The sequence below is a fragment of the Taudactylus pleione genome, unplaced genomic scaffold, assembly GCF_031769625.1.
Source record: "Taudactylus pleione unplaced genomic scaffold, aTauple2 ptg000685l, whole genome shotgun sequence".
NCBI lineage: Eukaryota > Metazoa > Chordata > Amphibia > Anura > Myobatrachidae > Taudactylus > Taudactylus pleione.
In genome coordinates this window covers 4,581,987-4,651,950 of record NW_028285087.1, presented here as the reverse complement: position 1 = coordinate 4,651,950, position 69,964 = coordinate 4,581,987, and the positions used below count along the sequence as shown (strand labels likewise).

General features: G+C 51.9%; 3 protein-coding genes across 5 annotated transcripts in view; 2 read left to right on the top strand and 1 right to left on the bottom strand.

The window, feature by feature from the left end:
* The window catches only part of PTPN6 (protein tyrosine phosphatase non-receptor type 6), a 93,087-nt gene extending 85,960 nt beyond the window's left edge, over nt 1–7,127 (top strand). For all 3 annotated transcript variants that reach the window (XM_088456033.1, XM_088456032.1, XM_088456034.1), the window contains 6 exons: nt 1,982–2,136; nt 2,269–2,336; nt 5,228–5,379; nt 5,868–5,947; nt 6,038–6,153; nt 6,939–7,127. In XM_088456033.1, coding sequence (XP_088312159.1) covers nt 1,982–2,136; nt 2,269–2,336; nt 5,228–5,379; nt 5,868–5,947; nt 6,038–6,146 — 564 coding nt within the window. In that variant the 3' untranslated portion in view covers nt 6,147–6,153; nt 6,939–7,127. The remainder of the gene's footprint in view (nt 1–1,981; nt 2,137–2,268; nt 2,337–5,227; nt 5,380–5,867; nt 5,948–6,037; nt 6,154–6,938) is intronic.
* Nucleotides 7,128–22,910: 15,783 nt separating this feature from the next.
* PHB2 (prohibitin 2) lies at nt 22,911–39,698 on the bottom strand. Its single transcript, XM_088456028.1, is given in 11 exon segments — nt 22,911–23,004; nt 23,006–23,094; nt 23,096–23,179; nt 26,034–26,111; nt 26,981–27,084; nt 28,219–28,348; nt 29,259–29,443; nt 29,984–30,063; nt 30,462–30,546; nt 30,626–30,755; nt 39,591–39,698. Coding segments are annotated over 10 exon segments (1,041 nt in total). The 5' UTR covers nt 30,753–30,755; nt 39,591–39,698; the 3' UTR covers nt 22,911–22,925.
* A 14-nt stretch (nt 39,699–39,712) lies between these two features.
* On the top strand, nt 39,713–66,183 carry EMG1 (EMG1 N1-specific pseudouridine methyltransferase). Its single transcript, XM_088456029.1, has 6 exons — nt 39,713–39,898; nt 61,299–61,400; nt 63,631–63,772; nt 64,443–64,501; nt 65,677–65,826; nt 65,936–66,183. Exons 1-6 carry the CDS (start codon nt 39,779–39,781, stop codon nt 66,047–66,049), a joined length of 687 nt encoding a protein of 228 aa, XP_088312155.1. The 5' UTR covers nt 39,713–39,778; the 3' UTR covers nt 66,050–66,183.
* Nucleotides 66,184–69,964: the final 3,781 nt, after the last annotated feature.

Here is a 69,964-nt window from a genome sequence, read left to right as displayed (position 1 = left end):
CGGAAATTCAAACAGGAAGGAGGGACGCTCCTGTTGATAGCTCCCGCGTGGCCCAGACGGCACTGGTTCTCAGACCTTCAGGGTCTGTCCGTGGACAGTCCTCTGCGGTTGCCGCTACGGCCGGACCTTCTGTCTCAGGGTCCTTGTCTTCACCCGGACCTGACTCGGCTGTCTTTGACGGCGTGGCTGTTGAGACGGCCATGCTGAGGTCCCGGGGATTTTCCAGCTCTGTGGTGCGTACCATGTTGCGAGCTTGGAAACCGTCTTCCGCGAGGATATACCATCGCGTGTGGCATACGTTCTTCCAGTGGTGTCGACCGAGAGGTTATGCACCGCGGGAGTTTCGTCTGTCTCGGATTCTCGCCTTCCTGCAAGTGGGACTAGATCATGGGCTTCGCCTTGCTTCTTTGAAGGTACAGGTATCGGCCCTATCTGTCTGGTTTCATCGTAGCATTGCTACAATCCCGGATGTGCGCACCTTTATGCAAGGTGTTCTCCGCATTCAGCCGCCCTTTGTTCCACCTGTGGCGCCTTGGGATTTGGCTGTGGTCCTGAGGGCTCTCCAAGGACCGCCGTTTGAACCACTGGGCTCAGTGGATCTTAAATGGCTAACAGCTAAGACTGTTTTCCTTCTAGCTATTGCTTCGGCCAGACGTGTTTCTGATTTAGAGGCTCTTTCTTGTAAACCCCCCTTTCTTGGTTTTTCATGGGAACAGGGCAGTGCTCCGCACTCGGCCCGAGTTTCTTCCCAAAGTTGTTTCCCAGTTTCATGTTAATGAGGAAATCGTTGTTCCGGCCTTTAACTCACCGGGTCTTTCTGTGGGTGAAGCCTCTTTGGATGTTGTGCGGGCCTTAAGGACTTATGTTGACCGCACTTCTTCGTTTAGGAAGTCGGACGCTTTGTTTGTCCTCTATGGCTTCCGTAAAAAGGGTTGGCCTGCTTCAAAGCAAACTTTGGCAGCCTGGATCCGTATGGCTATTTCTGAAGCTTATCTTCATGAAGGCCTACCGGTCCCACCTTCTCTGAAGGCTCATTCCACTAGGTCTGTGGGTCCTTCGTGGGCAGCTCGACGTGGTGTCTCTGCAGTCCAGATCTGCAAGGCTGCTACGTGGTCTTCTGTCCATACCTTCGTGAGGTATTACAGGTTTGACACCCTCGCCTCTCAGAATGCTTCCTTCGGGCGGCGGATTCTCCTTTCTGCACAGGAGTGTCCCCACCCTTAAAGGATACTGCTTTGGGACATCCCCAAGGTATCCTGTGGATACCCTATGGACCCTGAAGTAGAAAATATGAGATATGATAAGAACTTACCCTTGTTATCTCTATTTCTACGAAGTCCATAGGGTTCCACAGGACTCCCGCCCTGTCGCACCTGTGCTGCAGATGGGCTTTGCTCTGGTCACCGGTTTTCCGTCTCCCTCTGGTGAGAATGTGATTCTTGTATGTGTCCAGATCTTTTTTCTCTCTCTTCCTTCTCCTCCTCCGGCCTATTGCTTGATAACTAACTGAGGTGCCTTGGCTCGGGGGCGGGGTATAGGAGGGGGACCCTAGTGCATCCTGGGAGGCTGAAAAGCTTAACTCTATGGTGCCCGGCGACTGACGTCACACCTATACCCCAAGGTATCCTGTGGAACCCTATGGACTTCGTAGAAATAGAGATAACAAGGGTAAGTTCTTACCATATCTCATATTATTTCCTAAGTGACAGTGGCTGGTCAGTCTCACAGGGAAAGCCCTGGAAAGATTGGTGGATTCACACACAGGAGCCTCATGGGCATGCTCCGCTTTGCTTTTATTTAGCTTTTTGGTCCATCTGAAATATGTTTCCAACATGAAATTCCATTTCCAAATTATTAAACACTAGAAGGTGACAGTCCTCCTATACGGTCTCAGTTTGGTGCTCCTCAGTAGCTATACATTTATATTAATGGCAGTCAGAATGTCCTGTACAGTTCTTCACAATGACATGTATGTTTTCAGCGTAGCGCTGCTCGGAAAATCATTCACTACCAGTACCTGAGCTGGCCGGATCATGGGGTGCCCTCTGACCCTGGAGGTGTCCTGAGCTTCCTGGGAGAGGTTAATGGCATGCAGGAGAGTTTGCCGGGGGCTGGACCCATCATTGTCCATTGCAGGTAAACTTGTGGCCTTCAACTATTTTCAACATCTGCATATCCTGAACTGATCCTGCTTATAAAACATTGCTCAATTGTTTTGCTTCATCTTCCCTGAGCTAACTTCTCCCATGTCATCTTATCCATTCACAGTGCTGGAATTGGCCGGACCGGAACCATCATCATCATAGACATGCTGTTGGACACAATTCAGATAAAAGGTGAGAAAGCCTACAGAAATATGACAAGTGTGCTGGTAATAATACTGCTATGGTCAACTCACTTCTCCTGACACACTCACACTAGCACTTCATCTCACTGTCATATCTCCACCTCAATCCATACTACCTCATCTCATGATCTTCTCTATGCTCACTTCTCCTGACACACTCACCCAAGCACTTCATGTCACTGTCATATCTCCACCTCAATCTATGCTACCTCATCTCAGGGTCTCTCTATACTCAATTCTCCTGACACACTCACACTAGCACTTCATATCACTGTCATATCTCCACCTCAATCCATATTACCTTTTCTCATGATCCTCTCTATACTCAATTCTCCTGACACACGCACACTAGCACTTCATGTCACTGTCATATCTCCACCTCAATCCATACTACCTCAACTCATGATCTTCTCTATACTCAATTCTTCTGACACACTCACACTAGTACTTCATCTCACTGTCATATATTCACCTCAATCCATACTACCTCATCTCACAATGTTTTCTATTCTCACTTCTCCTGTCACACTTGCACTAGCACTTCATGTCACTGTCATATCTCCACCTCAATCCATACTACCTCATCTCATGATCCCCTGTATACTCACTTCTCCTGACACACTCACACTAGCACTTCATGTCACTGTCATATCTCCACCTCAATCCATACTACCTCATCTCACAATGTTGTCCATACTCTCTTCTCCTGACAAACTAACACTAGCACTTCATATCACTGTCATATCTTTACCTCAATCCATACTACCTCATCTCATGATCCTCTCTATACTCAATTCTCCTGACACACTCACACTAGCACTTCATATCACTGTCATATCTCCACCTCAATCTATCCTACCTCATCTCATGATCTTCTCTATACTCACGTTTCCTGACACACTCACAGTAGCACTTCATGTCACTGTCATATCTCCACCTCAATCCATACTACCTCATCTCATTATCCTCTCTATGCTCACTTCTCCTGACACACTCACACTAGTACTTCATGTCACTGTCATATATCCACCTCAATCCATACTACCTCATCTCATGATCCTCTCTATACTCACTTCTCCTGACACACTCACACTAGCACTTCATGTCACTGTCATATCTCCACCTCAATCCATACTACCTCATCTCATGATCCTCTCTATACTCACTTCTCCTGGCACACTCACACTAGTACTTCTTGTCACTGTCATATATCCACCCCAATCCATACTACCTCATCTCATGATCTTCTCTATACTCAATTCTCCTGACACACGCACACTAGCACTTCATGTCACTGTCATATCTCCACCTCAATCCATACTACCTCAACTCATGAACCTCTCTATACTCACTTCTTCTGACACACTCACACTAGTACTTCATCTCACTGTCATATATTCACCTCAATCCATACTACCTCATCTCACAATGTTCTCTATTCTCACTTCTCCTGTCACACTTGCACTAGCACTTCATGTCACTGTCATATCTCCACCTCAATCCATACTACCTCATCTCATGATCTTCTCTATACTCAATTATCCTGACACACTCACACTAACACTTCATGTCACTGTCATATCCCCACCTCAATCCATACTACCTCATCTCATGATCCTCTCTATACTCACTTCTGCTGACACACTCACACTAGTACTTCATGTCACTGTCATATCTCCACCTCAATCCATACTACCTCATCTCACAATGTTCTCTATTCTCACTTCTCCTGTCACACTTGCACTAGCACTTCATGTCACTGTCATATATCCACCCCAATCCATACTACCTCATCTCACAATGTTCTCTATTCTCACTTCTCCTGTCACACGCACACTAGCACTTCATGTCACTGTCATATCTCCACCTCAATCCATACTACCTCAACTCATGAACCTCTCTATACTCACTTCTTCTGACACACTCACACTAGTACTTCATCTCACTGTCATATCTCCACCTCAATCCATACTACTTCATCTCATGATCCTCTCTATACTCGCTTCTCCTGACACACTCACACTAACACTTCATATCACTGTCATATCTCCACCTCAATCCATACTACCTCCTCAATTTACTATTGTATCAAAGCTCACTTCTCCACACTGTCACACTACTATTTCATCTCATTGTCCTATCTTTGCCTCAATCCTGACTGCCTCCTGAACTCACTGTTACTTCCAGACTCACTGCTCCTCCCACTTTCACCCTACCACTTCATGTCACTTTCATGCGAGTATATCCACCTCAGTCCATACTACCCTCTCAACTCAGGTTCTTCTCTACACTCACTTTTTCTCATGCTCTCGATCTATGTCACAGTCGTTTTTCCACCACAATCGTTTGTTTACTCCATAGAAAGTTTCACTGGCTTCCAGAAAAATAGAATCTTAGTAGTCTATTTTTTCTCCCCACTTCCACGGCTTGTCTCTTCCTCTGGCTTGTCTCTCCTTGGTGGCTTTAACCCACCCCCACACACTTCCTCAGCTGTCGGTAAGCACAGCAACACACACTCTCGGGTCACTGAGTGGGGGCCTCCCAGTTCTAATCTACTGGTCACTGCCCTGCAATTACCAGATTGGGCATGGCTCTAACCTATGGCCTTTTAAAGCTGGCTACACACTAACTGACCTAGCAGAACAATCTGATTATTAGTCACCAAAGTTCCAACCAGTGTATTGGTATGAACCCCATCCTAACCAAAATGAAAGGATGGAAATTCGGTCCAACTATGAACTCTTTTGGGTCACGTGGAAGTGGAGAGTGACCAGGTACTCCATGTGGTCCAGTCAGTCAGACCAGAATTTGAGAAACCAGCTTCCACCGTCAAATTAACCATCACCGCCCTCTCATCTTTCCTCTGACTGTCTTCTACAGGCCTGGACAGTGACATCGATGTGCATAAAACCATCCAGATGGTGCGGTCTCAGCGCTCAGGAATGGTGCAGACGGAGGCTCAGTACAGGTTCATCTATGCAGCCGTTGCACAGTACATTGATTCCGCCAAACACAAGCTGCAGGCAATAGAGGTACAGGAGAGCGGGGAAATCTAACATGCGACTTGTCAGGGTTGGATGGGTGTTAGAGAGTCTACAAAGACAACACTGTCCATTTGCTACCAGTCCCTTCATCCCCTGATTCGTACAAGACTAGAGTCATTCCCTGCTAAAGGTACAATATAGCCATCCCCCTCATACCTTTCTCTCCAGGTACCTCCTCCTGGTCATCAGACCACCTGAAGGTCTGAGCCACTTTACTAAATGAAATACAGCTCCTGATTCGATGGTCGTGGCACCTGTCCAACGAGGTTCTTCTTTTCATTTAGTACATTGTGGCATCCTCCAACCTGTCTACAGGAAGTGACACGTGGCCTGTAATGTACAGAGTATTTAGATTTATAGCAAAATCAGCAGCGGCACCAGGGGAGGCTGCCTCAGATTGGACATCTCATTTACCCTGCTTAGAAGAGTTGCATCTGCAGGTAATCTAATTGTTATCTCCTCTCTGTGTCCTACAGAAAACACAGGGAGTAGAATCGGAGTACGGGAACCTGGCCCCCTCCCTATCCAAGATGAAAGTGACAAGGAGTTCCTCAAAGTAAGACACCCGCGGCTTCCAGTCCGATGCTCAGGACACAGCGTGCCCCTGGCATGTGTGCCCTCACGTCTGTCCGTTCTTATGTTTCAGGCCTAAAGAAGAGGGGAAGCTCTATGAAAATCTGAACACAAAAAAGGAGAAGGTGAACAAGAAGACATCGGGGGAGCAGAAATCAAGGTCCTCTGTGAAGAAAAAGTGACACAGAGGTGAGAGGAGAGATGCCGCCTCGCACATCCCATTGCGTCTCCTCTGTGCCTGCCATTTACACACAGTGGCGGCAGCCATTTTGTGGGCTTGATCAGTGTCCATGATAATTTAGCCTGTGGTAATCAATAGGTACTTATTGGTCTGCAAGGTCACTCCGCCATGGGGTTGGGGGTGCAAGGTCCCTCTCGGCAGCCCTGGCTGAGACGCTTTGCAAATAGGTCTTCATTACAGTTTGTTTTCTAAGTAGTTATACAGTGAAAATAAAAATAAAAAATCTCTGTACAAATAAACATTGGTCTCTTCATATTTGAATGTCCTAACGTGAACTTGTGGTCTACATGTAGTGGACACAGCTGATCACTCCTTTATGAGCCAGAGATGCCACTGAGATGCCTCATCCTTGTGCATTGATAGTCTGATTTCTTGTGAATATTTTTTTTTACCACAAAATGGCGGCCACTATTGCATGTGGGTGGCGGACTTATTTCAACAGGAGTGAGAGTTGCCATGAAAATAGTCACCGTAGTTTCTGACTCAACAGCGCCCCTAGTGGTCAAAGCATCATAAAATGTGTTCAATACCTGTCACGCTTTACTGACCAGTAACGTGAAAATAACATCGCTCAGGGATGGTTGTAAGAATAGATCTACAAACTATAACTACGTGTAAAATAAGAAATGTTTCAGCATAATGAGGCCCTGTAAGAGTGAAAATGTTTATGTGAAGTGATTTGTATGAACGTGTCCAAGGTTTCTCACGCTCTCCATGTTTTCTCACCTTGCAGGTGTCCGCTGGGCTGGGAGGTCGTGGGTGAACCAGTGCAGTATTCAGCCAGCTTGTCATACTCTCTCCCTGCTCCCCACCCTTCTTACCCGATACCAGTCTCCTCTTCCGGTGACACCAAAGGAAATGCCCTGTACAATGTTTTCTAGGAAATCATGTAAAATGTCTGATAATTTAATAAAGTGTTATTAGCTGCAACGAATGCTGGTTGTTACTCTTACCTACTGAGTCGACGTGACCTGTATGGAATATGGTGCGCGTTAGTGGTTCTCAAACCCGGTCCACAAACATCACAGTTCACATTTTCCAGGTCACCCAGCAGGAGCACAGGTGTAGTCATTACTCACTGACACATTTTAAACAAATCCACAGGTGGTGTTAATTACACACTTGCGATTCTGTGAGGAAACCTGGAAAACATGCACTGTTTGGGGTCCTGAGGAATGACTTTGAGAACCTGTGGTGTACAGGTTTAGCACTGGGCCACAAAACGTTAGATTTGGAACATAGAGGCGTTCTATTGGTTCTTTATGAAGATATGACAGAAAGGCTCTTTGTCTTTACATTGGAAATAAGAAAACTGCATGACGATATACCACCAAATACTGTAATGGGCCTTATAAAGGGAAAGCAGTCGGGAAGCCGATGGAGGGAATCCCGACCGCCGGCTTCCCGACTGTCTAATCCCGGCAAGGGTTAAATGACATCTCGAAATCTCGACGCCTGTCATTTTACCTACGCTGGAAGACTGGCGCCCGGCATCCCGATAGAAGGGATGCCGGGCGCGGACAGCGCCTGGGGGGGGGAGGGTTAGGTTTAGGGCTCTCGGGGGGGGACTTAGGGTTAGGCACCCCTACGGGAGGATTAGGGGGTAGAATAGGTTAGTTTATACTTGCCTTCCGACGTTCGGGATTTCCACCTGTATCGGGCTGCCGCTGCCGGGATTTCATACTGAATCCCTAAAGTAGTAATATTTTACGTAGCCTTAATAAACAGCAATGTTACTTTTTTTTGTTTTCATAAAACACTCGTCGGAGCCTCATTTATGTCTAATTAGGTCATGAGAATCATCGGACATAGAGGCCGTCACAAAAGTACTTTTTATAAATTCATTATGTAAAGATACTAGAAAACAATACAAGAACCATATAAAGCATAACTTCATCCAGTACTCAATGTGTTAGACCAGGGGTCTTCAAACTTGGCCCTCCAGCTGCTGTGGAACTACACATCCCAGCATGCACTGCCACCTTTTTGATATAACAGCATGCTAAAAGTATGGGGGTCATTTAGACCCACTCGCGAGCAGCAGTACGCTCGCAAGTGGGTCGATGTTCCCCACTGCGCATGCGCACAACGGAGGGAGCTCCGTCGTGCGCATGTGCGAGACCCGACGAGCGAAGGACTTTCCTTCGCTCGGAGTGTCTCATCAAAGGGGGCGTGCTGTCGATGGTGACTGATAGCACGCCCCCTTTGGTGGGCGTGCCTGCCAGACAGAGGCGTTCCTAAGGGAACGCCTACCGTCTGAAGCCGGCCCCACTGACATCACTAGTGATGTCAGTGGGAGTGATTTTGGCTCTGATAGAGCCAAAATCACTCCTGGCCTTGCGGTTGAGAAACCCAACCGCAGGCTTTCACTCGCAGTTTCGATGGTCGCGATGGTCAAGACCATCGCGACCATCATTTTGCACGCTCGTATATGTTGTGGGTGGTGACCCACAGCTATACGAGCGTCCAGGAGGACGCTCCATATTAATGGAGGTGGGCCCTGATTCAGAGCGAGCGCTCTGGTCAGAGCTTCCGGCTCTGAATCAGGGCCTATGTGCAGTGCATGCTGGGATGTGTAGTTCCACAGCATCTGGAGGGCCAAGTTTGAAGACCCCTGTGTTAAACAGTCACATACACAGGGGCCCCAATGGAAGAAAGGGTGGTAGGGATGACACACGGGGGAAGGTTAAAAAAAAAAAAAAGTCACTTGTGCATTCACCCATTGAGAGCATGAATTCACTCCCTAAAGGACAGCCCGATGGAAAGATAGGGGAGAGGAGAATTGTAACCCATCACTAGTATTATGGAGAGAGAGATCCTGAATAGGAGCGAAAAATGCCTAACAACCTATACCATGATCAGGTGACTGTAATATCTATCCAATCCCTCCATCATGATGGCAGCCATTAACATGTCGAAGTCGATTCATCTCAAACATTCACTAACAGAGTGAGGAGAAGAGGACACCCAGTGACAGATGTACATTTTAATGCTATAATTGCAATTTATGTTCATAATAATTTGCTTTCCATGTAAGTTATGCGTTTCCCGTGTAAAATGGATTCTACTGAAAGCAGTGGCCGGTGACTGCTACCTCAGAGGGCGTGAAGCACCTGTGCATGCCAGCATCACCGGGAATGCCTCCATAATACATAGCCTCTACCCCTCAGAGTTCATTGGAACATTGGCATTACAGAGGCCTGTCCACCTTCACCATGGCGTGACCTGAACCGCTCCTATCCGGCCACGTCCTTCCATCAGGTGCTAAATGTGGTTCCCTCACAATAAGCTGCTTCTTGATGCAGTGATGAAGATAGACGTTATCTCTGCGCTTATCCGGATAATATTGTGAGATGGCAGAAACTATCAGTCAGGGCTCCAATACTTATGTCAAATACACATTTAATATAAATTCCACATAGAAAAATATTTCAGAACATTTGTTACATATAATTGACTTTAACTTTTTTTTATATAAAGTCAGTTATATGTAACAGATGTTCTAAAATATTTTTATATGTGGAATTTATATTAAATGTGTATTTGACATAAGTATTGGAGCACTGACTGATAGTTTCTGCCATCTCACACGCAGGCAGCTTTGCAATAGCGATCCATGCAGATATGGTAATGCAGCCGGAGGCATCATGCCTCCTGTGCATTACTTATCCGAGCTGCCATGTCCAACGCAGCATCGGTTAATCTGCGTACCATCGGCCGCCTGTGGTGACCCATGGGGTCCTGCAGCCGGCCGCTGCAGTTTAGGGGAAGAGGCCAGGAAATCTCCGTCACCCGACGGAGATCCTGGCTTCTTCCCTCCCCCGCAACGGCGGCGACGGGCCTACGTTTCGGGAAACGGAGGGCATCGCCGCCCCCAAACGGCAGCAGACTGTCAATGACTGCCAGTTTGCGTGCGGCCTCGCAGACCCGTCCATCGGGAATCTGCGTTCAGCAGTGCACTACTGAATCAGGCCTTGAAGCCGCACATCCACTAGGCGACTGTGAAACGAGAGCACGATCGCGACATTGTAATCGTGCAGCCGTTTCACAGTCTGTGATGTGCCTACACTGAGCAATCAGTCATTCAGTGTAGGCACATCAATCATCCCCCAACATGGTCAACCTGACGACGTCATCAGGTTGACCAGCATGTTCGGGTGATGATAGATGTCAAAAATGACCACCTGGCGCGCGCATCGCTGGTTGTTTTTGACATTAAACTGCCCGATTTGTGGCCGGTTAACAAGCGATTGAATGATAACGATGTCGTTATCGTTAAATCGCTCTGTTTAATCGCGTAGTGTATACGCGGCATTAGTCTGGGGGAACCAGACTGTCCCTGCTCCGTGTGCTTAATGTCATTATCCCCTCCCATATTTGCCAATGATCAAAAGTAGTGTATACTGTAAGGATACAGTAATTATGGCCAGACGTATACTTGGGGGGGGGGGTTTATCGTTCAGTCGTCCACTTTAATCGCCCAGTGTGTACCCACCTTTAGTCCAGGCTGTATGGGTGCCGCCTCCTGAATGCTGGCTCATCGTACAAGAGAATGAATTGTTAAATGCTTTCTAGAAGCTTTGTCTATGGCCGTCAGCTCTGTTCTACCACCTGTGCACTCGGCCACCATTTGCAGGAAGTTCTCTTAGTGCATCACACAAATCTCTCCGCAGCTATAATCATTTTGGACAGAGAAATGTTTGTGAATAAAAGATGATGACAGGTTAAAAACTGGATGGTAAACACTCCAGTAACAAAGGACAAGAATGGGATGGAGGTGGGATTACAGCCGCACTGGCACATTAATTATGGGTGATGGGTTCATCTTAAAAGTTAGAAATGAGAAGATCTGTTCATACACGGTGATAATAAACAGGGGGGAACTTGTGGCCAGGAGAATAGGGAGTCATCAATGTAATTAGCAGCATTCAGATAAAGGGGCAGGGATTATAGCCACCGGTAATGTTAATGTTGATTACTCAGATGTCCCTTTGCCATTCCTGCCGATGACAAGAAATGTGAATTTGTTTTACCTTCAGTAGTGGATACAGGTTTTGTTGGGATTGATAAGGCAGAACTAAAAGGGTAAGTTGTATGCTGGCGTCCAGGACATTTGTCATGAATGCCTCTATTGTGGTAGAAGAACAGTCCTTTTTGTGAATCACTCTATTGAAGCATACTGACATAAGCCTAGAAGACTACCAGAACACTGACCGGTCCAGTTATGAGCACACAGTCCGTCAGATGCCGGCAGGTCACACTAACATGCTGGCGCAAGAGATGTTGCCTTCAGGAATGGGACACTGGCTCCAAAGATGCAACGAGTCCTACTGAAAATTGTAATATACTCTCAAATTCAAATAGGGCTGAGCAATGTGCTAGAGAGCTACCCAGCTTTTCCTGGGCCATAAGAGAACCGTTGCTAGAACACCTACAACATGCCTGACTAAAGGTGAGGTCAGCAGTACAACCTTTAGCAGTCAGGGGGCTGATTAGACAGGTGCTGGAACCCGGGAGTTATTTTTCAGTTTGAAATCAGTATTATTACATCCTGCAGTTGTAAAAGGAGAAAATTGCAAATATAAGGGATGGAAGACACGTTTCAATGCTCCCAAGTTAGGAGAATGTAGATGTTCCCCCATTAGGATTCTTGAAAATGTATCCACCACTTTTCTATCCGGCTTGTATATTAATGACTGAGGGTTTCAAAGGATATGTAATAAGCGGAAAGGGGGCCCTAGACTGCACACCCTGAGAATATATATGGGAGGTGCTACCAGTGGAGATTATTGTTGCAAACATGCAAAAAATAATTATAGATACACAACACCAACATTACTCATTATATATAATACATTGTCCAGAGCATCCTCAGGGGAGCTGTTAGGGCAGCGCTGTGACCATCTGAAGGGTCCTAAGGATGCCCCAGGCGGCACTGCTGCAGAGATTCTGGCTGTAGTGTGCCATTCTAGGACCCTGAAGAAGAAAGTCTAATTCTAAAATATGAATTAGGTGGCATAGAAGCCCATATGCGCTGCCTCTTATGTGTTTTGGGTGAGTGAGAAATCTCTGCTAAGTCCTATTAGTTTTTGTAAACAATAAAAATGACGATGGATAGCTGCACACAAGGGGCTGCAAAGGAGGGAAATATCAATAGGGGGATCACCAACCCCCAAATAAAGTACACTGAACAAAAAACAAAGACAGACCCAACCTCTGCCCACACCAACAGATGCTGTAATGATACCAAATGACGGAAGTCCTTAATGAGAATGGATGGTATTCAATATGATGATCGATATAAGCATTCTTCTTATATGGATTCTCGTCGGCAATATGAAGACAAAAGGAAACCACAATGGTGTAGTATGTCAAGGTGAATCCCACATGTATATCAATGCAGCTTGACCTATCCCTAGAAGTCCAAAGATAACAAGAGATATGGTAAGAACTTACCTTTGTTATCTCTGTTTCTACGAAGTCCATAGGGTCCACAGGGTTGACCTTGGGGTATAGCTGGATCTGGATCCACGGGCACCACGCAGTTAAAGCTTTAGCTGCTCCCAGGATGCACTTGGGTTCATCCTCCTCTATACCCCGCCCCCGAGCCACAGGCACCTCAGTTGGTAAGCAGCCCAGGGCGGAGGAGGAGACTAAACAGAGAGAAGGAAGACTGGAACACACAAGAAACCATACTCACAGAAATGGGAGACGGAAAACCGGTGACCAGCAACACAGCCCATTTGAAGCCAGGTGCGTCAGGGCAGGCACCCTGTAGACCCTATGGACTTCGTAGAAACAGAGATAACAAAGGTAAGTTCTTACCATATCTCTTGTTTTCTACTTCAGGGTCCATAGGGGGCCACAGGGTTGACCTTGGGGATGTCCCAAAGCAGTTCTACTAAGGGCGGGGACGCTCCTGTGCAGAAAGGAGAATCCTGCGCCCAAAAGATGCATCCTGAGAGGCAAAGGTGTCAAACGCATAAAACCTCAAAAACGTCTGAACGGAAGACCAAGTGGCTGCCTTGCACAGCTGAACAGGGGAGGCGCCATGTCTAGCAGCCCAAGAAGGACCCACAGACCGAGTGGAATGAGCCTTAACAGGCTGGAACAGGTAAACGTTCCTGTATATAAGCCTCCCTAATAACAGAAAAAGCCAATGGGCTAACGTCTGTTTGTTGGCAGGCCAACCCCTCTTATGAAAACCAAAGAGGACAAACAAAGAATCGGACCTTCTTACAGAAGCAGTCCGATCAACATAAACTCTGAGAGCACGGACAATGTCCAACGAAGCCTCACCAGCTGTAAGATCAGGGGACTGAAAAGCTGGGACCACATTTTCCTGATTGACGTGGAACTTAGAGACTACTTTAGGCAAAAACTCAGGACGAGTACGAAGAACCGCTCTGTCCTGGTGAAAATTTAAGAAGGGGGGACTACAGAAAAGTGCCCCCTACTCGGATACCCTCCTGGCCAAAGCAATTACCAGGAGAAACACGGCCTGATTCAGACCCGCCCGCGAGCGCTGAGCGTCCGCAAGCGGGTCGATGTTGGGCAAGTGTGCATGCGCATGACGGAGGCTGCTCCGTCGTGCGCATGCGCGAGACCCGGATAGCGACGGCCAAGCCGTCGCTCTGGGTCTCGCACCAAAGGGGGCGTGCTGTCGATGGTGAGTGACAGCACGCCCCCTTTGGTGGGCGTGCTGGGGGCGTGGCTGCCCAGACGGAGGCGTTCCCATGGGAATGCCTACCATCTGGGGCCAGCCCCACTGACATCACTAGTGATGTCAGTGGGAGTGCTTTTGGCTCTGATAGAGCCAAAAGCACTCCAGGGCTTGCGGCAGACGAGACCCTACCACAAGGGTCTCATCGCAAGCCCGATGGTCGCGATGGTCTTGACCATCGCGACCATCATCATGGACGCTCGCATAAGCTGTGGGTGGTAACCCACAGCTTTGCGAGCGTCCAAGAGGCCACACTAATAAAAAAAAAAACGCCCTGATTCAGAGCGGGTGCTCCTTCTGAATCAGGCCCACAGTCTTAAGTGTTAATCACTTAAGGTCAACTGACTCAAGAGGCTCAAAAGGAGGACCCTGCAGGACCCTAAGAACCACCGCCAAATCCCAAGGTGCCACAGGAGGCACAAAGGGTGGCTGAATCCTCAGAACACCCTGGAAAAAGGTGTGTACGTCTGGTAAAGAAGCAATCCTGCGTTGAAACCATACCGACAAAGCAGACACGTGTACCTTCAGAGAGGAAAGACGTAATCCTAAGTCCATACCCGACTGAAGAAAAGCCAGACTCTTCGAAATCCTGAACACCTGGGGATCATAGTTTCTGGACTCGCACCACTGAAAATACGTGTGCCACACTTTCTGGTAAATCCGTGCGGAAGCAGGCTTGCATGCCCTCAGCATGGTAGTAATAACGGAACTAGAAAAGCCCCGGGACCTTAGGACGGCTGTCTCAAGAGCCACGCCGTCAAAGACAGTTGACCCAGATCCGGGTGAAGGCAGGGCCCCTGAGACAACAAGTCCCGCTGCTGAGGAAGAAGGTACGGAGCGTCGATGGACAAACTCCGCAGATCGGAGTACCACGGACGTCTTGGCCACGCTGGGGCCACCAGTACCAGAGCGCCTCCGTCCTGCTTGAACTTGCGCAGGACCTGAGGTAGCAGGGATATTGGAGGGAACAGATATGCCAGCTGAAACCCCCATCTCACCGCCAGAGCGTCCACCAGGCTGGCGCCGGCGTCCCTTGTCCTTGACCCGTACACGGGCAACTTGTAATTGTGGCGAGAGGCCATCAAGTCCATCTCTGGCAGCCCCCATTTGTCCATGAGTAGTTGGAATACCTCTGGATGAAGTGACCATTCCCCGGGATGCACGTCGTAACGGCTGAGGAAGTCCGCTTCCCAATTGAGGACTCCGGGGATGAAGACTGCCGAGATCACTGGAAGGTAGCACTCTGCCCAAGCTAGGATGCGAGACACCTCCGCCATCGCAGCCCGGCTGCGAGTTCCTCCCTGATGACTGATGTACGCCACCGTGGTGGCGTTGTCGGATTGCACCTGTACTGCCCTTCCTTGAAGAGCGGTGCCGGACGACTGTAGAACCTTGTACACGGCTCTTAGTTCCAGAGCAGCTGAAGGGTGGAAAGCTGACTTGGATTTAGCCAGTGTATCCACTATTTTGTTCAAGTCCGGACCAAATAGCAATTCTCCATTAAAAGGTAAGGCCTCCAGGCCTTTCTTTGAATCAGCGTCTGCTCTCCAGGACCTCAGCCATAAGGATCGGCGGGCAGACACTGCTGCAGCCGACACTCAAGAGGTTAGCAGACTAGCATCCAAAGAGGCTTCACCAATATAGGAAGCCGCGTCTCTCATCTGTCCTAACAACACCCTCTGGACATCCGGAGCATCATCCGTAAAGGTGTCCTCTAATGCGTTGGCCCAACCCTCAATGGCCTTAGCCACCCAGGAGATGGCCATGGACGGTCGAGCCACTGCTCCTGAGAGAGAGTAAATAGACTTTAAGCAAGTCTCAACCTTTCTGTCCGTGGGGTCCTTCAACGAGGATATAGCCGGTAATGGCAGAGTAGCGCTCCTTATAAGATGGGTGACATGGGAATCCACTGCCGGTGGAGTTTCCCATTTTTTACAATGTGCCTCAGGAAAAGGATAATTGGAAGCCAACCTCTTCTGTGGCAGAAATCTCTTACTGGGCGCCTGCCAAGCCACTGCCATATGATCCGTCAATTGATCAGACAGGGGAAACACCGCTGAAGCCACCTTAGTCTTTTTGAAAGTAGGGTATTTCGACTTAGGAGCTGGTGCCTCATCCTCTATTAGGAGAATGGCTCGCACCGCCCTAACCAGTGCTCGTACATTAATGGACGACTTGGTCTCTACCTCCTGAGCCGAGGTGTCCGAGTCAAGTGTCGTCATGAACCTCCCCATCATCTGAGGACCCATCGGAGTCCAATAAATTTGCCGCCTGCGCCATTAGTGTGCGTCTTCTTGACGCCCTTGAAGGCATGTCACTCCGCAGCATCGACTGAAAAGCCGAAGACGCGGCTGCCAAATTTTGGACTGATTTGGAGAGCACATCCACCCAAGGTGGAGGAGCCGCCACAGTGGCCTGAAAAGGCACCACAGGCTGCTGCGTCACAGGGCAGACTGTATATACATAGGTAACCCCGTGTAAGGGCCAGCAGACTGAGACCCGGGGGGACTCTGCAATAATTGCGGGATACCCATGGAATAGGGGATGGTAGGCTGGGGCAACGCCCTAATAGGGCCAGCAGTCGGGACCGACAGACGGTCCGCAAGAGACACCAGCACTTGAGAAAACATCGCCCATGGTGGTTCCTGCGTCACAGGGGGCTTTGATGGACCAGGAACCAGCTGGCACCGTCCACACAGGCCATCCTGTGATAAATCCTCCCTATCCACTCCTGCAGGAGAGCAACACCAGAGCCATGGAGTGCTCAATGTCCTCCTCAGACATGACCAAATATATTATGTAAATAAATATATAAATGGTAACCGAGCAGAATCAAGTGCACTCCCCAGTGTGCTGAACAACAGCCCACAATATGGCACTGTGTAGCACACAACTGTATGTGACGGACCTCACAAATACGTGATTTATATAGGTGAGGTCTGTAGAAAAGCCCCTCTCCCACACTCCTGCAGGGCTTGGGAGAAGGAAAGGGATAGGTATAAGCTGACAGTAAGTAGAAATAAGCACAGACAGGCAGCACTAGCAAAAGTCACATACCATGCAGAAAGATATACTCACTGCACCTTTCCACTACAATCAACCACCCAGATTCAGTGTCTGGGAGGGCTATAGTATTGTGTACGCTGTCCTGAACAGGGGAGAGGTACACAGGTGGACCGGTCCGCGTGCTCCCTGAGAGATCTGCGCTGCCACCTAGAGAAAATGGCCGTCAAGAGACCTCAGAGGAGGAGTGGCGGAGTAATCTGCAGCTCAGCGACGCCAGACTACGAGCTGACAGGCGCGCTGAGCTGAGGAGCCGCTATACAGGGAAGGCTTCCTCCCCTGGCTAGCTATTAACCCCATGGCTGCCGGCTTCCCGCTTGCCATGTGAAATCCCTGGTGGTCTAGTGGTCTCACGGGGTATACCTCTGCAGAGGGGAAGCCCGCCGCCACTGCTAGCAGCCCCCGATCTGTCCCCTAGAACCGGGGGCAAAGGACTGCATTACTAGGAAGACCCGCAGCTAATCGGCGAATCGCGGTTTACCTTCTCCCTGGTGACTCCGGCAGCAGTCCAGGGAGGTCCCCAGAGTCCGGCTAGTACGGACTCTGGCCTGCCGCCGCGATCCCCAGTGCGATACTGGCGTTGCGGCGCCAGCGGGGAGTAAGAGCGGCAGCATTGGCGTCTGTACAGACAACCCTTCGCTGCCACTCTGAAGAGCCCCTGTTAAAAATAAAAACAGGCTTTTTTTTAAATTAAAAAGCTTTGGGGGCTGCTCCTGCAGCCCCCCTGCGCAGGGTGACCCGACTCCGGCCGGCACCAACTCAAACTGAGGTGCCTGTGGCTTGGGGGTGGGGTATAGAGGAGGATGGACCCAAGTGCATCCTGGGAGCAGCTAAAGCTTTAACTGCGTGGTGCCCGTGGATACAGATCCAGCTATACCCCAAGGTCAACTCTGTAGACCCCCTATGGACCCTGAAGTAGAAATATGTGATATCCGTACCGTACTCACGTGATCGTGTTACGGTGACCTCTTATCAAGGTATCTTTATCAACGGAGTCACGTCACCAGTGTGTACTTTATCTTATGGACCATCATGCAGTGTAAATAGACAGGGCGAGGATCAAGTGGGCATACCCTAACTCACGTTTCAGAACAGGTGCATATAAAGGTTTCTTTTACAATCTGACAGTCACATTCCTCAATGTTTCCTTCCTGCACAAACTCTTTCACTATGTTCTTGAAATCAATCTGCAGAATGTTTCCTAGGACATGGACCAGGAGGGGTCCCAGATTTTCGTCTCTTTCTCACCCAGAGAGTAAACAAGAATGTTATGCTGAAACGTGAGTTAGGGTGCGCCCATTTGATCCTCCACGCGAGTACGGTACGGATATCACATATATCTTTGGACTTCTAGGGAGAGGTCAAGCTGCATTGATATACATGTGGGATTCACCTTGACATACTACACCATTGTGTTTTCCTTTTGTCTTTATATTGCTGACGAGAATCCATATAAGGATGCTTATATCGATCATCATATTGAATACCATCCACTCTCATTAAGGACTTCCCTCATTTGGTCCTATTAGTTTTGTCCTTCTAGTGTTAGGCCAGCGCATTTACGGTCACCGGCTGGAGAAGATGGACTGGCCTTTGTCTAAATCAATATGACACCTGTCAGCTAAGCTGCACAGAGGGGTGGGTGTCCCTCTTCCTTTCCTTATTGTGTAAGCAAGTTTGGGATTGCCTAAAACGGAGACCATTGCTGCCGCCCAAATCTTCACAAACTTAGAGCTTATTCTGTTCATGGTCCATACAAACGGGGGATTTCCCGGTGGCACATCAGTCATAACCTTCATTCCCATCATCACGCGGGATGCATCAGGTTATCTTTTCTGGGCAAATCCCACTAAGGAGGGTCTTTGTATTATTATCATGATTTCGGTCACTCAACACGTAGCTTCCTATAGTAAAATAAAAAAAAAAACTCTTGTCCATTTCGATCGCTCTCCTATTCGGCCTGTGAGACAGAAGTCCCAGTTTGCTCAAATTAGAATTTTTATTTTTCAAAACCAACAGAACGGGAGCCAGCTGTGTAAGTATGATCGCCCGCGCAGAATTATGTCTGCAAATAGATGGACTCTTTGCATTACGACCTAAGTGACTGAGGTGGGCGCAGTGGCGATGTAGGACGGAAGCGACCTATGTTTGCAGTCCGTGCTTGTGACCCGATGGTTACTGCAAAGCTGCACATCAAAACTGCACGAAGATAGATGCAATTTCGGTGCGCTCTCTCTGGTAGGTAACGGGGTACACCAGCTCCCTCCCTAAATTTGCGTCTCTGTGACTTTCCTTACAAACTCTCCTAAATAAAGAATGTGGTTGTGGAGACATATATAGGGAGCAGAGAAATGATAATGGGGAATTAGCCGTTATATAAAGCCAGCACACAACATACACACAGGTGACACCATCCTCAGCTCAGTACATAAGTCACACACTAAGACCATCCTCATCTCAGTACATACGTCACACACTAAGACACCATCCTCATCTCAGTACATAAAAGTCACACACTAAGACCATCCTCATCTCAGTACATAAAAGTCACACACTAAGACCATCCTCATCTCAGTACATAAGTCACACACTAAGACCATCCTCATCTCAGTACATAAATCACACACTAAGACCATCCTCATCTCAGTACATACGTCACACACTAAGACCATCCTCATCTCAGTACATACGTCACACACTAAGACCATCCTCATCTCAGTACATAAGTCACACACTAAGACCATCCTCATCTCAGTACATACGTCACACACTAAGACCATCCTCATCTCAGTACATAAAAGTCACACACTAAGACCATCCTCATCTCAGTACATACGTCACACACTAAGACCATCCTCATCTCAGTACATACGTCACACACTAAGACCATCCTCATCTCAGTACATAAAAGTCACACACTAAGACCATCCTCATCTCAGTACATACGTCACACACTAAGACCATCCTCATCTCAGTACATAAAAGTCACACACTAAGACCATCCTCATCTCAGTACATAAGTCACACACTAAGACCATCCTCATCTCAGTACATACGTCACACACTAAGACCATCCTCATCTCAGTACATAAAAGTCACACACTAAGACCATCCTCATCTCAGTACATAAAAGTCACACACTAAGACCATCCTCATCTCAGTACATAAAAGTCACACACTAAGACCATCCTCATCTCAGTACATAAAAGTCACACACTAAGACCATCCTCATCTCAGTACATAAAAGTCACACACTAAGACCATCCTCATCTCAGTACATAAGTCACACACTAAGACCATCCTCATCTCAGTACATACGTCACACACTAAGACCATCCTCATCTCAGTACATAAAAGTCACACACTAAGACCATCCTCATCTCAGTACATACGTCACACACTAAGACCATCCTCATCTCAGTACATACGTCACACACTAAGACCATCCTCATCTCAGTACATAAAAGTCACACACTAAGACCATCCTCATCTCAGTACATAAGTCACACACTAAGACCATCCTCATCTCAGTACATACGTCACACACTAAGACCATCCTCATCTCAGTACATAAAAGTCACACACTAAGACCATCCTCATCTCAGTACATAAAAGTCACACACTAAGACCATCCTCATCTCAGTACATAAAAGTCACACACTAAGACCATCCTCATCTCAGTACATAAAAGTCACACATCAAGTATCTGATATTTTAATTTTTTTAATAAAGTTCACACAGTAGCGGTGACCCCTCTCTGCTGGGGACACACAGTCCGTTTAAAGTTATTCAACTCCAGTAATCTCATCACGGGTTGTGTCCATCTCACAGGGAGGCGGCCAGGCCAGTTGCAGGTTTGATTTGAAGGACACAGGAATTACAGGCGTTTTCGGGGGAGTTTGGTCATCGGTCATCATTTCTTTCCTGGTTTGACCAGTAGGCTGTCACTGCAGGGAGAGGAAGAGTGTGAGACACAGGGGGTGGAAGAGTGTGAGACACAGGGGGAGGAAGAGTGTGAGAGACAGGGAGAGGAAGAGTGTGAGAGACAGGGAGAGGAAGAGTGTGAGAGACAGGAGAAGGAAGCAGCGATCTGCAGGCAGACACAGGGGCCAAGTGGAGAACACAAACATTGGTTGACAAACTGAATAATATATATTATATATAATCTTTTAAGATGTATTACAGAACTACTGTGTCGATAAAAGGACAAGCGGATACGGCCTTTAAACCCATTGCAGTTTTAAAAATGCAGGAAGACTCGCTGGAGTTCCCACAGCGGCTGGAAGTGGCAAGCTATAACATAAGCCCCCTGGTGTAAAAGGATATAAGGAAGGACATGTAGATAAAGGACGCCAATGGTTATAACAGGTAGACAGAGAAAGGCCAGAGATTCTGATCATACAAACAAGCTTACCTTCCTCTGCAGCGTTCACAATGTCCCAGGTGATATAGAGAGAGAGGGGGAGAGAGAGAGAGACATTAATAATGCTGTATGTTAGTCTCAACATTGCAGTACAAGCCCTTTTATATAGAACGGATAGCGTGGAGGAGTGGCCCTATGGCGAGGAACATGTGAAAATATGACAGCACAGGTACTGAGATGGCAGATTGATAAATCTGGGCTATGATGTCCTTTGTGCGATACTCATCACTTGTTACTAATCTTACATGGTGCTCCAAGCAATCAGCTCCTAACTGTCATGTGTTTGAAAAATGACAGGTAGGAGCTGATTGGCTGGAGAACCGTGTAAGATTAGTATCAAGTGATAACAAGAGTATCACACAATGATAAATCTGGGCCCCTGTGTTTTCCTATAGACTGCGCTAAGGGACAACCCACCACTATGGGGTCTATTTACTAAGCCTTGGTTGGAGATAAAGTGAACGGAGATAACTCCCAACCAATCAGCTCCTAACTGTCATTTTTCAAACACAGCCTGTAACATGGCAGTTAGGAGCTGTTTGGTTTGGACTTTATCTCTGTTCATTTGATCTCCATCCAAGGCTTAGTAAATAGACCCCTATATCCAGCATACACACTGTATAAAGCACAGACCATCTGTGAGATTAGTGTAAGTTTCATTGCACTTGATCCTATAACACCACAGATAAATGTATACTCCTGAAAAGGTGCGGGCTCCCAATGCTTAGGATAATGATATCAGATAAGTTGCCAGCTGCACTTTTTCATACAATTATTATCTTTTATTTATATGGCGCCACAAGTGTCCCGCAACGCCTTACACAGTACATAAACAAATAGGTTGATTTACAGTGACTTACAGTACAATACAATACAGGACATGGATAATATACATTGCTACATTCGCGACCATAACACCCAGATAAGCAACAATGCAAAGCAACCAAGTGTTAGGTGCCCTGGTAGAGAGTAAGAAGTGGATGAAAGTAGAGAAGGAGAAGCACAAGAGGGAAGAGGGCCCTGCTCATAGGAGCTTACATTCTAAGGGGGAGGGACAGACAAACAAGGGTGACACAGATGGGGCAGACGGGTAGGAAGGAGCATGGAGTAGTGGATTAGGATGAGAGCTGGAAGGCTTTGAGGAAGTAGCGGGTCTTGAGAGTCCGTTTGAAAGATTGTAGAGAGGTGGAGATTCTGATGGGGAGAGGGAGAGAGTTCCAGAGGTAGGGAGCAGCACGGGAAAAGTCTTGGAGGCGGGAGTGGGAGGAAGTAATCAATAGGCATGAGAGGCGAGCGAAGAGGGCGGACAGGAGAGTGATGGGAGATGAGATCAGAGATGTAAATGGGAGAGGAATGGCTGAGGGCTTTGTAAGTGAGTGTGAGAACCTTAAATTACAATGAAGAGAAAATGCAGGATGAGGAGTAATAATCTGCAGTCGTGTGACAGGATATATAGAAGACGCTGCAGTCTCCACACCGAGGACCCCCGCCGTCTTATAAGGCGATGCGGTTTAATCAGATTTACGTCTTGCAGAGGATATAGAGGAGCCCTATAAGCACATACTAAGGTGTGCAGCGTTGTATATGATAAAGGGTGATTCAGCAACCACTAAGGTAAAACATTCCGCAGTGACATAACCTGATCCTACACAGAACAGAGACAATACAGACGGGAAGACGGAATATACCTGGTGAATGTGTCTTCCTGGAGGTTGAGGATTAGACTGTCTGCGTTCAGATATACCCGATTCTGGGATGTAGCAATCTGGAAGACAGGAAATGAGAACGTCAGAGCAGACACGGGTAGGGTGGTGGGATGAGAACAGGCCAATCACAGTGCGGGTAAAGGTGCGTGGGGTTAATGAAGGCTCCGGACACTGCGTATGGAGGGGTGTAGGTGGAGTAATAAGGCAGAGATAACAGCAGTGTGTAGGTGGAGTAATAAGGCAGAGATAACAGCAGTGTGTAGGTGGAGTAATAAGGCAGAGATAACAGCAGTGTGTAGGTGGAGTAATAAGGCAGAGATAACAGCAGTGTGTAGGTGGAGTAATAAGGCAGAGATAACAGCAGTGTGTAGGTGGAGTAATAAGGCAGAGATAACAGCAGTGTGTAGGTGGAGTAATAAGGCAGAGATAACAGCAGTGTGTAGGTGGAGTAATAAGGCAGAGATAACAGCAGTGTGTAGGTGGAGTAATAAGGCAGAGATAACAGCAGTGTGTAGGTGGAGTAATAAGGCAGAGATAACAGCAGTGTGTAGGTGGAGTAATAAGGCAGAGATAACAGCAGTGTGTAGGTGGAGTAATAAGGCAGAGATAACAGCAGTGTGTAGGTGGAGTAATAAGGCAGAGATAACAGCAGTGTGTAGGTGGAGTAATAAGGCAGAGATAACAGCAGTGTGTAGGTGGAGTAATAAGGCAGAGATAACAGCAGTGTTTAGGTGGAGTAATAAGGCAGAGATAACAGCAGTGTTTAGGTGGAGTAATAAGGCAGAGATAACAGCAGTGTGTAGGTGGAGTAATAAGGCAGAGATAACAGCAGTGTGTAGGTGGAGTAATAAGGCAGAGATAACAGCAGTGTGTAGGTGGAGTAATAAGGCAGAGATAACAGCAGTGTGTAGGTGGAGTAATAAGGCAGAGATAACAGCAGTGTGTAGGTGGAGTAATAAGGCAGAGATAACAGCAGTGTGTAGGTGGAGTAATAAGGCAGAGATAACAGCAGTGTGTAGGTGGAGTAATAAGGCAGAGATAACAGCAGTGTGTAGGTGGAGTAATAAGGCAGAGATAACAGCAGTGTGTAGGTGGAGTAATAAGGCAGAGATAACAGCAGTGTGTAGGTGGAGTAATAAGGCAGAGATAACAGCAGTGTGTAGGTGGAGTAATAAGGCAGAGATAACAGCAGTGTGTAGGTGGAGTAATAAGGCAGAGATAACAGCAGTGTGTAGGTGGAGTAATAAGGCAGAGATAACAGCAGTGTGTAGGTGGAGTAATAAGGCAGAGATAACAGCAGTGTGTAGGTGGAGTAATAAGGCAGAGATAACAGCAGTGTGTAGGTGGAGTAATAAGGCAGAGATAACAGCAGTGTGTAGGTGGAGTAATAAGGCAGAGATAACAGCAGTGTGTAGGTGGAGTAATAAGGCAGAGATAACAGCAGTGTGTAGGTGGAGTAATAAGGCAGAGATAACAGCAGTGTGTAGGTGGAGTAATAAGGCAGAGATAACAGCAGTGTGTAGGTGGAGTAATAAGGCAGAGATAACAGCAGTGTTTAGGTGGAGTAATAAGGCAGAGATAACAGCAGTGTTTAGGTGGAGTAATAAGGCAGAGATAACAGCAGTGTTTAGGTGGAGTAATAAGGCAGAGATAACAGCAGTGTGTAGGTGGAGTAATAAGGCAGAGATAACAGCAGTGTGTAGGTGGAGTAATAAGGCAGAGATAACAGCAGTGTGTAGGTGGAGTAATAAGGCAGAGATAACAGCAGTGTGTAGGTGGAGTAATAAGGCAGAGATAACAGCAGTGTGTAGGTGGAGTAATAAGGCAGAGATAACAGCAGTGTGTAGGTGGAGTAATAAGGCAGAGATAACAGCAGTGTGTAGGTGGAGTAATAAGGCAGAGATAACAGCAGTGTGTAGGTGGAGTAATAAGGCAGAGATAACAGCAGTGTGTAGGTGGAGTAATAAGGCAGAGATAACAGCAGTGTGTAGGTGGAGTAATAAGGCAGAGATAACAGCAGTGTGTAGGTGGAGTAATAAGGCAGAGATAACAGCAGTGTGTAGGTGGAGTAATAAGGCAGAGATAACAGCAGTGTGTAGGTGGAGTAATAAGGCAGAGATAACAGCAGTGTGTAGGTGGAGTAATAAGGCAGAGATAACAGCAGTGTTTAGGTGGAGTAATAAGGCAGAGATAACAGCAGTGTTTAGGTGGAGTAATAAGGCAGAGATAACAGCAGTGTTTAGGTGGAGTAATAAGGCAGAGATAACAGCAGTGTGTAGGTGGAGTAATAAGGCAGAGATAACAGCAGTGTTTAGGTGGAGTAATAAGGCAGAGATAACAGCAGTGTTTAGGTGGAGTAATAAGGCAGAGATAACAGCAGTGTTTAGGTGGAGTAATAAGGCAGAGATAACAGCAGTGTTTAGGTGGAGTAATAAGGCAGAGATAACAGCAGTGTTTAGGTGGAGTAATAAGGCAGAGATAACAGCAGTGTTTAGGTGGAGTAATAAGGCAGAGATAACAGCAGTGTTTAGGTGGAGTAATAAGGCAGAGATAACAGCGGTGTTTAGGTGGAGTAATAAGGCAGAGATAACAGCAGTGTTTAGGTGGAGTAATAAGGCAGAGATAACAGCGGTGTTTAGGTGGAGTAATAAGGCAGAAATAACAGCGGTGTTTAGGTGGAGTAATAAGGCAGAGATAATAGCAGTGTTTAGGTGGAGTAATAAGGCAGAGATAACAGCAGTGTTTAGGTGGAGTAATAAGGCAGAGATAACAGCGGTGTTTAGGTGGAGTAATAAGGCAGAGATAACAGCGGTGTTTAGGTGGAGTAATAAGGCAGAGATAACAGCAGTGTAGGTGGATGGATAAATAAGGCAGAAGTGTTAATAAGCTGCACCCAGAGCATATTACACTCACCGTCTTTGCGATGCCCTGGGCGGCCCTAATCCGTCGCAGTTTTAAGTATCCTGGGTTTTTACTGAGAGCATCGCCAATGTAAGAGGCTGTCAAGGAAAAGAGCAGTGACCACATGGATAACAAATGATGGGAGAGATGGTACAGGCCGATTATCGATATTCCTATGGCTTGGGAGCTCGTGGGCAGCGCCCTTATACTGTTTTGTCTGTCTGCAAATACCCAAACTTGTGTTATTACCTCGATAGTCCTCAGTTATAAAGCGCTGTGGACGGTATGCAATCGGGAAGCCGACTGCCTAAATGTTGGCAGTCGGCTTCCCGACTGTCATATCCCGGCAAGGGTGAAATGCCGGGCGTCTAGATGTAGACGCCCGGCATTTCCCCGACGCCGGGAGACCGGCGCCCGGCATCCCGATCGTAGTGGTGCCAGGCGCCGCGAGCGGACAGCCGTGGGGGGAGGAGGGTTAGGTTTAGGGCTCCCGGGGGGGACTTAGGGTTAGGCACCCCCCCGGGAGGGTTACGGTTAGGCTAGGGGGAGGGAGGGTTAGGGTTAGGCACCCCAGGGGGGGACTTAGGGTTAGGCACCCCCCCAGGAGGGTTAGGGTTAGGCGAGGGGAAGGGAGGGTTAGGCACCCCGGGGGGGGGGGGGGGGGACTTAGGGTTAGGCACCCCCCCAGGGGACTTAGGTTTAGGCAGCGGGGAACGGGGTGGTTAGGGTTAGGCACTTAGAGAGGGGATTAGGGTTAGGTACTTGGGGGGGAGGTTAGGGTTAGGCACCCCTAAGGAGGGTTAGGTTAGACAATACTTACCTATCCACGATCGGGATTTCCAGCGCTGTCGGGCTTCCGCTGCCGGGAGTCGAACTGCCAGCCGTGCGGCCGGCGGTATTTCATACCAATTCCCTGTGGACTATCCTGTCGCAATACAAATAAAGATCGGAAAGGATATCATCTTTGCCGCGGCGGCTTCTCCCTCCGCCTGCACGATCTTCTGTTTTTGATCCTGCTTGGCTTTCTCCACCAAAAACTGAGCTCTCTGCGCCTCTTGCTGGGCTGTGGGGGGAGCAGAGAGTGGGGTCAGTACCAGAGAGAACAACGAACATGTACACGTGTCTGATAAAACTATAATCCTGGCTAGAAACACGCTGGGGAGACTCAATTCTCCGAGATGGCTGGAAAGTGACTCCCAGAACGATCAGGTGAAGTCGCCAATATTCTATTGTACTCCATAGTGGTGCAAAGGAATCTTAGTGATGTCCGAGTATGAGAAATTAATCCCCACCTTTGGTACTCCTTAGTGGACACTGAAGGAGAAGCACATCATTTAGCCGTATTCATTTTGAGCCGAGCCGCGATGCTTTTTCGCGGCCCGGACTTTTCCCCTACTTTGCCTGTTTTGGAAAAGTATCGAGCGTGTGCCCGCATTACCCCGTATTCAATTTGAAAGCACGCGATAACGGGACCCGGCGAAACTTGAACAGGCGGAAAGTACTGTCAGATTTGGGGAAACTAGCCTGACACCCCCCAAAAGATGCTCTGACATGGGGGTTCCCTATGGTACCCCCCGATTTGGCTTGCTGAAGGTATTTGGTGTTTTTAAACGGGCTCAATAGCTGCTAAATAGCGTTTTTGTATACGTGATACAGAATAGTATCCAGGAGGATTTTTTGCAGAAAATAAGTTATCCCAGTGAAGTGAAGTTGAAAAAATCGTGAAAAATTCATCTGCCACAAGCGGCTGCAATCGAAAAAACATTCGGGGCATACTTGGGGACAAGTCAACTTCGCTAGTTTTTAACTTTGCACCCCAACTTTTTTTTTTTGCCCCCTTTTTCAAAGTAATTTTTTGAGGTATCCTTAAGTGTTTTTTTTTTTTTTAACACAGTTTACCATTGGGGAACTGTCTGAAGGCTGTACGGGGGTTCCCGCAACGTTGCTCCCCAAAACCCCAATTATGCACTTTTTTCCATCTGCTATTCATAGGCTAAACTTTTTCGCCTAGTACATTGCATTGACTTTCCTCCTAGGCACAAAGTCTTTCAAATTGAATATGGGGTAAAACCAAAACAAGCGAAAATGACGTCATCGGCGAAAAAGTATCGCGGATTCGGACTTTTCGCCTCAAATTGAATACGGGCCTAAGTCTTAGCGGTAGAATAGAAGTTGTGCAGAGGCGGAAGGTCCTTACCCACTTGCTTAGACTCGACAGCTGCCGTGTACTGCGCGCTGAAGCTCAGCTCGGTGATCGCCACATCATCCATGATCAGATTGAAATCCTTGGCGCGTTCCGTCAGCTCACGACGGATCAGGAGAGAGACCTGAGATTACAGGTGACAGAACCAATGTGACCATACGAAAGACACACAACGAGAGTCCATGTATACCAGGCCTGCCCAACAGGTGGCTCTCCAGCCGCTGTGAAACTATAAGTCCCAGCATGCCCAAACTGTGGCAGGGCATTCTGGGCCTTGTAGTTTCACAACCGCTGGAGAGCCACACGTTGGCCAAGCCTGATTGAGTTATATCTAGAGAAGCATTAAATAATGTCTGCACCCCACCCCCAAAACTCTCTCCTGTAGCAAATCTTGAGGCCTCAGGCTACACAGCATGCACGTCTAATATCCTGTATTTATGTAGGACACAGATCTGTCTTTATGGAGTAAGATTTCATGAAAACGTAATTATATCTGGGAAGGGCAGGGTCGCCTTTATACACATCATTGCTCACTAACAAACGCAGACAATACTGGACTATTCAGCCTAATAAGAATAAAAGAAAAATGTTGTTATATAACATATTTGTCAGTAAAAAGAACATTGAATGCTAATACTACATAGTAAAGAGTAGCTTTTGTACATATTTCTCCGTCGGGAGAATGACAGCCACGTTCACCTTCTTTAAACTTCATGAGTGACAATTCACATAAGAAGTGACGAACTCCGGCAAGCGAAGTAACGTAGAACCACCTGATGGACAATTTGGTACTTTATTAAAGCCGGTTGTTCTATAATAGGCCTTTTGTAAATGTTTCAGCTCTGTAGCCACAAATTTCATCCCCTTTCCCCGATCATTACTTGCAGCCTTCCCCTAAAAAGTCCCTAGCTGAGCTCTCTGTATCCAGAACGTGTTCCCTGTCTATTGCCGTCTCACCTACGTATTGGAACATTCCATCTCCTCCTCCATAGCCCTATGTCCCCACAATTACCTCTCCCTGCCAGCTGCATTACCTGAGCTCTCTGTGTAATGAGCTGGGAAGCGTTGAATTTGGCCACCACGCTCTTCAGGACTTCATTCACGATGGAGGGCAGAACTCTCTCATCGTAATCCAGGCCGAGCCGCTGGTACGTCTGGGGGAGCGCCGAGGCCAGCGGGCGAGAGAGAACTCGCAGGGTGATGTTCACCATCTGCAAATCTGGCAGAGAAGATTCATAAAAATGAGACGAGCATCACGACAGCTATATAACGGCTACATACAACGCTCGCGTGCGCACACTTCCTGACGCTACGGGGCCGATGCAGACTTCAAAGCAAGTTGGCTGCAATAGCTCCCACATCTAATAGAAATCAGGAGCCTGCTGGATGGATCTAGAAGCTATCAGGGCCCTCTATGGAATCAGGGAAAGAACACATCAGCAAAGAAGGTTCCCAAAAGTCGGATGTTACCAGTAAATTCTGTAGAGTGTAAGCTTGCGAGCAGGGCCCTTTTCCTGGTCTGTAATTTTATGCAGGCTTTTATTATTACTGCTCTAATACTCTTTTGTTCCCAACCTGTCTCCTGAGCTCCATCCAGCCCTGCACTATGTATAATCTACGTAACAAAGCTTTAAACACACAGTTGTCCTAAACTGCATGTACAGCGCGCGCGCGCACACACACACACACACACACACACACACACACACACAACTAGAAGGCTAATGTCATTTAACAACACACCGTGCAGGTTATATACCTTTGGACCCAGTTGGGGAGGATATTTTTCGGGGTTTTGCTCGGATGTCATAGATAATTGGATACTGGAACCAGGGGATCCTAATTAAACATAAAAGACACAAGGTACAAGACACTGCTGTACTGAATAACAAAGGACTACACACTGTCTCATAGAGGTGATCTCACAGCCCATCTCGTACACAGGACAAAGCGTAGTTTTTATGTAAAACACAAGGCTATGGACCAAGGTCTGATAACTGTACAAAGGGATTATGGGAAAGGAGAGACCTTGCTGTGGGTCTGACGGGCGGCCTGGCCGAGTTCCACGTGGAAAGCAGCCAGATTGCTCACTAAGCAAATGACATGTTATATATTATCTATGCGACGGCAGCTTCTCATCCTACGGATAGAACTTCCCATGCGCAGTTTATTTTGCAATCCAGTTTAGTTAAGAGAAACATTTGTGCATGCTCAATGAGTGATGACATCATTAGTACCTGAAATGAAGGCCTTCGGAGAGGATGGTGTCCTGCTGAACACCCCCGATGCGATTGAAGAAGATGGCTCTCTGCCCTCCCTCCACTAAGAGAGAAGAGATGGGAGATCAATACAATGGTCAGGGTTTATCAGCAGTATTCCAGGGAGAGGTGGCCCATCTAACCTGTGAATAAGGACTCCTTTACGGTGTAAGCCACAGCGCCGGCTCCCAGTAGCAGCTTCACACCGGTCCCCAGACCCCGGGGCCCAGCAGGAAGACGCCCAGCAAAGTCCTTCAAATTTTGAGCCATGATCTGAGAAGGGGCAACACAGACGTAAATGAGATATCTTAATGAAGCATGTGCCCGCTGCCATCGCTTGGCATGTATACAAGTATCCTGCACAGCACTGTTTTACCGATGCAATAGGACAGTATAAAGATGCTGAATAATGAGATTTTCTACTTCAGGGTCCATAGGGGGTCCACAGGGTTGACCTTGGGGTATAGGTTGGGAACCAAATCCGGGCACCACGCAGTTAAAGCTTTTAGCTCCCAGGATGCACTGGGTCCACTCTCCCTATAACCCCACCCCCAAGCCAGAGGCACCTCAGTTTCAGTTGGTGCCCGGCCGGAGTCGGGTCACCGTTAGCGCAGGGGGAGCTGATTAGCAGCCCCTAAGCTTATTTTATTTTTTTAGGGACAAAGTTTTTTCCATGGACTTTGGACTCTTCAGAGCGGCAGCGTCGGACTGTCCATAGGACGTCTGAGACGCCAGTACAGATCTGGGGATCTCAGCGGGACCCCAGAGTCTGTACTAGCCGGACTCTGTGGGCGCCCAGGACTGCTGCCGGATCCACGGGGAGCAGGTAAGGTCGCGGATCACCGCTTGCGGTGATCCGCGCATTTCAAATGCAGTCCTGTGCCTCCGGTCTCAGGGGACAGACCGGAGGCGCCGGCAGTGGCGGCGGGCCCCCCATACCCCGTGTGTCCACTAGACCACCAGGGACTTAACGATCGGTGCAGGGAGCCGGCGTCCCGGGGGTTAATAGCCGGCCAGGGGAGGCAGCCTTCCCTGTTACAGCGGCTCCTCCCCTCAGCTCAGCGCGCCTTTCAGTATCCATAGTCTGGCGTCGCTGAGCTGCTTCCTCCGTGAGCCACGCTTCTTCTGAGGTCTCCAGCGGCCATTTCTCTGTGGTGCAGCAGAAATCTCCGGAGATGGCAGTTGGCCCAGTCCCCCTGCGTACCTCACCATCAGGTCAGTGTACACAGCGCTGTAGCCTTCCCAGACACTGAATCTGGGCAGTTGAATGCAGTGTAATAGTGCAGTATATTATATGACATGTTTATGTATATATGTATATATCTGCATTGTATGTGACTTATGCTAGTGCTGACTGTCTGTACTTTATTCTCTCACCTGTCAGTGTATATCTATCCCTTTTCTTTATCTGCCCTAATACAGCTGTACTTAGGGTGGTTCTGAGACCTCACATTTATATACTGGTTAATATTTGTGTGGTTTGTCACATACTGTTGCGTGCTGCACGTTGCCATATTTTAGATGGAACTGTGTGTTGCATACGTAGAAAATGGGTCCCTGCAGCTAATTTTTGGCATCAGTCAGGACCAGTATAGTGCTGCTTAATATTTCCGCCAAGAGGGTTGGTCAGATATGTCTGACCAGGAGATAGAGCGTTATACTGCACCCATTTTTACTATCCTGCAAGTCATGTGCTGCAGGTGTTAGTGCGGAGGTTTTGACTCATAAAGGGTTCTGTATGTGGCGTCATCTGGTGCCGGGCCCCTTACACGACCCCCTTGGGCGGTTTGTTTTCTCGGGATCCTCTCAATTGCGGATCGCCGGGCGGGCCCCATTGTTGTACCTCACTTGGGGTTACTTCACCATACTGCCCTTTTCATCTCAGGGTATCTCGCAGCTTCTTGCACTCTTCCCCTGTGACACAGACTACCGCTCCCTGCAGGGGTTTTTCGCAGTATATGAATTCCCCCTGGTGCCACAACAGTCTGTCATTCCCCTTGCAGGGATTACCACAACAGCCACCCTGGGTGGATGTCGTTTTCTACGAAACGCTAATTGGCGTGGTTGACGCCCTGTGGTTACTTCCCAGTTGGCTCTGCCGTGAACTGGATACTGTTTGGGGCTCTTTCCCTCTTACACGGGGGGAAGCCTATTTCAGGTATTATTATCCCTGCTTTAGGGCTGGTAGCAGGTCCATTCTGGTTAGAGTGAATGTTGACCTGCACCTGTATCATACACCCTCAGTATTGCGTGCCTTCGGGTTCCCTGTTGCTGACTAGCGGGTGGATCGCATAGCGGGACTCTGGCTGTTGCCAGATAGGAGGTGTTACAACAGTGTTTGGCCTCCTGTCCCAAATTCCCTGAGGGTCATCACGAGCCCCTCCTGGGGTGGATGGGCGTGTTACTCGTCTGATTACAGACGTTACTACGCCTCCCATTCCTGCGTGGTCGGATTCTTCGGATCCGTAGGTGGTAACTCTGCCTGAAATCAGTATACTTGCTTTCAGGAGTTGTTACCCATCCTACCATGGCTATAGCATGGTTGGTTAATACTATTGCATATTGGGTTGATGCATTTGTAATGTTTTTTCCTCTCCAACACGTCGGGGGTTCAAATGTATTTGGTCGCTCACGTAATATATGCAGTTGTCATAGGTGGAAATGCCTATATTGGATACCAGTCTCCTAACTTTCAGAGTTCCGGCTGCGACTGCATCCTCCGTAATACCCTATGGCTGCGCTCTGGGAATGCAGAGGTGCAGATACCATCTTTAGGGTTGATATTGTTTGGTCCTGACCTTGACAAGATTGTAGTAACATTGGCAGTATTACTAACGACAAGTTTACCGCTTTCAGCTATGCCCACTACAAGGCCTCAGACTAAGTCTGTTAAGTCTTTTTGTCCTCTGGGTCAGCCTAAAGGTCTGTTTCTTCGTAGACTGTCGGCATCTACAAGGGCCGACATATCCAGTACCGAGCAGGCCTGGACTGCCAGCCGATCCTGCTTCTGAACCTACGGATATCTCTTCAGCCTGACGGGACAGGCCTACAACTGGGAGATACCGATTTTCTCAGTTCGCCCGGTACTAGTGTCAAGTTGCCGCGGCTACGTGGGTAGGAGGGTACGCCCTCTTTGCTCAGGCGGCCTCTTTACAAGGGCCTTACAGATCCAGAAAGCTATGCAGTTGTTGCGGTAAGCGGAGCTAATTAGGCCATCCCCACTATCTCAGTGAGGGACTGGTTGTTCTGCTTTCTTTCTGGTGCGGTGGCTGAATGGTCCTCTTTGGCCTATTCTCTGTCTCAATTCCCTGAACCAGTTCCTAAAGCTACCTGGGCTCAGGAGGAAATCCCTATGCTCCATCATACGATGTTTGGAACCTGGGGACTTTATGGTGTCACTGGATATACAGGACGCGTGCCTACGGGTACTTACAGAGACCTTTCCTCAGCATGGGCTGAGGTTTGCTGTATCACAGCAACACTTACAATTTTTCTGGCTCTGCCTGTTGGGACTGTCCTCAGCCCCACAGGGGTTTACCAGCGTTTTGGATTTTCTGACAGTTCTTCTGTTCAGTATATCCCAATGCTCCTGTACCTGGACGGCCTCCTGCTCTTAGCGGGATCACCGGGGTACTTTACAGCCAGGTCAGGATGACTGTGGCTTCTTCAGGGTGCAGACGTTTAATCAACGGGGAAAAAGTCCTCCCTGCATCCCTCTCTGGGTATTCTTCATCTAGGATCCCTGCTGGATTCTCAGAATCTGAGAATTCTTCTGGCGTAAGACGGAATCTCCACTCTTCCATTAGGAGTACATGGTTGTCTGCGCAGTCGACAGATGTCTTTACACTCTGGGATGCATGGTGGAATGGGCTCAGTTCCATTCCAGGCCTTTCCATAATTGGCTCATCTCCAGATGGAACGAGTTTTTTCTGTCGGATAACTGTTCAAACGATGATGCTCTCTCCGGAGGCAAGTCGGTCCCTGTCCGGGTGGCTATGGCCATCTCGTCCAGGGTTTTCTTTGCTATGGACAGTGTCTGGATCGAATCCTTTTCAGTGCAGTTGGACGTCTGTCGATTCCACCCTGTCAATTAACTTACTCTGGCATAACTCTTGTTTCCCGGTGAACCTGAAAAGGTTCAGTCCGACAGGGTCAGGACAGTGGCTTCCTTTTTAGCAACACTGTTCGTTGGGTGGCAATGACAGGTATGTCACATATTCGGACATAGTCCGAGGGTCTCCTCCCGACCATCTCGGCAGCGTTCATTTCAGGAGCTCTCCATTGGGAAGCGGGAGTCCTCAGCCGTCACGACGTGCATCCCGGGGACTAGTCTCTTCCCCAAGAGAGGTTTCATCTCCTGGTGAGCAGGGGGGGCCCCCCTGAGGTGACCCTCATGGCCTTCTGACTTTATCACACTATGGTGTTACAGTCCAGCTCTGGGGATTCTGAAGCAACCTTCAGCGACTCTTTGTCGGTGAAGTGGTCCTTCCACTTTGTGTACCTGTGTTCTCCGGTCTCCCTTCTTCCTCGAGGTCTTTGGAAGTGTTTTCAATCGAGACGGAGATGCTTTCCTGCTGGTGGCTCCTGATTGCCCCAGATGTCAGGGGTACTTGGATCTTCGGAGTCTCTACATCGATACTCCATCCCTGATGCTTCACTGCCCGGACCTGTTGTCTCAGGGTCCTTGGTTTTGCCTTGGACCTGGGTCGTTTGTCTTTGACTGTGTCCTTACAGTGGTCTTACGGCTTCCCTGGCTTTGTCATCGTTGGAATGATTAGAGCACATGGATCAGCTTTTGCTGGGACCTACCACAAACTGTGGCAGCCATAAATCTTATGGTATTGTACCTGTCGATACAATCCTCCGGTGTCCAGGATTTCCAGATATTCTGGCATTCCTTCCGGCTGGCTTGGGTTTCACACTTGGCCTGGTCTTCCTGACAGTGCGGATCTCTACACTGTCAGTATGGTTAAGATATGGAATTGCTCCACTCTGGTATCCAGTTCATCCTTTGGAGTGTTTTCTTGATTATGCCTCCATTTGTCCTCCCTAGGGACTCCTTGGGAGTAAGTAGTGGTTCTTCGTTACCTCCGGGGACAGTCAATGGAACCGCTGGTTGTGATAGCCATTACATGGTCTATTGCTTAGGCTCTCTCTTTCTCTCAGGGTGTTTATATCAACCAGGAGAGTGTCTGAATTGGGAGCGTTCTCATGTGGCTCCCTCTTCTGGAGGGCATCATGTCAGGGTGTGAGTTGCTCTCGCCCTGTGTTTCTTCTTAGTGGTTTTCAGGTTCCATATTATTCTGGAACTTATGGTACGGCCATTCTGTCCCCAGTCCTCTCGGCTGGTGTGGCCTCATTGACTGTGGTCTGGCCTCTTTGGATTTATGTGATCCGTTCAGGTTCCTTACGGAAATCGGACTCCTTATTGGTGGTCTGAGATTTCTGGTTTTCACAGGAAAGGATGGCCGGCCTATAACCAAATGTTGGCTGGATGGCCTCGTAGGTCTTCCTCAGGGGCCTACCCATGGGTAGGCCTTCCTGTTGTTGATGCTTGTTTTTTCTCTGGCCATGTGACCCTCGTGTGCGGCTCACTGTGGCGCCTCGGCTGTTTTGCCTTACTAGGTGGCCACGTGGTCTTCTGTCCACACCTTTTTAAGGTTCTAGGCATTGGTTTCCTTTGCCTCTCAGGATGCTTCCTTTTTGGCGACGGATTCTCCTCTCAGCACAGGAGCGTCCCCACCCTTGGTTGAACTGCTTTGGGACATCCCCAAGGTCAACCCTGTGGACCCCCTATGGACCCTGAAGTAGAAAACAAGAGATATGGTAAGAACTTACCTTTGTTATCTCTGTTTCTACGAAGTCCATAGGGTCCACAGGGCGCCCGCCCTGACGCACCTGGCTTCATATGGGCTGTGTGGCTGGTCACCGGTTTTCCGTCTCCCATTTCTGTGAGTATGGTTATTGAGTGTTCCAGTTTTCTCTCTCTTTTTCTCTCCTCCTCCGGCCTTTGGCTACTTACAAACTGAGGTGCCTCTGGCTTGGGGGTGGGGTTATAGGGAGAGTGGACCCAGTGCATCCTGGGAGCTAAAAGCTTTAACTGCGTGGTGCCCGGATTTGGTTCCCAACCTATACCCACCCCAAGGTCAACCCTGTGGACCCTATGGACTTCGTAGAAACAGAGATAACAAAGGTAAGTTCTTACCATATCTCTTGTTTTCTGAGAGGAATCACTTGGGTCTGTACATATACATTGAGAGAATAAATGACTCTTTATGCTTTATTTTCTGTAACATTGATGGAACGGCCAGAGAGAGCAACTACCTGGGAGACTAATACATTTTACGGTCAGGTTATGGCGCCATCTACAGTTTAAAAGAAGTAAATATTAGAGGCGGAAAGTTTTTTGGTCCCATCTGACTGGGATGCAATCGGAAAACCGACTGTCTTAATCCCGACAGCCGGCTTCCAGATTGCTTTATCCCGGCGTGGGATAAATGACCGGTGTCTATATCTAGACGCCTGTCATTTACCCGACGCCAGGAGACTGGCACCCGGCATCCCGATTGAAGGGATGCCGGGCGCCACCAGCGGACAGCCGCGCGGGGGGGGGGGGGCGGCTGTTAGGTTTAGGGCACCCAGGGGGGACTTAAGGTCAGGCATCCCCCTGGGAGGGTTAGGGTTCGGCTAGGGGGAGGGAGGGTTAGGGTTAGGCACCCCCGGGGGGGACTTAGGGTTAGGCACCCCCCCGGGGGACTTAGGGTTAGGCACTCCCCCGGGGGACTTAGGGTTAGGCAGCGGGGAAGGGGGGGGTTAGGCACTTAGAGGGGGGATTAGGGTTAGGGGGTTAGGTTAGTAGATACTTACCTATCCATGATCGGGATTTCCAGCGCTGTCGGGATCTCTGCTTTTGTCGGCCAGGCGCTGACAGGATTCGAACTGTCGGCCACAGGGCCGGCGGTATTTCATACTGATTCCATCTGACTTTATCTAAACACAAATCTTCCAGTCAGGTGTGAGTCACAGGATTGGTGGTAACAGTGCTCTGATAATGACTTGGAATACACAGTATATGATATAAAATAAGACGACGTGTGGGGATGATGTACACAGAGCGTTTGCCCCAGAGCACTTCCGTCACCCCTTGTGAAGGGGGTCCAGCCCATGACACGGAGGTCCGCAGAAGAGAAAACTTCATTTATAACGGGTTTATAATAAATGTTTTGTTACAGATTCCGGATCACTGCTGCTTCTCTGTGTTTCACCATCTCAGGGAGAACATAACAATTTCTATGGGTTAGAGCCAGCTGGGGAATAACCGTAGATTTTGGGATAAAGAGAGGAGTAACTGGTGGGGATGGGGTCTGGTGCGTTAATACGTGGGAACGAGTAAAGGGGGGTGGGGACGAGGAGAGGGTACAATGCTGAAAGTCAGATTTGATATTAAGGGCTCTTCCAAACTACAATAATTAGAGTAAAGAGTATAGACTAGATAGGTTCCTGGGGATAATGAATTGGCATAACAAGTTCTCAATCTACAAATCACTGTTATTCGATATAATCATATTCATATCCCGTCTATCCCTAACAGTAGGGCAAAACGAATCTTCCTCCTTCACCTCCCATGTGCACCTATCTCTGCACTGGTATCCCGATCCCTGCAGAGTCCAATTAAAAAGCCTCGTCACCCACTCCATAAGCCTCCTTTCCTAGTACATACTCCCTCCAGTCTTCTCCACGGGGGCAACGACTGCCATCTACGAGGAGTTTCCTGTGCCGCCTCCCCCCCATTCCCTAAAGATCCATCTGTACATGAGACACTGCCAACCTAACCCATGCCTCCCCAAGGTCACTGTCCCTCATTAGATTGTAAGCTCAAAAGAAGCAGGGTTCACACCCCTTGTGTCCCCATGCATGCGCCTTAATGTAATGCCCCACGGTCTCGCACTCACATCCCATTCACAGTATTCTGCTCCATCCCTCAAGGCGGTTACCTACTTGTCCTGTACATGTTCTCAGTTATCCCTGTACTGCTCACGTCACCCCAGATACATCATATACTGCATGTATTATCTTATATTAGGACTTTTCACTTGATTTATTTGCCTGTCTTGTCCTTACCACTGTATGGTGCTGATAAATGAGTGTGGTACCATACAAATAAGCCTTAAGGTGCGTACACACTAGACGACGATTTTGAAGCATCGGAATGACAGATCCGTGTAAAACACGTCCAAATCATGAGCGTCCACCCATGATCATGATGCGCGTCCTCGCCGGTCGAACATTGCATCTTAAGCTCTTGCCTACAGCAGGGAAGATCTGCCAATCCCGTTAATGAGATTAAGGTCGTTGATCAGATCGGACCGTTTATACAAGATATGGTTTGTCTGGGAGTTCAAATGAAATCGTTGACGACACTGCACCTATTACGAGACGTCTAGTGTGTAGGCACCTTCAGTGATACAGCATTGCTGGCCCAGCACTGAGATGCTGTGTAATTATTGACCCCGGTGAGGTCATAAGTTCACTTTCTGACCTAGACATCATCTGCGTGGAGTTTATATGTTCTCCCAGTGTGTGTGTTTCCTTCGGGCGCTCCGCTTTCCTCCCACAATACACACATATAGTGGTAGGGTAAATGGTTGCCGACCAACATGAACCCCCGGTGTGTATGTGTGATAGGAAATATATAGAGTGTAAGCTCCTCTGGGGCAGGGGCCGGTGGGAGTGACCGGAATACTCTCTGTAATGCGCTGCAGAATATGTGTGTGCCCTATACAAGTAACTGGATATATTTTATATACACACACACACACACATTATATATATAGATATATATATATCTATCTATGTTTCCCTGACTCCGAATACACTTATGCAGTAACATACACCCACTGCTCAGTATAACTCACTGCATGTATCTATGTATGTATGGGTCATAGGGAGCATAGACAGCTACATATTACACACATATATACATACATACAGACCTCGCATGTTACATAAAATATACAACCCTCATAGGTGATACTTGCTGCACACAGACCTCACGTTACATACATGTTGCACACATTACATACATGTCACACACGGGTCACCTCTCACCTCTCTCCCTCACGTGTCGCCTCCTGTGTGACAGTCCCAGCGTTAGGAAGGACACCGGAAGTGTTCCACCACGCGACGTCAAAAAGTTCCCCTCACGTGATCCCGGCTCAGGCTGCCAACCACAACATGGCACCGTCTCCCGACCGGAAGTGTCCTGTCCGCTCTCATTGCCCTTCCCCACAACAATCATGGCGGCGCGCAGGGAGCACACGGGTGACGGAGATCCCCCGGCGGAGACGCACGCCAAGCGGCGGAGGGAGAAGCGGCTGATCGTCCTACTGGAGGGGGCGAGCCTGGAGACCGTGCGGGTAAATACACACATGGCCCCGCCGCGGCACTACAGGTCCCAGCGTGCCCGGCACTCCTGCTGTCTACCACGTGTGGCACTGCAAGTACCACCATAGCGCCCAGTGTAAGGGTAGCGCGTCCCAGCATAGCGCCCAGTGTGAGGGTAGCGCGTTTCAGCATAGTGCCCAGTGTGAGGGTAGCGCGTCCCAGCATAGCGCCCAGTGTGAGGGTAGCGCGTTCCAGCATAGCGCCCAGTGTAAGGGTAGCGCGTCCCAGCATAGCGCCCAGTGTGAGGGTAGCGCGTTCCAGCATAGCGCCCAGTGTAAGGGTAGCGCGTTCCAGCATAATGCCCAGTGTGAGGGTAGCACGTCCCAGCATAGAGCCCAGTAGCGCGTCCCAGCATAGAGCCCAGTGTAAGGGTAGCGCGTTCCAGCATAGCGCCCAGTGTGAGGGTAGCGCGTTTCAGCATAGCGCCCAGTGTGAGGGTAGCGCGTTCCAGCATAGCGCCCAGTGTGAGGGTAGCGCGTCCCAGCATAGCGCCCAGTGTGAGGGTAGCGCGTCCCAGCATAGCGCCCAGTGTGAGGGAAGCGCGTCCCAGCATAGCGCCCAGTGTGAGGGTAGCGCGTCCCAGCATAGCGCCCAGTGTGAGGGTAGCGCGTCCCAGCATAGCGCCCAGTGTGAGGGTAGCGCGTCCCAGCATAGCGCCCAGTGTGAGGGTAGCGCGTTCCAGCATAGCGCCCAGTGTGAGGGTAGCGCGTTCCAGCATAGCGCCCAGTGTGAGGGTAGCGCGTTCCAGCATAGCTCCCAGTGTGAGGGTAGCGCGTTCCAGCATAGCGCCCAGTGTGAGGGTAGCGCGTTCCAGCATAGCGCCCAGTGTAAGGGTAGCGCGTTCCAGCATAGCGCCCAGTGTGAGGGTAGCGCGTTCCAGCATAGCGCCCAGTGTAAGGGTAGCGCGTTCCAGCATAATGCCCAGTGTGAGGGTAGCGCGTCCCAGCATAGAGCCCAGTAGCGCGTCCCAGCATAGAGCCCAGTGTAAGGGTAGCGCGTTCCAGCATAGCGCCCAGTGTGAGGGTAGCGCATTTCAGCATAGCGCCCAGTGTGAGGGTAGCGCGTTCCAGCATAGCGCCCAGTGTGAGGGTAGCGCGTCCCAGCATAGCGCCCAGTGTGAGGGTAGCGCGTCCCAGCATAGCGCCCAGTGTGAGGGTAGCGCGTCCCAGCATAGCGCCCAGTGTGAGGGTAGCGCGTCCCAGCATAGCGCCCAGTGTGAGGGTAGCGCGTCCCAGCATAGCGCCCAGTGTGAGGGTAGCGCGTCCCAGCATAGCGCCCAGTGTGAGGGTAGCGCGTTCCAGCATAGCGCCCAGTGTGAGGGTAGCGCGTTCCAGCATAGCGCCCAGTGTGAGGGTAGCGCGTTCCAGCATAGCGCCCAGTGTGAGGGTAGCGCGTCCCAGCATAGCGCCCAGTGTGAGGGTAGCGCGTCCCAGCATAGCGCCCAGTGTGAGGGTAGCGCGTCCCAGCATAGCGCCCAGTGTGAGGGTAGCGCGTCCCAGCATAGCGCCCAGTGTGAGGGTAGCGCGTTCCAGCATAGCGCCCAGTGTGAGGGTAGCGCGTCCCAGCATAGCGCCCAGTGTGAGGGTAGCGCGTCCCAGCATAGCGCCCAGTGTGAGGGTAGCGCGTCCCAGCATAGAGCCCAGTGTGAGGGTAGCGCGTCTCAGCATAGCGCCCAGTGTGAGGGTAGCGCGTCCCAGCATAGCGCCCAGTGTGAGGGTAGCGCGTCCCAGCATAGTGCGCCCAGTGTGAGGGTAGCGCGTCCCAGCATAGAGCCCAGTGTGAGGGTAGCGCGTTCCAGCATAGCGCCCAGTGTGAGGGTAGCGCGTTTCAGCATAGCGCCCAGTGTGAGGGTAGCGCGTTCCAGCATAGCGCCCAGTGTGAGGGTAGCGCGTCCCAGCATAGAGCCCAGTGTGAGGGTAGCGCGTCCCAGCATAGAGCCCAGTGTGAGGGTAGCGCGTTCCAGCATAGCGCCCAGTGTGAGGGTAGCGCGTCCCAGCATAGCGCCCAGTGTGAGGGTAGCGCGTCCCAGCATAGCGCCCAGTGTGAGGGTAGCGCGTCCCAGCATAGAGCCCAGTGTGAGGGTAGCGCGTTCCAGCATAGCGCCCAGTGTGAGGGTAGCGCGTTCCAGCATAGCGCCCAGTGTGAGGGTAGCGCGTTCCAGCATAGCGCCCAGTGTGAGGGTAGCGCGTTCCAGCATAGCGCCCAGTGTGAGGGTAGCGCGTTCCAGCATAGCGCCCAGTGTGAGGGTAGCGCGTTCCAGCATAGCGCCCAGTGTGAGGGTAGCGCGTTCCAGCATAGCGCCCAGTGTGAGGGTAGCGCGTTCCAGCATAGCGCCCAGTGTGAGGGTAGCGCGTTTCAGCATAGCGCCCAGTGTGAGGGTAGCGCGTCCCAGCATAGAGCCCAGTGTGAGGGTAGCGCGTTTCAGCATAGTGCCCAGTGTGAGGGTAGCGCGTTTCAGCATAGTGCCCAGTGTGAGGGTAGCGCGTCCCAGCATAGAGCCCAGTGTGAGGGTAGCGCGTCCCAGCATAGCGCCCAGTGTGAGGGTAGCGCGTTCCAGCATAGCGCCCAGTGTGAGGGTAGCGCGTTCCAGCATAGCGCCCAGTGTGAGGGTAGCGCGTTCCAGCATAGCGCCCAGTGTGAGGGTAGCGCGTTCCAGCATAGCGCCCAGTGTGAGGGTAGCGCGTTCCAGCATAATGCCCAGTGTGAGGGTAGCGCGTCCCAGCATAGAGCCCAGTAGCGCGTCCCAGCATAGAGCCCAGTGTAAGGGTAGCGCGTTCCAGCATAGCGCCCAGTGTGAGGGTAGCGCGTTTCAGCATAGCGCCCAGTGTGAGGGTAGCGCGTTCCAGCATAGCGCCCAGTGTGAGGGTAGCGCGTCCCAGCATAGCGCCCAGTGTGAGGGTAGCGCGTCCCAGCATAGCGCCCAGTGTGAGGGTAGCGCGTCCCAGCATAGCGCCCAGTGTGAGGGTAGCGCGTCCCAGCATAGCGCCCAGTGTGAGGGTAGCGCGTCCCAGCATAGCGCCCAGTGTGAGGGTAGCGCGTTCCAGCATAGCGCCCAGTGTGAGGGTAGCGCGTTCCAGCATAGCGCCCAGTGTGAGGGTAGCGCGTCCCAGCATAGCGCCCAGTGTGAGGGTAGCGCGTCCCAGCATAGCGCCCAGTGTGAGGGTAGCGCGTCCCAGCATAGCGCCCAGTGTGAGGGTAGCGCGTCCCAGCATAGCGCCCAGTGTGAGGGTAGCGCGTCCCAGCATAGCGCCCAGTGTGAGGGTAGCGCGTCCCAGCATAGCGCCCAGTGTGAGGGTAGCGCGTCCCAGCATAGCGCCCAGTGTGAGGGTAGCGCGTCCCAGCATAGAGCCCAGTGTGAGGGTAGCGCGTCTCAGCATAGCGCCCAGTGTGAGGGTAGCGCGTCCCAGCATAGCGCCCAGTGTGAGGGTAGCGCGTCCCAGCATAGTGCGCCCAGTGTGAGGGTAGCGCGTCCCAGCATAGAGCCCAGTGTGAGGGTAGCGCGTTCCAGCATAGCGCCCAGTGTGAGGGTAGCGCGTTTCAGCATAGCGCCCAGTGTGAGGGTAGCGCGTTCCAGCATAGCGCCCAGTGTGAGGGTAGCGCGTCCCAGCATAGAGCCCAGTGTGAGGGTAGCGCGTCCCAGCATAGAGCCCAGTGTGAGGGTAGCGCGTTCCAGCATAGCGCCCAGTGTGAGGGTAGCGCGTCCCAGCATAGCGCCCAGTGTGAGGGTAGCGCGTCTCAGCATAGCGCCCAGTGTGAGGGTAGCGCGTCCCAGCATAGAGCCCAGTGTGAGGGTAGCGCGTTCCAGCATAGCGCCCAGTGTGAGGGTAGCGCGTTCCAGCATAGCGCCCAGTGTGAGGGTAGCGCGTTCCAGCATAGCGCCCAGTGTGAGGGTAGCGCGTTCCAGCATAGCGCCCAGTGTGAGGGTAGCGCGTTCCAGCATAGCGCCCAGTGTGAGGGTAGCGCGTTCCAGCATAGCGCCCAGTGTGAGGGTAGCGCGTTCCAGCATAGCGCCCAGTGTGAGGGTAGCGCGTTCCAGCATAGCGCCCAGTGTGAGGGTAGCGCGTTTCAGCATAGCGCCCAGTGTGAGGGTAGCGCGTTTCAGCATAGCGCCCAGTGTGAGGGTAGCGCGTCCCAGCATAGAGCCCAGTGTGAGGGTAGCGCGTTTCAGCATAGTGCCCAGTGTGAGGGTAGCGCGTTTCAGCATAGTGCCCAGTGTGAGGGTAGCGCGTCCCAGCATAGAGCCCAGTGTGAGGGTAGCGCGTCCCAGCATAGCGCCCAGTGTGAGGGTAGCGCGTTTCAGCATAGTGCCCAGTGTGAGGGTAGCGCGTCCCAGCATAGAGCCCAGTGTGAGGGTAGCGCGTCCCAGCATAGCGCCCAGTGTGAGGGTAGCGCGTCCCAGCATAGCGCCCAGTGTGAGGGTAGCGCGTTTCAGCATAGTGCCCAGTGTGAGGGTAGCGCGTCCCAGCATAGAGCCCAGTGTGAGGGTAGCGCGTTCCAGCATAGCGCCCAGTGTGAGGGTAGCGCGTTTCAGCATAGCGCCCAGTGTGAGGGTAGCGCGTTTCAGCATAGTGCCCAGTGTGAGGGTAGCGCGTCCCAGCATAGCGCCCAGTGTGAGGGTAGCGCGTTCCAGCATAGAGCCCAGTGTGAGGGTAGCGCGTTCCAGCATAGCGCCCAGTGTGAGGGTAGCGCGTCCCAGCATAGCGCCCAATGTGAGGGTAGCGCGTTTCAGCATAGTGCCCAGTGTGAGGGTAGCGCGTTTCAGCATAGAGCCCAGTGTGAGGGTAGCGCGTTCCAGCATAGAGCCCAGTGTGAGGGTAGCGCGTCCCAGCATAGCGCCCAGTGTGAGGGTAGCGCGTCCCAGCATAGCGCCCAGTATGAGGGTAGCGCGTTTCAGCATAGTGCCCAGTGTGAGGGGCGCGTCTCCCAGCATAAAGCCCAGTGTAAGGGTAGCGCGTTCCAGCATAGCGCCCAGTGTGAGGGTAGCGCGTTCCAGCATAGCGCCCAGTGTGAGGGTAGCGCGTTCCAGCATAGTGCCCATTATAATTTTGGCACAGTGCAGTTACAGTAGAGTGCCCAGTGTGAGGGTAGCACGTTCCAGCATAGCGCCCAGTGTAAGGGTAGCGCGTTTCAGCATAGCGCCCAGTGTAAGGGTAGCGCGTTTCAGCATAGTGCCCAGTGTAAGGCTAGCATAGTGCCCAGTGTAAGGGTAGCGCGTCCCAGCGTAGCGCCCAGTGTGAGGGTAGCGCGCTCCAGCATAGCGCCCAGTGTAAGGGTAGCGCGTTTCAGCATAGCGCCCAGTGTAAGGGTAGCGCGTTTCAGCATAGTGCCCAGTGTAAGGCTAGCATAGTGCCCAGTGTAAGGGTAGCGCATCCCAGCGTAGCGCCCAGTGTGAGGGTAGCGCGTCCCAGCATAGAGCCCAGTGTGAGGGTAGCGCGTTCCAGCATAGAGCCCAGTGTAAGGGTAGCGCGTTCCAGCATAGCGCCCAGTGTGAGGGTAGCGCGTTCCAGCATAGCGCCCAGTGTGAGGGTAGCGCATTCCAGCATAGTGCCCATTATAATTTTGGCACAGTGCATTTACAGTAGAGTGCCCAGTGTGAGGGTAGCGCGTTCCAGCATAGCGCCCAGTGTGAGGGTAGCGCGTTCCAGCATAGTGCCCATTATAATTTTGGCACAGTGCAGTTACAGTAGAGTGCCCAGTGTGAGGGTAGCGCGTCCCAGCATAGCGCCCAGTGTAAGGGTAGAGCGTTTCAGCATAGCTCCCAGTGTAAGGGTAGCGCGTTCCAGCATAGCACCCAGTGTGAGGGTAGCGCGTCCCAGCATAGCGCCCAGTGTGAGGGTAGCGCGTTCCAGCATAGCGCCCAGTGTGAGGGTAGCGCGTTCCAGCATAGCGCCCAGTGTGAGGGTAGCGCGTCCCAGCATAGCGCCCAGTGTGAGGGTAGCGCGTCCCAGCATAGCGCCCAGTGTGAGGGTAGCGCGTTCCAGCATAGCGCCCAGTGTGAGGGTAGCGCGTCCCAGCATAGCGCCCAGTGTGAGGGTAGCGCGTTTCAGCATAGTGCCCAGTGTGAGGGTAGCGCGTCCCAGCATAGCGCCCAGTGTAAGGGTAGCGCGTCCCAGCATAGCGCCCAGTGTGAGGGTAGCGCGTTTCAGCATAGCGCCCAGTGTGAGGGTAGCGCGTCCCAGCATAGAGCCCAGTGTGAGGGTAGCGCGTTCCAGCATAGCGCCCAGTGTGAGGGTAGCGCGTTCCAGCATAGCGCCCAGTGTGAGGGTAGCGCGTTCCAGCATAGCGCCCAGTGTGAGGGTAGCGCGTTCCAGCATAATGCCCAGTGTGAGGGTAGCGCGTCCCAGCATAGAGCCCAGTGTAAGGGTAGCGCGTTCCAGCATAGCGCCCAGTGTGAGGGTAGCGCGTTCCAGCATAGCGACCAGTGTAAGGGTAGCGCGTTTCAGCGCGTCCCAGCATAGCGCCCAGTGTGAGGGTAGCGCGTTTCAGCATAGTGCCCAGTGTGAGGGTAGCGCGTCCCAGCATAGAGCCCAGTGTGAGGGTAGCGCGTTCCAGCATAGCGCCCAGTGTGAGGGTAGCGCGTTCCAGCATAGCGCCCAGTGTGAGGGTAGCGCGTTCCAGCATAATGCCCAGTGTGAGGGTAGCGCGTCCCAGCATAGAGCCCAGTGTGAGGGTAGCGCGTTCCAGCATAGCGCCCAGTGTGAGGGTAGCGCGTTCCAGCATAGCGCCCAGTGTGAGGGTAGCGCGTCCCAGCATAGCGCCCAGTGTGAGGGTAGCGCGTTTCAGCATAGTGCCCAGTGTGAGGGTAGCGCGTCCCAGCATAGAGCCCAGTGTGAGGGTAGCGCGTTCCAGCATAGCGCCCAGTGTAAGGGTAGCGCGTTCCAGCATAATGCCCAGTGTGAGGGTAGCGCGTCCCAGCATAATGCCCAGTGTGAGGGTAGCGCGTCCCAGCATAGAGCCCAGTGTGAGGGTAGCGCGTTCCAGCATAGCGCCCAGTGTGAGGGTAGCGCGTCCCAGCATAGCGCCCAGTGTGAGGGTAGCGCGTCCCAGCATAGCGCCCAGTGTGAGGGTAGCGCGTCCCAGCATAGCGCCCAGTGTGAGGGTTCCAGCATAGCGCCCAGTGTGAGGGTAGCGCGTTCCAGCATAGCGCCCAGTGTGAGGGTAGCGCGTCCCAGCATAGCGCCCAGTGTGAGGGTAGCGCGTCCCAGCATAGCGCCCAGTGTGAGGGTAGCGCGTCTCAGCATAGCGCCCAGTGTGAGGGTAGCGCGTCTCAGCATAGCGCCCAGTGTGAGGGTAGCGCGTTCCAGCATAGCGCCCAGTGTGAGGGTAGCGCGTTTCAGCATAGCGCCCAGTGTGAGGGTAGCGCGTCCCAGCATAGCGCCCAGTGTGAGGGTAGCGCGTCCCAGCATAGTGCGCCCAGTGTGAGGGTAGCGCGTCCCAGCATAGAGCCCAGTGTGAGGGTAGCGCGTCCCAGCATAGTGCCCAGTGTGAGGGTAGCGCGTTTCAGCATAGCGCCCAGTGTGAGGGTAGCGCGTTCCAGCATAGCGCCCAGTGTGAGGGTAGCGCGTCCCAGCATAGAGCCCAGTGTAAGGGTAGCGCGTCCCAGCATAGAGCCCAGTGTAAGGGTAGCGCGTCCCAGCATAGAGCCCAGTGTAAGGGTAGCGCGTTCCAGCATAGCGCCCAGTGTGAGGGTAGCGCGTAGCGCGTTTCAGCATAGTGCCCAGTGTGAGGGTAGCGCGTTTCAGCATAGAGCCCAGTGTGAGGGTAGCACGTTCCAGCATAGAACCCAGTGTGAGGGTAGCGCGTCCCAGCATAGCGCCCAGTGTGAGGGTAGCGCGTCCCAGCATAGCGCCCAGTGTGAGGGTAGCGCGTTTCAGCATAGTGCCCAGTGTGAGGGGCGCGTCTCCCAGCATAGAGCCCAGTGTAAGGGTAGCGCGTTCCAGCATAGCGCCCAGTGTGAGGGTAGCGCGTTCCAGCATAGCGCCCAGTGTGAGGGTAGCGCGTTCCAGCATAGTGCCCATTATAATTTTGGCACAGTGCAGTTACAGTAGAGTGCCCAGTGTGAGGGTAGCGCGTTCCAGCATAGCGCCCAGTGTAAGGGTAGCGCGTTTCAGCATAGCGCCCAGTGTAAGGGTAGCGCGTTTCAGCATAGTGCCCAGTGTAAGGCTAGCATAGTGCCCAGTGTAAGGGTAGCGCGTCCCAGCGTAGCGCCCAGTGTGAGGGTAGCGCGCTCCAGCATAGCGCCCAGTGTAAGGGTAGCGCGTTTCAGCATAGCGCCCAGTGTAAGGGTAGCGCGTTTCAGCATAGTGCCCAGTGTAAGGCTAGCATAGTGCCCAGTGTAAGGGTAGCGCGTCCCAGCGTAGCGCCCAGTGTGAGGGTAGCGCGTCCCAGCATAGAGCCCAGTGTGAGGGTAGCGCGTCCCAGCATAGCGCCCAGTGTAAGGGTAGCGCGTTCCAGCATAGCGCCCAGTGTGAGGGTAGCGCGTTCCAGCATAGCGCCCAGTGTGAGGGTAGCGCATTCCAGCATAGTGCCCATTATAATTTTGGCACAGTGCAGTTACAGTAGAGTGCCCAGTGTGAGGGTAGCGCGTCCCAGCATAGCGCCCAGTGTAAGGGTAGAGCGTTTCAGCATAGCTCCCAGTGTAAGGGTAGCACGTTCCAGCATAGGCCCCAGTGTGAGGGTAGCGCGTCCCAGCATAGCGCCCAGTGTGAGGGTAGCGCGTTCCAGCATAGCGCCCAGTGTGAGGGTAGCGAGTTCCAGCATAGCGCCCAGTGTGAGGGTAGCGCGTTCCAGCATAGCGCCCAGTGTGAGGGTAGCGCGCTCCAGCATAGCGCCCAGTGTGAGGGTAGCGCGCTCCAGCATAGCGCCCAGTGTGAGGGTAGCGCGCTCCAGCATAGCGCCCAGTGTAAGGGTAGCGCGTTCCAGCATAGCGCCCAGTGTGAGGGTAGCGCGTTCCAGCATAGCGCCCAGTGTGAGGGTAGCGCGTTCCAGCATAGTGCCCATTATAATTTTGGCACAGTGCAGTTACAGTAGAGTGCCCAGTGTGAGGGTAGCGCGCTCCAGCATAGCGCCCAGTGTAAGGGTAGCGCGTTTCAGCATAGCGCCCGGTGTAAGGGTAGCGCGTTTCAGCATAGTGCCCAGTGTAAGGCTAGCATAGCGCCCAGTGTGAGGGTAGCGCGTCCCAGCGTAGCGCCCAGTGTGAGGGTAGCGCGTTCCAGCATAGCGCCCAGTGTGAGGGTAGCGCGTTCCAGCATAGTGCCCATTATAATTTTGGCACAGTGCAGTTACAGTAGAGTGCCCAGTGTGAGGGTAGCGCGTCCCAGCATAGCGCCCAGTGTAAGGGTAGAGCGTTTCAGCATAGCTCCCAGTGTAAGGGTAGCACGTTCCAGCATAGCACCCAGTGTGAGGGTAGCGCGTTCCAGCATAGCGCCCAGTGTGAGGGTAGCGCGTTCCAGCATAGCGCCCAGTGTGAGGGTAGCGCGTTCCAGCATAGCGCCCAGTGTGAGGGTAGCGCGTCCCAGCATAGCGCCCAGTGTGAGGGTAGCGCGTCCCAGCATAGCGCCCAGTGTGAGGGTAGCGCGTCCCAGCATAGCGCCCAGTGTGAGGGTAGCGCGTCCCAGCATAGCGCCCAGTGTGAGGGTAGCGCGTCCCAGCATAGCGCCCAGTGTGAGGGTAGCGCGTCCCAGCATAGCGCCCAGTGTGAGGGTAGCGCGTTTCAGCATAGTGCCCAGTGTGAGGGTAGCGCGTCCCAGCATAGAGCCCAGTGTGAGGGTAGCGCGTTCCAGCATAGCGCCCAGTGTGAGGGTAGCGCGTTCCAGCATAGCGCCCAGTGTGAGGGTAGCGCGTTCCAGCATAGCGCCCAGTGTGAGGGTAGCGCGTTCCAGCATAATGCCCAGTGTGAGGGTAGCGCGTCCCAGCATAGAGCCCAGTGTGAGGGTAGCGCGTTCCAGCATAGCGCCCAGTGTGAGGGTAGCGCGTTCCAGCATAGCGCCCAGTGTGAGGGTAGCGCGTCCCAGCATAGCGCCCAGTGTGAGGGTAGCGCGTCTCAGCATAGTGCCCAGTGTGAGGGTAGCGCGTCCCAGCATAGAGCCCAGTGTGAGGGTAGCGCTTTCCAGCATAGCGCCCAGTGTGAGGGTAGCGCATTCCAGCATAATGCCCAGTGTGAGGGTAGCGCGTCCCAGCATAATGCCCAGTGTGAGGGTAGCGCGTCCCAGCATAGAGCCCAGTGTAAGGCTAGCATAGTGCCCAGTGTAAGGGTAGCGCGTCCCAGCGTAGCGCCCAGTGTGAGGGTAGCGCGTTCCAGCATAGCGCCCAGTGTGAGGGTAGCGCGCTCCAGCATAGCGCCCAGTGTGAGGGTAGCGTGCTCCAGCATAGCGCTCAGTGTAAGGGTAGCGCGCTCCAGCATAGCGCCGAGTGTAAGGGTAGCGCGCTCCAGCATAGCGCCCAGTGTAAGGGTAGCGCGCTCCAGCATAGCGCCCAGTGTAAGGGTAGCGCGTTCCAGCATAGCGCCCAGTGTAAGGGTAGCGCGTTCCAGCATAGTGCCCATTAGAATTTTGGCACAGTGCAGTTACAGTAGAGTGCCCAGTGTGAGGGTAGCGTGCTCCAGCATAGCGCCCAGTGTAAGGGTAGCGCGTTTCAGCATAGTGCCCACTGTAAGGCTAGCATAGTGCCCAGTGTAAGGGTAGCGCGTCCCAGCGTAGCGCCCAGTGTGAGGGTAGCGCGTCCCAGCATAGAGCCCAGTGTGAGGGTAGCGCTTTCCAGCATAGAGCCCAGTGTGAGGGTAGCGCGTTCCAGCATAGCGCCCAGTGTGAGGGTAGCGCGTTCCAGCATAGCGCCCAGTGTGAGGGTAGCGCGTTCCAGCATAGTGCCCATTATAATTTTGGCACAGTGCAGTTACAGTAGAGTGCCCAGTGTGAGGGTAGCGCGTCCCAGCATAGCGCCCAGTGTAAGGGTAGAGCGTTTCAGCATAGCTCCCAGTGTAAGGGTAGCACGTTCCAGCATAGCACCCAGTGTAAGGGTAGCGCGTCCCAGCATTGCGTTCCAGCATAGCGCCCAGTGTGAGGGTAGCGCGTTCCAGCATAGCGACCAGTGTGAGGGTTGCGCGTTCCAGCATAGCGACCAGTGTGAGGGTTGCGCGTTCCAGCATAGCGCCCAGTGTGAGGGTAGCGCGTTTCAGCATAGCGCCCAGTGTGAGGGTAGCGCGTTCTAGCATAGCGCCCAGTGTGAGGGTAGCGCGTCCCAGCATAGCGCCCAGTGTGAGGGTAGCGCGTCCCAGTATAGCGCCCAGTGTGAGGGTAGAGCGTCCCAGCATAGCGCCCAGTGTGAGGGTAGCGCGTCCCAGCATAGCGCCCCGTGTGAGGGTAGCGCGTTCCAGCATATAGCTCCCAGTGTGAGGGTAACACGTTCCAGCATATAGCGCCTAGTGTAAGGGTAACACGTTCCAGCATATAGCGCCCAGTGTGAGGGTAACACGTTCCAGCATATAGCGCCCAGTGTGAGGGTAGCGCGTCCCAGCATAGCGCCCCGTGTGAGGGTAGCGCGTTCCAGCATATAGCGCCCAATATAAGGGTAACACGTTCCAGCATAGCGCCCTGTGTGAGGGTAGCGCGTACCACCATAGCGCCCAGTGTAAAGGTAGCGCGCTCCAGCATAGCGCCCAGTGTGAGGGTAGCGCGTTCCAGCATATAGCTCCCAGTGTAAGGGTAACACGTTCCAGCATATAGCGCCCAGTGTAAGGGTAACACGTTCCAGCATATAGCGCCCAGTGTGAGGGTAGCGCGTCCCAGCATAGCGCCCCGTGTGAGGGTAGCGCGTTCCAGCATATAGCGCCCAATATAAGGGTAACACGTTCCAGCATAGCGCCCAGTGTAAGGGTAGCGTGTTTCAGCATAGCGCTTAGTATAAGGGTAGCGCGTTTCAGCATACCGCCTAGTGTAAGGGTAGCGCGTTTCAGCATAGTGCCCAGTGTGAGGGTAGCGCGTTCCAGCATAGCGCCCTGTGTGAGAGTAGCGCGTACCACCTTAGCGCCCAGTGTATAGGTAGCGCGCTCCAGCATAGCGCCCAGTGTAAGGGTAGCGCGCTCCATTATAGCGCCCAGTGTAAGGGTAGCGCGCTCCAGCATAGCGCCCAGTGTGAGGGTAGCGCATTCCAGCATAGCGGCCAGTGTGAGGGTAGCGCGTTCCAGCTTAGAGCCCAGTGTAAGGGTAGCGCGTTCCAGCATAGCGCCCAGTGTGAGGGTAGCGCGTTCCAGCATAGTGCCCATTATAATTTTGGCACAGTGCAGTTACAGTAGAGTGCCCAGTGTGAGGGTAGCGCGTCCCAGCATCGCGCTCCGTGTAAGGGTAGAGCGTTTCAGCATAGCGCCCAGTGTGAGGGTAGCGCGTTCCAGCATAGCGCCCAGTGTGAGGGTAGCGCGTTCCAGCATAGCGCCCAGTGTGAGGGTAGGGCGTTCCAGCATAGCGCCCAGTGTGAGGGTAGCGCGTCCCAGCATAGTGCCCATTATAATTTTGGCACAGTGCAGTGACAGTAGCATAGCGCCCAGTGTGAGGGTAGCGCGTTTCAGCATAGCGCCTAGTGTGAGGGTAGCGCGTTCCAGCATAGCGCCCAGTGTAAGGGTAGCGCGTTTCAGCATAGCGCCCAGTGTAAGGGTACCGCGTTTCAGCATAGCGCCCAGTGTAAGGGTAGCGCGTTTCAGCATAGTGCCCAGTGTGAGGGTAGCGCGTTTCAGCATAGCGCCCAGTGTGAGGGTAGCGCGTTCCAGCAAAGCGCCCTGTGTGAGGGTAGCGCGTACCACCATAGCGCCCAGTGTAAAGGTAGCGCGCTCCAGCATAGCGCCCAGTGTAAGGGTAGCGCGCTCCATTATAGCGCCCAGTGTGAGGGTAGCGCGCTCCAGCATAGCGCCCAGTGTGAGGGTAGCGCACTCCAGCATAGCGCCCAGTGTAAGGGTAGCGCGTTTCAGCATAGCGCCCAGTGTAAGGGTAGCGCGTTCCATCATAGAGCCCAGTGTAAGGGTAGCGCGTTCCAGCATAGCGCCCAGTGTGAGGGTAGCGCGTTCCAGCATAGTGCCCCTTATAATTTTGGCACAGTGCAGTTACAGTAGAGTGCCCAGTGTGAGGGTAGCGCGTCCCAGCATCGCGCCCCGTGTAAGGGTAGAGCGTTTCAGCATAGCGCCCAGTGTGAGGGTAGCGCGTTCCAGCATAGCGCCCAGTGTGAGGGTAGCGCGTTCCAGCATAGTGCCCAGTGTGAGGGTAGCGCGTCCCAGCATAGTGCCCTTTATAATTTTGGCACAGTGCAGTGACAGTAGCGTAGCGCCCAGTGTGAGGGTAGCGCGTTTCAGCATAGCGCCCAGTGTGAGGGTAGGGCGTTCCAGCATAGCGCCCAGTGTAAGGGTAGCGCGTTCCAGCATAGCGCCCAGTGTAAGGGTAGCGCGTTTCAGCATAGCGCCCAGTGTAAGGGTAGCGCGTTTCAGCATAGCGCCCAGTGTAAGGGTAGCGCGTTTCAGCATAGCGCCCTGTGTAAGGGTAGCGCGTTTCAGCATAGCGCCCAGTGTAAGGGTAGCGCGTTTCAGCATAGCGTCCAGTGTAAGGGTAGCGCGCTTCAGCATAGCGTCCAGTGTAAGGGTAGCGCGTTTCAGCATAGCGTCCAGTGTAAGGGTAGAGCGTTTCAGCATAGTGCCCAGTGTAAGGGTAGCGCGTCCCAACGTAGCGCCCAGTGTGAGGGTAGCGCGTCCCAGCATAGTGCCCAGTGTGAGGGTAGCGCGTTCCAGCATAGTGCCCATTATAATTTTGGCACAGTGCAGTTACAGTAGAGTGCCCAGTGTGAGGGTAGCGCGTCCCAGCATAGCGCCCAGTGTAAGGGTAGCACGTTCCAGCATAGCGCCCATTATAATTTTGGCACAGTGCAGTTACAGTAGAGTGCCCAGTGTAAGGGTAGAGCGTTTCAGCATAGCGCCCAGTGTAAGGGTAGCGCGTCCCAGCATAGCGCCCAGTGTAAGCGTAGCGCGTCCCAGCATAGCGCCCAGTGTATGGGTAGCGCGTCCCAGCATAGCGCCCAGTGTAAGGGTAGCGCGTCCCAGCATAGCGCCCAGTGTAAGGGTAGCGCGTCCCAGCATAGCGCCCAGTGTAAGGGTAGCGCGTTCCAGCATAGCGCCCAGTGTGAGGGTAGCGCGTTCCAGCATAGCGCCCAGTGTGAGGGTAGCGCGTTCCAGCATAGCGCCCAGTGTGAGGGTTGCGCATTTCAGCATAGCGTCCAGTGTAAGGGTAGCGCGTTTCAGCATAGCGTCCAGTGTAAGGATAGCGCGTCCCAACGTAGCGCCCAGTGTGAGGGTAGCGCGTCCCAGCATAGTGCCCAGTGTGAGGGTAGCGCGTTCCAGCATAGTGCCCATTATAATTTTGGCACAGTGCAGTTACAGTAGAGTGCCCAGTGTGAGGGTAGCGCGTCCCAGCATAGCGCCCAGTGTAAGGGTAGCACGTTCCAGCATAGCGCCCATTATAATTTTGTCACAGTGCAGTTACAGTAGAGTGCCCAGTGTAAGGGTAGAGCGTTTCAGCATAGCGCCCAGTGTAAGGGTAGCACGTTCCAGCATAGCGCCCAGTGTAAGGGTAGCGCGTCCCAGCATAGCGCCCAGTGTAAGGGTAGCGCGTCCCAGCATAGCGCCCAGTGTAAGGGTAGCGCGTCCCAGCATAGCGCCCAGTGTGAGGGTAGCGCGTCCCAGCATAGCGCCCAGTGTGAGGGTAGCGCGTTCCAGCATAGCGCCCAGTGTGAGGGTAGCGCGTTCCAGCATAGCGCCCAGTGTGAGGGTTGCGCGTTCCAGCATAGCGCCCAGTGTGAGGGTTGCGCGTTCCAGCATAGCGCCCAGTGTGAGGGTAGCGCGTTCCAGCATAGCGCCCGGTGTGAGGGTAGCGCGTTCCAGCATAGCGCCCGGTGTGAGGGTAGCGCGTCCCAGCATAGCGCCCGGTGTGAGGGTAGCGCGTCCCAGCATAGCGCCCGGTGTGAGGGTAGCGCTTCCCAGCATAGCGCCCGGTGTGAGGGTAGCGCGTCTCAGCATAGCGCCCGGTGTGAGGGTAGCGCGTTCCAGCATAGCGCCCGGTGTGAGGGTAGCGCGTTCCAGCATAGCGCCCGGTGTGAGGGTAGCGCGTTCCAGCATAGCGCCCGGTGTGAGGGTAGCGCGTTCCAGGATAGCGCCCGGTGTGAGGGTAGCGCGTTCCAGCATAGCGCCCGGTGTGAGGGTAGCGCGTTCCAGCATAGCGCCCGGTGTGAGGGTAGCGCGTTCCAGCATAGCGCCCGGTGTGAGGGTTGCGCGTTCCAGCATAGCGCCCGGTGTGAGGGTAGCGCGTTTCAGCATAGCGCCCAGTGTAAGGGTAGCACGTTCCAGCATAGAGCCCAGTGTAAGGGTAGCGCGTTCCAGCATAGAGCCCAGTGTAAGGGTAGCGCGTTCCAGCATAGCGCCCAGTGTGAGGGTAGCGCGTTCCAGCATAGTGCCCCTTATAATTTTGGCACAGTGCAGTTACAGTAGAGTGCCCAGTGTGAGGGTAGCGCGTCCCAGCATCGCGCCCCGTGTAAGGGTAGAGCGTTTCAGCATAGCGCACAGTGTGAGGGTAGCGCGTTCCAGCATAGCGCCCAGTGTGAGGGTAGCGCGTTCCAGCATAGCGCCCAGTGTGAGGGTAGCGCGTTCCAGCATAGTGCCAGTGTGAGGGTAGCGCGTCCCAGCATAGTGCCCATTATAATTTTGGCACAGTGCAGTGACAGTAGCATAGCGCCCAGTGTGAGGGTTGCGCGTTTCAGCATAGCGCCCAGTGTGAGGGTAGGGCGTTCCAGCATAGCGCCCAGTGTAAGGGTAGCGCGTTCCAGCATAGCGCCCAGTGTAAGGGTAGCGCGTTTCAGCATAGCGCCCAGTGTAAGGGTAGCGCGTTTCAGCATAGCGCCCAGTGTAAGGGTAGCGCGTTTCAGCATAGCGCCCAGTGTAAGGGTAGCGCGTTTCAGCATAGCGCCCTGTGTAAGGGTAGCGCGTTTCAGCATAGCGCCCAGTGTAAGGGTAGCGCGTTTCAGCATAGCGTCCAGTGTAAGGGTAGCGCGTTTCAGCATAGCGTCCAGTGTAAGGGTAGCGCGTCCCAACGTAGCGCCCAGTGTGAGGGTAGCGCGTTCCAGCATAGTGCCCATTATAATTTTGGCACAGTGCAGTTACAGTAGAGTGCCCAGTGTGAGGGTAGCGCGTCCCAGCATAGCGCCCAGTGTAAGGGTAGCGCGTTTCAGCATAGCGCCCAGTGTAAGTGTAGCGCGTTTCAGCATAGCGCCCTGTGTAAGGGTAGCGCGTTTCAGCATAGCGCCCAGTGTAAGGGTAGCGCGTTCCAGCATAGCGCCCAGTGTGAGGGTAGCGCGTTCCAGCATAGTGCCCAGTGTGAGGGTTGCGCGTTCCAGCATAGCGCCCGGTGTGAGGGTAGGGCGTTCCAGCATAGCGCCCGGTGTAAGGGTAGCGCGTTCCAGCATAGCGCCCAGTGTAAGGGTAGCGCGTTTCAGCATAGCGCCCAGTGTAAGGGTAGCGCGTTTCAGCATAGCGCCCAGTGTAAGGGTAGCGCGTTTCAGCATAGCGCCCAGTGTAAGGGTAGCGCGTTTCAGCATAGCGCCCTGTGTAAGGGTAGCGCGTTTCAGCATAGCGCCCAGTGTAAGGGTAGCGCGTTTCAGCATAGCGTCCAGTGTAAGGGTAGCGCGTTTCAGCATAGCGTCCAGTGTAAGGGTAGCGCGTCCCAACGTAGCGCCCAGTGTGAGGGTAGCGCGTTCCAGCATAGTGCCCATTATAATTTTGGCACAGTGCAGTTACAGTAGAGTGCCCAGTGTGAGGGTAGCGCGTCCCAGCATAGCGCCCAGTGTAAGGGTAGCGCGTTTCAGCATAGCGCCCAGTGTAAGGGTAGCGCGTTTCAGCATAGCGCCCTGTGTAAGGGTAGCGCGTTTCAGCATAGCGCCCAGTGTAAGGGTAGCGCGTTCCAGCATAGCGCCCAGTGTGAGGGTAGCGCGTTCCAGCATAGCGCCCAGTGTGAGGGTTGCGCGTTCCAGCATAGCGCCCAGTGTGAGGGTTGCGCGTTCCAGCATAGCGCCCAGTGTGAGGGTAGCGCGTGCCAGCATAGCGCCCAGTGTGAGTGTAGCGCGTCCCAGCATAGCGCCCGGTGTGAGGGTAGCGCGTCCCAGCATAGCGCCCGGTGTGAGGGTAGCGCGTCCCAGCATAGCGCCCGGTGTGAGGGTAGCGCGTCCCAGCATAGCGCCCGGTGTGAGGGTAGCGCGTTCCAGCATAGCGCCCGGTGTGAGGGTAGCGCGTTCCAGCATAGCGCCCGGTGTGAGGGTAGCGCGTTCCAGCATAGCGCCCGGTGTGAGGGTAGCGCGTTCCAGGATAGCGCCCGGTGTGAGGGTAGCGCGTTCCAGGATAGCGCCCGGTGTGAGGGTAGCGCGTTCCAGGATAGCGCCCGGTGTGAGGGTAGCGCGTTCCAGCATAGCGCCCGGTGTGAGGGTAGCGCGTTCCAGCATAGCGCCCGGTGTGAGGGTAGCGCGTTCCAGCATAGCGCCCGGTGTGAGGGTAGCGCGTTCCAGCATAGCGCCCGGTGTGAGGGTAGCGCGTTCCAGCATAGCGCCCGGTGTGAGGGTAGCGCGTTCCAGCATAGCGCCCGGTGTGAGGGTAGCGCGTTCCAGCATAGCGCCCGGTGTGAGGGTAGCGCGTTCCAGCATAGCGCCCGGTGTGAGGGTAGCGCGTTCCAGCATAGCGCCCAGTGTAAGGGTAGCGCGTCCCAGCATAGTGCCCATTATAATTTTGGCACAGTGCAGTGACAGTAGAGTGCCCAGTGTAAGGGTAACACGTTCCAGCATAGCGCCCAGTGTAAGGGTAGCGCGTTCCAGCATAGTGCCCAGTGTAAGGGTAGCGCGTTCCAGCATAATGCCCAGTGTGAGGGTAGCGCATAGCGCCCAGTGTAAGGGTAGCGCTTTTCAGCATAGCGCCCAGTGTAAGGGTAGAGCGTTCCAGCATAGTGCCCAGTGTAAGAGTAGCGCGTTCCAGCATAGTGCCCAGTGTAAGAGTAGCGCGTTCCAGCATAGCGCCCAGTGTGAGGGTAGCGCGTTCCAGCATAGTGCCCAGTGTAAGAGTAGCGCGTTCCAGCATAGTGCCCGGTGTGAGGGTAGCGCGTCCCAGCATAGTGCCCGGTGTGAGGGTAGCGCGTTCCAGCATAGCGCCCAGTGTAAGGGTAGTGCGTTCCAGCATAGCGCTCAGTGTGAGGGTAGCGCGTTCCAGCATAGCGCCCAGTGTAAGGGTAGTGCGTTCCAGCATAGCGCCCAGTGTGAGGGTAGCGCGTTCCAGCATAGCGCCCAGTGTAAGGGCAACGCGTTCCAGCATAGCACCCAGTGTAAGGGTAGCGCGTTCTAGCATAGTGCCCAGTGTGAGGGTAGCGCGTTCCAGCATAGCGCCCAGTGTGAGGGTTGCGCGTTCCAGCATAGCGCCCAGTGTAAGGGTAGCGCGTCCCAGCATAGCGCCCAGTGTGAGGGTAGCGCTTTCCAACATAGCGCCCAGTGTAAGGGTAGCGCGTCCCAGCATAGCGCCCCGTGTAAGGGTAGCACGTTCCAGCATATAGCGTCCAGTGTAAGGGTAACACGTTCCAGCATAGCGCCCGGTGTGAGGGTAGCGCGTCCCAGTATAGCGCCCAGTGTGAGGGTAGCGCGTCCCAGTATAGCGCCCAGTGTGAGGGTAGCACGTCCCAGCATAGTGCCCCGTGTAAGGGTAGCACGTTCCAGGATATAGCGCCCAGTGTAAGGGTAACACGTTCCAGCATAGCGCCCGGTGTAAGGGTAGCGCATCCCAGCATAGCGCCCAGTGTGAGGGTAGCGTGTTCCAGCATAGTGCCCATTATAATTTTGGCACAGTGTAGTTACAGTATAGCCCAGTGCTGTGCAGGATATATGGGATGTTTAGAGCCAGGGCAGAATCCTTGATAATGCTGACAATGGTTCTTCTCACCTTTGTTACCTGCTTCAATCTAATAATGTTTCCAGTTTCGCTTCCTGACAGTAAAACGTTACGACCGGTGTTGTTGTTCTTGTAACCTTCAAAGCTAAAGATTTTGATATTTTAAATAGAATATAAATTGGAGCATCACAGCCCCAGTAGTCAATCATTCCAGTGAAAACTCTTCTTTGTATTGATCTGGCCCTCAGAGACCCCCCCCTCACCTGATATTTATGGGGTGTTCGTTTTCTGATGAGTTCAAATATGTCCGTAATTAGGGACAGATTTCTATGACACCTTTCACATTGTCATTAAAGTCTGTTGTCAAAATTGCAGTTGCTTTGCGCAGGGATTTTTACGGCCATACACTTTTCAGCAGGCTGCAGCGGATCTGGGGGGGGTCAGAGTGCTGGGTGGCGCACCCGTTCAAACCCCGATGGCCCGGCAGAGGTGAAGATCCCGATCGCTTAATAAGGTAAGTATACTAACCCTATTTTCCCCCTCTAACTCTAACCCTCCCTTAGGGGTGCCTAACCCTAACCTCCCCCCCCCCCCCAAGTGTCTAACCCTATCCCCCCCCCCCAAGTGCCTAACCCCCCTCTAAGTGCCTAAACTTAACCCCCCCGTCCCCGCAGCCTAAACCTAAGTCTCCCAGGGGGGTGCCTAACCTAACCCTAACCCCTCTTCCCCTAGCCTAACCCTCCCGAGGGAGGGTGCCTAAGTCCCCCCGGGAACCCTGACACTCAAACGGGTTGCAATCGGAAAACCGACTGTCTTAATCCCGACAGCCGGCTTTCTCGATTGCTTTATCCCGGCGTGGGATAAATGACCGGCGTCTATATCTAGACGCCTGTCATTTACCCGACGCCGGGAGACCGGCACCCGGCATCCCGATCAAAGGGATTCCGGCGCCGCCAGCGGACAGCCGCGGGTGGGTATGGCTAGGTTTAGAGCTCCCGGGGGGGGGACTTAGGGTTAGGCACCCCCTCGGGAGGGTTAGGCTAGGGGAGGGAGGGTTAGGGTTAGGCACCCCCCCGGGAGACTTAGGTTTAGGCAGCAGGGAAGGAGGGGGTTAGGCACTTAGGGGGGATTAGGGTTAGGCACTTGGGGGGGAGGTTAGGGTTAGGCACCCCTAAGGAGGGTTAGGTTAGTAGATACTTACCTTAGGGACGATCGGGATTTCCAGCGCTGTTGGGCTTCCGCTGCCGGGATCTCTGCTTTTGTCGGCCGCTGCTGGGATTCGAACTGTCGGCCACAGGGCCGGCGGTATTTCATACTGATTCCCACCCAAACGCCCCCCCCCCCCGCAGCTGTCCGTGCCCGGCTTACCTTCATCCGGGATGCCAGACGTAGGTCTCCGTCGGGTTTTTGACGCCTGTAATTAGTACTTTGCTGGTATTAGGCAGTCGGGAATCCGGTGGTCGGCATTTAGACTGTCGGCTTCCTGACTACATCCCATTCAGACGCCTGGCTGTACAGCAGGGAAGGGCTTTGTAGTGGCATTAGCGTTAAGTTGCAGACGCGACTGCGTGGCGAATATCAAGGATAGCTGCGACTGCGTCCAACTCGGAAGCAGGCCCGTAGACTTTAGCTGAGTACATCTATGCAGAGTAGTCTGCCGTCCTAACTTAAGCTCAGTTAGTTTATATTAAAGGCTTGTTCTAGATCATCTAACTGAGCACGAGTTTAGTTCTAAAACTTGGTGGGAAGCTCTGGAGTCTGATCTCTCCTGGGTAAGATGGCTTAGATCGCTGTCTGTATATAGATTTCAGTGATCTGCCCAGAAGAGTTTGCCAGCCGGTTAGCAATATATGAAGTAGGCGGGTGCAGGCAGTGTAATACTTGGCAATAATGGAAAAATGTTTATATAATTTTTAGACTCTTGCAGATGTTGCCCACTTACAGGCTGGTTACAGATATAATTGTGCCCAGCAATGCCCGCTGCGCTGAGACACCGTACATGCCTGCACGCTCCGTCTACCCTCTCTGCAATGTTCCTGCTCTCCACACTGCTCCCTGCCGCTTAAGGACGGGGGAGGGATTTCTGATGGGGAGGGGTCTCTGTGGCTGCCTGTTCATAGTAACCTCAGCAAAGCGCAAGTCTGGGGATCTCTGATGGGCGGGAGATTTGCGACTGTGCCTGTCACAGGCCTCCCTCCAATCAGAGATCCCTCTACTGTCTGTAAGAGGTAGATCCCAATCAGATAGTTACCCCAGAGCGAGTGATCTGCAGAGTACAAGCAGCGTGCCGTTGTGTGTCAGACAGCTGATGGCTCACTCTGGGGGGGGGATCAGAGTGCTGGATGGCGCACCCGAGAAATTGATCCTGGGGAGAACACAGGATTTATAATAATAGTAAAACTAGGGTATTATATAAACAGGGCGTCTTGTTGTTTCAGGTGGGGAAAACATACGAGCTTCTAAATTGTGACCAACATAAATCCATATTAGTGAAGAATGGAAGAGACCCTGGGGAGGTCCGGCCGGACATCACGCACCAGGTATGACTGTCGCAGAGATTCCGCTACTGCACATATCATTAATGGGAAAACGGTATATATTTTCTTAAAGCCGAGTGTATATATGGTAGAAAATGCTCGTCTCATCCGTTATTTCAGTCCTTGCTGCAATCGGATGATTACTGCTCTGATTACGGCTTTGGCACATTAGTTGGTGCCATGTGGGCGCTCAGAGCCTAGATACAAGCTGCGACCGATTAGCCGACTGGTGATGAAAGAAATCTCTTTACGGTCCTGTAGCGGGATAGTGCCAGTGGCAATCCAGAAATGCCGTCTCCCTTTGTTACTGCACCGTTACTGGCCACCAGGTCTGTTCTTTGCACAGATGTACAGTCTTTGTAGCATGATGACACCCTCTGTATAATACCACCCTCGCAGTTTTGTGTATTAAGCTGGAGATATCTTATTTCTCTTTTGTACCAAAACTAAAGCGATTCGGCATTAGCCATTTACCTGGCACAGTGCCACAGGATGCGGACACGGCCTACTGGGCTTTAGCGAAGCCCACCGCATCCCATGCGACTGTGCTGTCTGAGATCTGCTGCGGCCTCCCAGGAGCGATGTCGTGGTCCGTGACCGCCGGCAACACTCCCGAGATTACGCCTCAACGCTGTGCGAACGGCACCATGGGGCGCATGCGTTGTATGTAAAAAGGGACACCTGGGGAGAGGGTGTTCCAATACAGTGGGGGCCCATTGGCAGTAAGGGCACTGCCACTGGGATCTATTACAATTAGGGGGCTGCTACTGTACTGGTGGGTATCTTTCGCCATGGGGCGGGGGGATTTTTACAATGCAGGTCTACCCCCGAGGCATAAAATTTGTGGATTAATTGTGTTAAGCTATGCCCTGCTATCTGTGTCTACAATTACCCATTGGTGTGGGCTGGAGATCCAATGACACGGATCATGTGATCATTCAGAGCCAATGTGCTGGAAGCTGACACGGTTCTTGCACTTTGATGTCACATGATGTGGGGTAACACTGAGCATGCTCCTGCCAGTGGCCTGGAGTGTTCAATAATACTCATGAATATTTACACCAGACGTCGGCTGACTTAACGCTGACCTACAAAACGGTGAATATGTAAGAAATTATTATTATTAAACTTTATAGGGCTCTACAAGTGGTCCGCAGCGCCTTCGGTACAAAACAGTAGACAAATATCAATAGAACTCTTATAACACACCCACTGATAAAAGGAGTGCAATGGAAATATTCAGGGAAAGCTGAGAGCTGTACCTATTACTTAGGTAAAGACCAGGGGCAGAGGGGGTCATTCAGACCCGTTCGCGAGCAAAGGACGCTCGCAAACGGGTTGATGTTGCCCCACTGCGCATGTGCACGACGGAGGGAGCTCCGTCGTGCGCATGCGCGAAACCCGGATAGCGACGGGCTCTCCGTCGCTCCGGGTCTCGCACCAAAGGGGGCGTGCTGTCGATGTTGATTGACAGCACGCCCCCTTTGGTGGGCGTGCCGGGGGTGTGACTGCCAGACAGAGGCGTTCCCATGGGAACGCCTACCGTCTGAGTCCGGCCCCACTGACATCAGTAGTGATGTCAGTGGGAGTGATTTTGGCTCTGATAGAGCCAAAATCACTCCTGGGCTTGCGGAAGCGGGACCCTACCGCAGGGTCTCATCGCAAGCCCGATGGTCGCGATGGTCTTTGACCATCGCGACCATCTTTTTGGCCGCTCGCATAAGCTGTGGGTGGTCACCCACAGCTATGCGAGCGGCCAGGAGGCCGCTCCAAATTTAGCTGGGACGGCCCTGATTCAGAGCAAGCGCTCTGGTCAGAGCGTTCAGCTCTGAATCAGGCCCTGAGATCCCAAGGAGGAGGTGTAGAGTGTGTAGCTGGGGTGCAAGAGAAGTAGGTAATGAGACCAGGAGGGAGAAGGGCCCTGCTCATCCATCTGTAACACAGTAGTTATAACATGTTTCCATGTTGGCTGCTCAGATATCCATTTAGATTGTGACTCTTTTAAGAACTGAGGGGAGGCTGTACCGAGCCTCCTAAAAAGTCACCCATAACAACCAATCAGCTTCAAGCTAGCATTTATCAAGTTTATTCTTTAAAACGCTAGCTAGAAGCTGATTGGTTGCCACTTGTCCACTCTTTTGGAGGCCTGATACTAACTCGTCCTGACTTTGTTACTTTGTTACAGTGGAGATGATATAACATTATTATAGAGTCTTCTCTTTCGTGTCTGCAGTGTTTGCTGATGCTCCTAGACAGCCCCCTGAACCGGGCGGGATTGTTGCAAGTTTACATCCATACTCAGAGGAACGTCCTGATTGAGGTGAACCCCCAGACTCGTATCCCCCGAACCTTCCCTCGATTCTGCGGCCTGATGGGTAAGTAGTATGATGGGAGCTAATACCATTGAAACACGGATGAGGGTAAATTAGGGCTGAGACGCGTGATAACGGTGGGCGTTGAATTTTCTTCGGTTCCAATTTTTAAAAGTGTTTTTGCCGTGGACATGTTTAGTTATTAGCAGGGTTGCATAAAATTGGATTTAAAAAAAAATAAAAATAAAAAACTGATTTATTTGATTTAAATAGGAATTTTTTATTACATTTTTTTTTTTTTTTTTTTTAAATGTTTAAAAATTTTAAACGGTTACTTAAAAAAATAAAAATAAATTTAAGAAAAAAATCGTATTTAAATCCCAAAAAAATCTGATTTAAATCAAATAAATATGTTTCAAAAAAAAAAATCCAATTTTATGCAACCCTGGCTTTTAATGGTTTGGGAGGGTTCTTTGCACCATATTTAGAGGCTGTCTTACAACATTTTGGAAGAAGGGTAGAGATTCTGATGTCGTATGGGAGTAATAACGTACCTGAAAACGTATATATGTAGGATTATCGCACTCCGCTAGTCACAGCAGCATTACCCCCGGCTCTGCAGATAATTGTTGCCCAAACGGCACAGACTTGTGACATTTACCTGCCTTCAGCTTAAATAGCTGTCTCTGAAATCCTGTCTCCTCCTGTAACAACATTGTCGCCTGTATTTCAGTACAACTGCTGCACAAACTGAGTGTCCGAGCCGCAGACGGACCCCAGAAGCTGTTAAAGGTAAGAGGGACCCCAACGCCCTGCGGGTCCTCCTATGCTTGTCGGGATCTGTTAGGGGGGACAGTGCATTGGATTCTGTTGGTTTGCTAAGGTCTGAGGTTTTATAAATGAAACTCTTTAACCTTCTTTTCGTGGTGATCTGTTTCAATGGGACATGGGCAAGGCTGTCAATTTACTGTGTGCCTAGAAGTACATGTATGTGCATAGAATTACATTCAATTTACATTTAGCAAAGTATTTTGGCAAAGTAAATACGTGAAAAGGATTTTCTTTTTTTACCTTTAAGCTGTGAGTAAAATCTATTCATCCTCCTGTTTGTCCAGCAGGGGGCACCCTTTGTTTTCCCACTGGCTCTGCTAGATACAGTGCTGTGCTTGCAGATCTCTCACCAGCTCTACTACCTCGTGTCTCCTGACGATAAGGCGGTCCTTCGTAAACCCCCCCCCATCCCCCCACCTTCATGTCCATTCTGGGCAGTGGGCTCCGGGATCCATGTCTGCGGAACAGCCTCTTGGTCGTTCCTATTACTAGGTTTTACAAGTCTTAGGCCAGGGGTATTGAACACGCTGCTGTGGAACTGCACATCCCAGCATGCCCTGCCACAGTGTTGCTATTAGCGCATGCTAAAACTCTGTCAGGGCTTGCTGAGATGTGTAGTTCCACTGCAGTTGGAGGGCTGCATGTTAAATACCCATGTTTTACGGGTTCCTCCAGGTCAACTGAGGGTGGCGCGTTCTGTGTTCTAGAGCAGCGGAAACTTATATTGACTTTATTATTTTCCTTCCATTCAAATGAAAGAAGACTTTGTTATAGGGGTATGAGAGTGCGTTAGATTAACTCTAAAGATAAAGACCGGCTGCACCTACCCAGATGTGATGTGCTCTAATACATAGAACATTTCAGGGTTTGGTTAGTTATTCAGATGTGTGAATATGGTTTACTCTCAGCTATTGGGGTGCTATTTATATCAGAGGTGTGTGCTCGCTGTGGGCCGGGAAACCATGTATATTCCCTATTTCGGGTTCCCCAGTCAGATATACAAGTTACTGTGATTTATTGGGATCTTCCTCCTCTGAGGTTGGAGACGGTGTATATTGTCACCTGAGTTCCCAGCGCTGACCTGGTTCTCCATGAGACGTTTCACGTACGTTACGCAAATTCGTTTCTTTTTCCAGGTTATTAAGAACCCGCTGACAGATCACCTCCCTGTGGGCTGTGTGAAGATCTCTACCTCATTCCAAGGAGAGAGCGTGCCGTGCGTGCGAGACCTGGTGCCTCCCGCGGAGCCCACTCTGGTTGTGATCGGAGCATTTGCTCATGGCTCGGTGAGTGCGTGTGATGTCGGCAGTGCCGCCCATTAGTCATCTTTTCCGACTAACGCTTTTCTTGTAGAGTGTCTCTGATGGGTTTTTTCTTTTTTACTTTCCCTTTTAGATTAATGTGGATTTTACAGAGCGCTGCGTGTCCATAAGTCAGTACCCGCTGTCTGCCGCCCTCACCTGCGCCAAGTTCTGCACTTCTTTCGAAGAGGTCTGGGGGGTGATGTAGAGGCGACGTCCAGTCCACCGGCTGACACCATCTTTTCCGCAGCTCCTGGTTCCCCCTCTATCATAGAGCGTTGTTATACTTTTATATGTAATTTATGTACAGTGACCTGTTTGAAATAAAACAAACAAAACTCAGTGAGTGCGTTGGCTGGATCCGACAATCGGCAGCAGATGTCCCGTCACTTCTGGTTTCGCTATTTTTAGGGGATGTTCCCTATTTTTCACTTCCACAGTCCCCCGTGTGTGTGTGTGTGTGTGTGTGTTGTATGGTCAGACTCCCTTCCCAGATGATTGGTTGGCCGCAGTAGTCTGTCCAATGAGCTTCAGCCCTTCATAATACACCGTCCCTTTAATGTGGGTGGGGCTATAGTTTAATGATCACTTCTGTGTCAGTGAACTACTGGCAAAGAATTGGAAAAATGGAAAAGATCACATGTTCTTCATGTCAGAGGGGGGAGTGAGGGTTAGGTTTAGGCATCACGGAGGAGGGGGGTTAGGCTAGGGGAGGAGAGGATAGGGTTAGGTACCCCTGGGGGTGGGTTAGGTACCACTGGGTGGGGGGAGTTAGACACTAACGGGGGAGGGTTAGGTTTAGGCACTAACGGGGGAGGGTTAGTGTTACGATGTAGGAACAGAGGGTTAGGGGAAGAAGGGGGTATGGTTCACATACTTACCATACCCTTGACGGGAGCCTGAGCATTGGGATGCCGCTGTCTGTATATTGACAGCAGGCATCCCGAGTGCCGGGATTTCATACCGATTCCCTCTGACCCATGTGCAGTACCACCAGCCTTCTCCCTGATCTGAGAAATCTGTCCCTCTCAGTACCCAGTCCGGTTACCCCAAAATGAAAGGTTATCACCGGGGTGCTGTAACAGCACAGACTGTGGAGGACTCATCCAATTTGCACTCTGCATTTCTGGAAAGCAAGTCTGCCAGGCTGTCAGTCACACTCCCTCCTAATGTGGTGACCTACTGTGCCGGGTGACAGAGAATGATGAGCATGTTTCGTGAAGTATGAACACGTCCGTTATTTCATGTATATTGTCCGGTGATGCACAGTATTTCATATGTTTTCTTTTCAAACACTTTGCACATTAGCTACGCGCTCGTGTTGGTTGAGAGCCCAAATTCATCCAGCAGTACACTAGTCAGGTAGAGCACCAAAGAACATTTTATTAAAAGTAACTTAAAAACAATGAACTGGACATTTCTTCTTCAGGGTCCATAGGGCTCCACAGGGGAGACAATAGGGGTTTAGGTGGTGGTTAGGAGGACTGGACACCAACAGTTAAAGCTTTTCTGTCCCAGGATGCTCCGGACCCCGCCCACAGCCTCAGGCACTTCAGTTTGTTGTTCGTGCCCGGCAGGAGCTGGATCACTGTTAACACAGTAGGGGCTCTATTTACTACAATCCGCATATTGAATGCGGATTGTAGTGTGATATTACCGAGTGAATTCGCATTGCGAATTCAGGCAATATCACAGGGACTTACTATAAATCCCTTGCAGGGACAGAGCTTGCGATAAAGCTCTGTCATTGCGGATCCCATCCGCACTCTAGTCGCGGTATTTTCGGAAAAAAAGACTTAGAGCCCGCGCATGCGCCGACCGACCACCGCTACTACCCCCCCACTGGCGCTAAGCCCCGCCCCCCACGCTCGTGGACCCCCGCGACCCCCCCCTCCCTTCATTACACTTACCTGCATCCTCCTGGCCTCCGGTGATCTTCTCCGGGCTTCCCGATCAGGTGATCTCCCATACTGCACTGGGGCCCGATCACCTGATGACCGGGCCCCAGTGTACTATGGGAGACCAGCTGACCGGAGAGGAGCCATCACCGGAGGCCCGATCACCGGTCCCTGGATTCAGGTAAGTAAAAAAAAAAAATGTTTCATTTTTTTTTTCTTTTTTTTACAGTAATCAGCTTGCGGTCTGCTTAGACCACATAGCTGATTACAGGTACCGGCTCCCGCCTCTGCTCTCCCCGTTAGAGCAGAGTGGGAGCCCGGTAACCGGGGGAGACCCTGGATAACGCCACCTCCAGATGGCGTTATTATCACAGGGCTTCCCCCGGTATTTTTTTACAATTTATTTTTAGTAACTCTGGTCGGATCACATTTCCCATTACAATTATGGGAAATGCGATCTGCTTTACTAAAAATAAGTGATACTGGGGGTTGGAGTAGAATTTTACTAATTCTACTCCAATTGCCCTGTAATAACTACAGGTGAAACTAAAATAATGTGAAAAGGGTGTGAAAACACCCTTTTTCACTTTATTTTAGTAAAAATAATGTTAATAAATAGAGCCCTAGGTCTGCTTTTAAACAGCCCAAGCTTTATTTTAGGTTTTCTTTTATTTATTCTAAAGAGTAGGCAATCCTCTGGATGCCAGCGTTGCCGCTCCATCACCCATCGGCGGCGGCACAAGTCCAGCCCCAGACTTGATACTTATGGCGGGGCACCTGGTTAGCAGGACTCCACGGGAGGACCCCAGACTGCAGCAGGGACACAGGAGGACAGGTAAGGCGGGTTCCCACGTCTATGCGCGGTCTTACCTCCGGTCTCAGGAGACAAGACCGGAGGTGCTGATGTGGACACTGGTTCATCTGGGACTCCACTAGACCACCAGGGCATAAACTTATACTGATGCAGGGAATAAACAGAGGCCAGGGACCCGGGTGGTTGATGTCAGCATAGGGGAGGTCAGCCCTCTCCCTGCGAGCTGCCCCCAGCTCAGGGCGCCATTCCACAGCTGTCTTGCCGACCCTGAGCTGCTCCTCCTTCACCCTCCGCCCTCTCAGAGACGACGGACATTTTCTTCAAAGCAGCCACAGGTCCCCGGGAACGCTGGGTCCAGTCTCCCTGTATACCTCTCCTAGGAGCCAGGTTATACAGCGCTATTTCCTACCAGCCACTGCGTTCTGTGTAGTTGAATCGTGTGCCCATTGCAGTTATATTTTATACTCTGCATTGTATGTGACGTTTTTTCTCTACTGTCGGCTTATACCTTTCCCTTTCTTTCACTATAACCCTGGGATACTGGTGTATAGGGGGTTCACTGTATTTCACATCTACCTGTATTTGTGAAGGATGTCACATACTGTGTGTTGCACGTTGCTCAGTGCCATATTGTGTTATACTGTTCTTGCAGCTATGTCTAGCAAAGGCAAGGGTAACAAGCAGGCTGCTGCTCCTGTACTGGTCTCTTGCTGGTCCTGTTCAGCAGGATTAACCCAGGAGGATTTAATTCATGATGGTCTACTGTATGTGCATCTTGTTTTACTGCCCCGGGCACAGTCCACACAGTTCTCAGATTCTGAGTTCTGAGGTGTCGTCTGGGGAGGCAGAAGATGCAGATCTCTCTATCACGGAGTCCCCCTCGCGGGAGGAGGAGCTTCAGTCTAAATTGAATGTACCTGCACTAGTGAGGGCTGTCAACTCAATTCTTCAAATAGAAGATGCAGAGCCCATTCCTACGGCAATAGAACCACTCTTTAAGCGACAGAAAGTGGTTTTGGTGGAATTTCTTCACTCTGATCAGCTTTCTGAACTCATGAGCGAGGCATGGAATACACCAAGTCAAATTCCAGCTGCCAAAACGCCTGGTTTCTTTTTATCCTATTCCAGCAGCTGATTGCGGTAAATAGGAAGTTCCCCCAGCGGTGGATTCCCATGTGACACATCTAGTTAAAAGCTCTACTTTACCTATCCCTACAGCAACCTCCTTAAAGGAGTCGACGAATAGAAGGATTGAAGCTTGCCTCAAATCTGTGAATGCTCTTACAGGAGCTATTTCTCGTTCAGCCATGGCTACTACCTGGCTGGCCAAAGCCATTGAGAGCTGGGCAGACGTTTTAGAGAACAAATATCCCTCTGATGCTTCTCGGGAACAGCTGTCCTACATCTCGCA

Bases quoted from the DNA above. Each gene is read 5' to 3' on its own strand.
- EMG1 (XM_088456029.1), top strand. From the start codon at position 39,779: ATGGCGGCGCGCAGGGAGCACACGGGTGACGGAGATCCCCCGGCGGAG. The intron at 63,773-64,442 runs GTAAGTAGTATG...CCTGTATTTCAG, and splicing joins TCGATTCTGCGGCCTGATGG to TACAACTGCTGCACAAACTG. The intron at 65,827-65,935 runs GTGAGTGCGTGT...TTTCCCTTTTAG, and splicing joins GAGCATTTGCTCATGGCTCG to ATTAATGTGGATTTTACAGA.